The 72,089-nt window shown below is 42.4% G+C and overlaps 5 pseudogenes; all 5 read right to left on the minus strand.

Annotated features, from left to right (window-relative positions):
- Nucleotides 1-7,339: 7,339 nt before the first annotated feature.
- LOC119921839 lies at nt 7,340-8,280 on the minus strand (annotated as a pseudogene).
- A 5,719-nt stretch (nt 8,281-13,999) lies between these two features.
- LOC119921802 lies at nt 14,000-14,963 on the minus strand (annotated as a pseudogene).
- A 6,738-nt stretch (nt 14,964-21,701) lies between these two features.
- On the minus strand, nt 21,702-22,653 carry LOC119921841 (annotated as a pseudogene).
- Nucleotides 22,654-32,267: 9,614 nt separating this feature from the next.
- Nucleotides 32,268-40,238, minus strand: LOC119921842 (annotated as a pseudogene).
- A 15,958-nt stretch (nt 40,239-56,196) lies between these two features.
- LOC119921843 lies at nt 56,197-58,628 on the minus strand (annotated as a pseudogene).
- Between the last annotated feature and the right edge of the window lie 13,461 nt (nt 58,629-72,089).

The following is a 72,089-nucleotide window of genomic DNA, read 5'->3' on the forward strand; positions in this document are numbered from 1 at the left end:
CTCTGTTCTCTCGTTCACCCCTCACATGCAAGCCGTCACCAAAACCTGCCGGTCTCAGCTCCGCAACATCGGCAAGATCCGCCCTTTCCTCTCCATCCAAACCGCTACTTTGCTGGTTCAATCTCTCATCCTATCCCGACTGGATTACTGCATCAGCCTCCTCTCTAATCTCCCATCCTCTTGTCTCTCCCCACTTCAGTATATACTTCACACTGCTGCCCGGATCATCTTTGTGCAGACACGCTCTGGGCATGTTACTCCCCTCCTCAAAAATCTCCAGTGGCTACCAGTCAACCTACGCATCAAGCAAAAACTCCTCACACTCGGCTTCAAGGCTCTCCATCACCTTGCCCCCTCCTACCTCACCTCCTTTCTCTCCTTTTACAGCCCAGCCTGCACCCTCTGCTCCTCTGCCGCTAACCTCCTTACAGTGTCTCCTTCTCTCCTGTCCCGCCGTCGACCCCCTGCCCATGCCCTTCCCCTGGCCTTGAATGGTGCCAAATCGTACTTCCCAAGAGCTTAGTACAGTGCTCTGCACACAGTAAGTGCTCAGTAAATGCGATTGAATAAATGCATGAATGGAATGCCCTCCCTCCACACATCCACCAAGCTAGCTCTCTTCCTCCCTTCAAAGCCCTACTGAGAGCTCACCTCTTCCAGGAGGCCTTCCCAGACTGAGCCCCCTTTTTCCTCTTCCCACCCCCTCCCCCCGCCCTACCTCCTTCCCCTCCACACAGCACCTGTCTATATATTTGTACGGATTTATTACCCTATTGATTTTACTTGTACATATTTACTATTTTATTTGTTTTATTAATGATATGCATATGGCTATAATTCTTTTTTGTTCTGATGATTTTGACACCTGTCTACATGTTTTGTTTTGTTGTCTGTCTCCCCCTTCTAGACTGTGAGCCCGTTCTTTGGTAGGGACCATCTCTTTATGTTGCCAACTTGTACTTCCCAAGTGCTGAGTACAGTTCTCTGCACACATTAAGTGCTCATTAAATACGAATGAATGAACGAATCCAGATAGTTCACTTGTCTGACTTGTTTCCACTGCTTTGAATTCTACTTGAAGTGTATTGTAAAGGAGAAATGGGTTACTAATTTTTAATCAACAAATGGTATTTATTGAGCACTTACTGTATGCAGAGCACTATCTGTGTAATGTAAATTTAAGCAGTGGTCTCCAGTCTCCTTCTGTTATCTGGGTGAGCACTCACATGGATCTAACTCTAGACTCTAGGTTCATTGTGGGCAGGGAATGTGTCTGTTGCATTGATATAGTGTCCCCCAAGTGCTTAGTACAGTGCTCTGCTCACAATCTAAGTGCTCAATAAACATGATCGATTGAGTGACTGACTAACTGATTTGAGCATTGAAGAGAAAAAGACGTGAGGGCATACAGTCTCCACCACTTGTCTGCTGTGTGACCTTGGGCAAGTCACTTAACTTCTCTGTGCCTCAGTTACCTCATCTGCAAAATAAGGATTGAGACTGTGAGACCCACATGGGAAAACCTGATTACCTTGTATTTACCCCAGCGCTAGAACAGTGTTTGGCACACAGTAAGTGCTTAACAAATACCATTATTATTATTATTCTCCATTCCAACCCCTCTTTGTGCATATATGATTGCTTCTTATTATTAATGAACCTCTGAAAGAGTTCTGTCAGTGAAAATTTTGTTGGCTACTGTGCTCCCTCGAGAGATAATGGGTAAGTAAAGATGAGGCTTTTGTTCCAGGGCACTGTTATTCCAAATACAAAAATACTGCATCGTGGCCTAGTGGAATGATCTCGGGCCTGGGAGTCAAACGACATGGATTCTAAGCTCAGCTCTGCTACATGTCTGTTGTGTGACCTCGGGCAAGTCACTTCACTTCTCTGTGCCTCAGTTACCTCATCTGTAAAATGGGGATTACTACTGTTAGCCCTTTGTGGGACTGGGCCTTGTCCCAACCTGATTACCTTGTAGGTACCCCAGCACTTGGAACGGTGCTAGGCACACAGTAAACCCTTAACAAATATCAAATTTATTATCATTATTGTCTCTATCTCAGCTCTTATAATATGGACTTTAGCACATAGTAAGCACTTAACGTGACATTATTATTATTTTAAAATGTGCGGGTGTGGAATTTAAATGAACAAATTGTGTCTTTACAAAGTATGAAAAAAAAGAACTAAGGAAGCTCCACCCCTTGAACTCCACACTGTGATTAGATGAAGAAGCAGAGAGAACAGTTAAGACACGGGTCAATTCAGGCTAAAAAAAATACTCTTCTAAGGTAGAATAAAGATTTTATATTCTGTCCTTCAGAATTCAAACTAGCTGCCTAAAATTGACTTGACAGACCCAGTAATGGGGAGAGCATTTGCACTAGAACAGTGCTTGGCACATAGTAAGTGCTTAACTTGGTAGGCCACTGCGTGTCCCCGCTGCTCCCGGGAGGATCCTCTCCTCAGAGCGCCACCATAGACGCCCGGGACTCCGTTCCCGAGAGGCCCAACCTCCCGCCATCACACCGCGTGGCCCCCGCTGCTCCCGGAAGGATCCTCTCCTCAGAGTGCCGCCATAGACGCCCGGGACTCCGTTCCCGAGAGGCCCGCCCGCTCGCCATCACACCGGGTGGCCCCCGCTGCTCCCGGAAGCATCCTCTCCTCAGAGCGCCGTCACAGACGCCCGGGACTCCGTTCCCGAGAGGCCCGCCCGCCCGCCCGCCATCACACCACGTGGCCCCCGCTGCTCCCGGAAGGCTCCCCTTCTCAGAGCGCCCTTATAGACGCCCCCTGCTTCCACCCCACCCCACTTAAGCGACCTTTCTTAAAGTGCCCCCCATCCCCCCACTTCCCAGTCCGGTCCTGACTGACTCTCCCCACCCCACACCGGCAAAAAGGCCCTTGTTAGCACCAAGTTACATTAACAACAACCTCATTCGCACCTACTCAACCCTCCCTTGCTAGTTGGCTGTTTGCTCCTCTCCCCAAATATCTTTGCTCCCTGACCCCCCTTAACAGGCCCACCCTACTCCAGCACATAATAGCTTGTATCTGCTCTCTGTGACATCATTATCTGCCAATTTTATTATTGCCATAGCATATTAATTATTTAACTACACCCTGTGATGCCATCGCCTACTTATATCATTACTACTGTTCTATTGCTTCTGAATCTCAATTCTTAACCTCCCGCTGTACTGTCACTCGCCCTACTGACCTCACCATGAACTTTCAATTCCCTTGCTCCCAACTGCCATTCCCATTCCTCACCTTCCCCTTCCCCTCTCCCACCCAGCTTTTTCCCTCCCTCTCCCCCACCAAGACCACTCCCCCTCTCCCCCTAACAAGGGGGGACACTCTGTACCAGCGCCAGTCCTCCACTCCTCCCTCCCGGCCCCCACCCTCCCCCTCTACCCGCCCACACCCCATCCCAGTTCACCTTTCCCATGCCAACCCTCTTTCCACTCTCCCCGCCCAGGCTCCTGCCAACTCATCCCAATCCAAACCCTCCCCACCCCTTGAACCCTTCCCCCTCCCTCCCCTCCCTCTACAGCTGCTGCCAAGTGTGGCCTCTGGAACCCCAGCTCCGTTTTAAGTAAGATCCCTTTCATCCTGGACCTATTCCTTTCCAGCTCTCTACTCTTCCTCGCCCTAACTGAAACAGGGCTGTCTCCAGACGACACGGTCTATTCTGCTGCTCTCTCCAGTAGAGGCCTCTTCTTCTCCCACTCCCCCAAACTCACCGGGAAAGGAGGAGGTGTCGGTTTCCTTCTCGCCCCCCAATGTCGTTTTCGCACTATCCCTCCTCCCCTTTCCCTTTCCTTCCCTTCCTTTGAAGCCCACATTATTCACCTCTACCACCCCCTCCAGATTCTTGTAGCCATCACCTACCACCCTCCTGGCCCCACCTCCAACTTCTTTAACGACTTTGACCCCTTCCTCACCTTCCTTCTCTCCTTTGCCATGCCCACTCTGATCCTCGGAGACTTCAACATCCACATGGATATCCCTGATGACTCCTCTGCCGCCCGCCTTCTATCTCTCCTCAACGCTGCTAACCTCTTGCTCCACCCCACCTCACCCACTCACCAACTTGGTCATACCCTCGACCTCATCATCTCCTGTCGCTGCACTGTGTCCACCCTCACCAACTCTGAAATCCCACTCTCTGATCATAATCTTCTCACCTGCCTCCTCACTCACACTCCTTTCCCCTGTAAATCCATATTACTCCCTCACAGAGATCTACGCTCTCTTGACCCCATCCATCTTTCTGAGCACCTCACACCCCACCTCGCCGTGCTCTCCTCTCTACCCAGTCTTGATGACCAGATTACTGCTCTCAACTCTACCCTTTCTACTCAGCTAGAATCACTCGCTCCCCTTTCCCTTCGCCGCTCTCGTACCACTAACCCACAGCCTTGGATCACTGCCACTGTCCGCCACCTTTGCTCTTATGCTTGAGCTGCCGAACGCTGCTGGCGAAAGTCTAAACACCATGCCAACCTCGTTCACTTCAAGTTCTTCCTTTCCTGCCTTAACTCAGCCCTCTCCTCTGCCAGACAAAACTATTTCTCCTCCCTTATTGACACCCATGCCCATCATCAGCCCCAGCTCTTCCGTACATTCAACTCCCTTCTCAGGCCCCCGGTTCCTCCCCCTCCTCCTACCCTCACCCTTAACGATCAGGCCTCCTACTTCATTAACAAAATTAAATCCATCAGGTCCGACCTCCCCAAAGTCACCCCCCCTTCCGCCCCGGCTCTCAACACTCTCTGTTACTCTCCCATCCTTCCCAGCAGTATCCTCAGAGGAGCTCTCCTCCCTCCTCTCAAGTGCTACTCCGGCCACCTGTGCTTCAGACCCCATTCCCTCTCATCTCATGAAATTTCTCGCTCCATCCCTTCTCCCCTCCTTAACTTCCATCTTCAACCGCTCACTCTCCACTGGTTCCTTCCCCTCTGCCTTCAAACATGCCCATGTCTCTCCCATCCTAAAAAAGCCCTCTCTTGACCCCACCTCACCTTCTAGTTATCACCCCATATCCCTCCTACGATTCCTTTACAAACTCCTTGAATGAGTTGTCTACACGCGCTGCCTCGAATTCCTCAACACCAACTCTCTCCTCGACCCCCTCCAACCTGGCTTCCGTCCCCTACATTCCACGGAAACTGCCCTCTCAAAGTCACCAATGACCTCCTGCTTGCCAAATCCAACGGCTCATACTCTGTCCTAATCCTCCTCGACCTCTCAGCTGCCTTCGACACTGTGGACCACCCCCTTCTCCTCAACACGCTATCTGACCTTGGCTTCACACACTCCGTCCTCTCCTGGTTCTCCTCTTATATCTCCAGTCGTTCATTCTCAGTCTCTTTTGCAGGCTCCTCCTCCCCCTCCCATCCCCTTACTGTGGGGGTTCCCCAAGGTTCAGTGCTTGGTCTCTTTCTGTTCTCGATCTTCACGCACTCCCTTGGTGACCTCATTCGCTCCCACGGCTTCAACTATCACCTCTACGCTGATGACACCCAGATCTACATCTCTGCTCCTGCTGCCTCCCCCTCCCTCCAGGCTCGCATCTCTTCCTGTCTTCAAGACATCTCCATCTGGATGTCTGCCCGCCACCTAAAGCTCAACATGTCCACGACTGAACTCCTTGTCTTCCCTCCCAAACCCTGCCCTCTCTCTGACTTTCCCACCTCTGTTGACGGCACTACCATCCTTCCCGTCTCACAAGCCCGCAACCTTGGTGTCATCCTCGACTCCGCTCTCTCATTCACCCCTCACATCCAAGCCGTCACCAAAACCTGCCGGTCTCAGCTCCGCAACATTGCCAAGATCCGCCCTTTCCTCTCCATCCAAACCGCTACCCTGCTCGTTCAAGCTCTCATCCTATCCCCTCTGGACTACTGCATCAGCTTTCTCTCTGATCTCCCATCCTCGTGTCTCTCCCCACTTCAATCCATATTTCATGCTGCTGCCCGGATTATCTTTGTCCAGAAACGCTCTGGGCATGTTACTCCCCTCCTCAAAAATCTCCAGTGGCTACCAATCAATCTATGCATCAGGCAGGAACTCCTCACCCTGGGCTTCAAGGCTCTCCATCACCTGGCCCCCTCCTGCCTCACCTCCCTTCTCTCCTTCTACAGCCCAGCCCGTACCCTCTGCTCCTCTGTCGCTAATCTCCTCACCGTACCTCGTTCTCACCTGTCCCGCCATCGACCCCCGGCCCACGTCATCCCCCGGGCCTGGAATGCCCTCCCTCTGCCCATCCGCCAAGCTAGCTCTCTTCCTCCCTTCATGGCCCTACTGAGAGCTCACCTGCTCCAGGAGGCCTTCCCAGACTGAGCCCCTTCCTTCCTCTCCCCCTCGTCCCCCTCTCCATCCCCCCCATCTTACCTCCTTACCTTCCCCACAGCACCTGTATATATGTATATATGTTTGTACAGATTTATTACTCTATTTATTTATTTTACTTGTACATATCTATTCTATTTATTTTATTTTGTTAGTATGTTTGGTTTTGTTCTCTGTCTCCCCCTTTTAGACTGTGAGCCCACTGTTGGGTAGGGACTGTCTCTATATGTTGCCAACTTGTACTTCCCAAGCGCTTAGTACAGTGCTCTGCACACAGTAAACCCACAATAAATGCTATTGATTGATTGATTGATTGATTGATATAGCATGATCTCAGCTCATTCAAAATTCAAGGATGCAGGGATGTGAGGCTTCTAATAATAATGATCGTATTTGTTAAGTGCTTACAATATGCAAGGCACTGTTTTAAGCACTGGGGTAGATACAATGTGATCAAGTTGTCCCACGTGGGGCTGACAGTCTTAATCCCCATTTTACAGATTGGTAACTGAGGCCCAGAGAAGTTAAGTGACTTGCCCAAAGTCACACAGCTGACAAGTGGTGGAGCCGGTATTAGAACCCATTACCTCTGTCTCCTAAGCCCGGCTCTTTCCACTGAGCCATGCTGCTTCTACCTGGCCAACAGAACTCCAGGGAAAGGGGAGGACCTAATCCTGAGTGATTTCTTTTCCATTTATGATTTGCCACTCAAGACATTCTGTGGAGTACTATATGGCACTCCAAAACCTATGACTAATGAAGTACAGGGGAGGATACAATAGATAGAATGTAGATTGTTTCCTGCTAAAATGAAAGACCTGAATAAATTATTGTACAATACATAATGTATTGAAATATAAGAGCAAAACAGTAAATAAATCAAGGAGAGGAGATTTACAAAACAAGAGGACAGGTCATGAGGTGACCCTGGAGACTTGTAGAAGAACTCATTTAGGACAGATAAACTGAAAAGGAGAATTTAAATCTTTTTTGGTAAGACAGCTGATACAATTTCATCTTGGAACCAGACTGTTTTTAGTGCTTTTTTAAAGGCTTCCTCCACATCCTTGTTCCTCAAACTGTAGATTAACAAATTCAACACTGGAATCACAATAGCATAAAATAGAGACACCACCATGCCATACTCCAGAGTGTAGCTCGAACTGGGTCTGACGTATGCAGCGAGTAACGTACTGTGACATATGGTCTCTCCCTCTAGGTGGGAGGCACAGGTTGAGAAAGCCTTGTATCTCTCTTGAGTGGAGCAGATCCTCAGGATCCTCAGGATGGCATATAGGATATAGCCATAGGAGATGAGCACAATCAGGACGGTTACCACCTCAATAGCACTCACAAAATTGAAGAGTAACACTTCGTTGATGTGCATATCAGAGCAGGAGAGGGATAAGAGTGGCGGGATAGCACAGAAAAAAAATGTCTAATTTCGTTGGAGCCACAGAAAAATAAACTGAAGGTGGCAGCTGTGTGAAAAATACCATGCAGCATGCCAACAATATGCGAATCAATGATGAGAGGCACATAGATTCTGTGTGACATAATGGCCATGTAGAGCATAGGGTTGGAAATGGCTACATAGTGATCATAAGCCCCGGCAGCCAGAAGAAAGCATTCAGCGGTTCCAAAAGTTACCAAGAAAAGCATTTGTGCAGCACGGCCAGAAAAAGAGATGGATTTATTCCCCACTAAACTATTCAGCAACATCTTGGGGGTGACAACTGAGGAGTAGCAGGCAACTAGGAAAGATAAGACACTCAAGAAGTAATACATGGTGTTATCAAGCCGGGAGTCCATCCTAATTAGCAGAACCATTCCCAGGTTCCCCACCAAAGTGAAAATGTAGATGGCTAGAAACAGCAAGAACAGGATGATATGTAGCTCCCCAGGAACCGGGAATCCCATCAGAAAAAATCAGCCATGGTAGAGTGATTATGCATAACCCTCATCGTCTGTATGCCATCCTGGAGGAAAACAAAATTTGTAGCTCTGATAAGCGATGTAAATGTGCCTGGAATTACAATTAAGGTTGTAATTTTATCATTTATTTGGCTCTTTTTCCTTCCCCATTTTTCTAGTCAATTATTTTGACTCACTAGCCATTTGTCTCGGCACCATAATTTCAATGCATTAATACATAAAGTGGCAGGACTGTTTTTGACACCCAATTTAAATATAATATAAAGATTTCCTGTTATCCCTTGCATTTATAAAACCCACTGGTTTAATGCCTACTTCAATTCTCTTTATCAGACCTTCATCCATCCCTCCTACAAATTCAATTACCAATCCTCACCTGATTCACTTCCTAGGGTTTCCAACTTCAAAAATAAAAATTCATCTAATATATTAGGTGCATTTTTATTTTTGAAGTTGGAAATATATATATATATATATATATATATATATATATATATATATATATATATATATATATATCATAAATAACTTCACTAAAGGATGCTTTCATTATAAATGACACTTTTTCCTTGAAGTATAAGTAAGACTTGTCTTAGTATTATCTAACAGGACAGTTGAATCAGGAGAACATCTGTTTCACAGGCCGAGGGTCTCTCCTTGGGTGGCCCGCAAACCAGATCATCACAGTGTCATCTTCTCAAGAGCATGTCATCTTGACTGTGAGCCCATTGGGGGCAGGGATTGTCTCTGTTGCTGAATTGCACTTTACAAACGTTTAGTACAGTGCTCTGCACACAGTAAATGCTCAATAAATATGATTGAATGAATGAATAGTGGGGTGATTCCCAGGGATAATACCTCCATCATCTGGTGTAACCTGATATTAGCGTTCCAAAACATGGCAAGGCCTGAATACTTGCCATCAGAGGTTGGATTGTCTCAATTTAGAATCAAGGGACCCAGGGACTTCTTGTTGGATTAGCACTTCAGTGTCCCCACTTCCTGACTTGGATCCTTACCTCCCTCCCCATTCTCTGTTTCATAATCTTTTCCAGTTCAATCATTTCTCTGAAACTCCTACTTCCTTTATCTCTCCTACCCACTCCCACTTTGTAGACCATAGCAGAGTGAATTTGCTTGGAAGAGCTTCCTCATTCTACATTCAGGAGAGACTCCTTTCTCTTCTAACCTTCCCCCAGGATCTCGGAGTCATTCTTGGTTTTTCTGCTATTACTGCTTCTTTTCCCCAAGTCTAAACAGAGTCACAAATTCAAAATCCTTCAGGATACAGTCTGTGCAAATTACCCAAAAATTTATTGGATAGTCTCTTCTAAAGGTACAAACTCAAAGACAATCTTCTCATGAAGCTCTATAAGGAAATGAAACAGAAATTTCCTTTTAAGTTATCTCTGGAGCTCTATTAATTTTCTACTATGAACCCAGGGGAACTAATTTCTGACACACCCAGGTGATCCATATCTCAGGTGAGTTATCTAGACATTCACATGTACTTGAAAGAATGTACTTTGGGAAGAATGAGAGAATCAGTAAAAAAAACCTCAGTAGTAGTTAGAGGAATGTTTATTAAGTGCTTACTGTGAAATGGAGAGAGGCTTTAAGTATTCACTTTCAAGTAATCCATTCCTAAATTTTAACAAGATTTAATAGCACCATGCAGTTACTATTCAATAACAAAATAGTACCATGCAGTAACATGAACCATACATTATTTCAATCATGACACTATCTCAATCTAAAGTAGAAGGTTTGCAAAATATCCATTCAAGTGGTATTGAAAGATATATTAATTACTTAGGTTAGGAAAACAGGGCGTGCTGTTGGGAAGAATTTAATTTTATTCATTAATAAGTTAATCAGTCAACCTGAAAGTTCAAAAAAACCAAGAGGGACTGGTACATGTTATCCATCCCAAGCACAGGTAGGCAAGTCAGTCAGTCAATCATACTTATTGACCACCTACTGTGTGCAGAGCACTGTGAGCACTTGGGAGAGTACAATACAATATAACAGACACATTCCCTGACCAAACCAAGGTTACAGTCTAGTGGGGGAGACAGACGTTAATAGAAATAAATAAATTCCGTATATGTACGTAAGTGCTGAGGGGCTGGGGGGATGAATTAAGGGGACAAGTCAAGGAAATGCAGAAGGGAGTTGAAGAAAAGGAAAAGAGGGCTTAGTCCAGAATGGTATTTTGGAGGAGATGGACCTTCAATGAGAGTTTGAATGGGAGGAGAGTAATTGTTGGATATAAGGAAGGAGGGTGTTCCAGGCAAGGGAAAGGACCTGGGTGAGAGGTCAGTGGTGAGATAAATGGGATCTGAGTACAGTGAGAAGGTTAGCATTAGAAAAGCAAAGTGTGCTGGCTGGATTGTAGTAGGAGAGTAACAAGGTGAGGTAAGAGGGGGCAAGATGATTGAGTGCTTTAAAGCCAATGGTGAGGAGTTTCTGTTTGATGCAAAAGTGGATAGGCAAACACTGGAAGTTTCTATGGTGGGTGGAAACGTAGCCTGAATATATTTGTAGAAAAATGATCCAGGTAGCAGAGTGAAGTATGGATTGGAGAGGGAAGAGACAGGAGGGTGGGATGTCAGCAAGGAGGCTGATACAGCAGTTAAGGAGGCATAAGTGATTGGATTAACGTGGTAGCAGTTTGAATGGAGAGGAAAGGGTGAATTCTAACCCTTTATGAAGTTGTGAAGATCAAACAGACAGGATTTAGTGATGAACTGAGTATGCGCATAGGCACAACTAAGACTAAATCTACAGGGGAAAAGTGAGACCAAAATTAGGTAATGATGATCAGTTTATAACCAAATTCAGCACTGGAACAACACACATTTTCCTACATCACTATATTACTCATTTCTCTGGTAGCCACCATTTTTACCTCTTTCTCCAACAGTATCAGCAAACTCTTTAATTTCCCAATCATTTCGATGTTTTGTTCAGAATTAGAGGTTTAAACGTTTACACGGCTCACTACGCTGTAATGCCAAAAATACCTTCACCTGCATCATCTGCACTACTGTATCCTTCTCTTATTACTCAGCTGCAGGCTAGATTATTATTGTCATTATGAAGTGAAGGCTAGAACAATGGTTTAAATGTACATAAATCCTAGTTTGGGGGGATTTGTTGAAGGGAATGAATAGTAGTTTTATTATTTTCATTGAGCATTTATATTTAAACAGTGTTCATTGGTTAGGTGATACATTACTTTTATATCACAATCAGTGATAGGCAAGATAAGGCAAATTATTAGAATTCACAAATAGGCAGTTTCTGATGAAATGTTGCTTACATGAAAACACAGATTCATTCTGTGATAAAAAACAAATGAGGGTTTACTGTGCCAAACTTGGAAATACTGATGTTCTGGGATTTGATTTTAAATTCCCTTGATTTTCTTCTTTCTCTCATTCATTCATTCATTCATTCATTCATTCAATCATATTTATTAAGCACTTACTGTGTGCAGAATACTATATTAAGTTCTTGGGAGAGTTCAATGTAACAGTAAAAAGATACATTCCCTACCCACAATGACCTTTAAGTCTCATGTCAGGAAATTATTTTTCTTTACCTTCTTTAATATCATCATCATCACGAATATTTATTAAGGGCTTACTCTGTGCAAGGCATTGTTATAATTTTTTTCTTCTTTTTCTAAGTGCTGATGTGATTTCATGAAGCTCAACTAAGACAAGATTGAGAAGCATGGTGGCCTAATGGAAAGAGCATGGTCCTGGGAATCAGAGGACTTGTCTGCTGTGTGACCTTGGGTAAACCAATTAACTTTTCTGTGCTTCAGGTCCCTCATCTGCAAAATGGGGATTCAATACCTCTTTTCCCTTCTACTTAGATTGTGAGACCTAACTGGGACCTTTATCTTTTATCTACCTCAGCACTTTGTACAGTTCTTGGATAATAGTAAATGCTTGACAATTATTATTATTATTATCTTTATAATGATTGTGTGCCTGCTAATTCTGTTGTATTGTACTCTCCCAATCATTTAGTACAGGACTCTGCTTATAGAAAGTGCTCAATAAATATCATTGATTGAATTTATTATTATAAGAAGTAGTAGTAGTATTCCTGACCCAGAAGAGGAAGGAATAAGCATATGGAACAAACTGCAAACACACCATCTGGAAAAAAATATTAAAATTCAACCATTCAAATCCAAAAACATACATTTTTAAACTATATAGTAATGAATCACAGTTCACTGCTTGGAAGGCGAAGTCCTTGGTCCCTCACCTCTTCAGATAAAGGACACCTTGGTGAATCAAAGCCACAGCCTCACTAGCATTCTAGCCATTGCTCCCTCAGACCTTTGTACATTATGCTTAAATTGTATCTACCCCAGTGCTTCATACAATGCATGGTATACAGTAAGAGCTTAAAAAATACCGTAATTACTGTTAGGGGCTTCTTCTCTCCCTCTCATCCTATTGGACATCAATCAGTAAATCAACCAATTTTATTTACTGAGCACTTACTGTGTGCAGGGCAGTGCACAAAGCACTTGTTAGAGTTAAAACATAACAACATAACAGACACATTCCCTGCTAAGGCTTCTCTTGTAGAAATGAGCGGTGTGTGTGAAAAGGCAAACATTTCTCCAGTATATAAGGAGGCCCCTCAAATCCCAGCCTCCAGAACCCCAGGATTAAGGGAGTCCAGGGCTGCACAGTTCTGGACTTCTCCTTGCCAACTGCTCCTGCTTTTGTGATTCCTTCTAGCCTAGTATTGCTATCCCCTACTTCCCACTTGTTGTGAGAAAGTCCAGGAAGAACAGTGCTCATCGATAATGATTAAATAATGAGATGGGGTGACTGTACTGTACAGCAAGAGACCGGTCATTTTGCTATTGCTTTTGAGATGATCAATCAATCAATCGTATTTATTGAAGACTTTCCACATGCAGAACACTGTAGTAAGTGCCTGGGAGAGTACAATATGAATCACTAAGTGCTTGAAAACCCTGACTTGCTCCCTTTGTTGCTTCCCTCATCCCAGCCCCACAGCACTTATTTCCATATCTGACATTTATATGTCTGTATTGATGTCAGTCTGACCCCTCTAGATTGTAAGCTCATTGTGGGCAGGGAATGTTTCTGTTTATTGTTGTAGTGTACTTTCCTAAGCGTTTATTACAGTGCTCTGCACTTGGTAAGCACTCAATAAATGATTGAATTGAATGAATAAATGAATGAATTAATGAAAATAAGAGGGTTGGTAGACAAGTTCCCTTTTCACAAGAAATATTCATTCCAGATTAGTTAATTAACTTTGAGTGAATTGAAAGGAATTTAAATCCGTTCTTATCATTGAAAACCAGATGGTAACTACCATCTCTATTGTACTCTCCATAGTGCTAATTACAGTGCTCATAGCATAACAGTAAGTGCTCAGTAGTGTATGAAAATTGGAAATACAGTCAAATATCAATATTTCTCCTTTACAAAAGTGTAAAAGATCTGTTCATTTTCCATGCTTATCAGTAGCATTTCCTTTAGACTCTATCAGGAAATGGATCATTTTCTATTATTGCCCTGAGGTTAATAAAATCTCTTTCCTACAGATATGTTATAGTTCAAATGATTAAGCTGAATTAAGCTTCATCAATACATATTTTACTTTTTTATCATACTGATTAATTCAGCGTTCAGTTTTATTTGTAAAGAGGGTTTCTTCTGAAGATTTTCCAAAAAGCTTCCTTCACATTATTGTTCCTCAGGCTATAGATAAGGGGATTTAGCATGGGACTCACAAAGGTATAGAACACTGCTATTATTTTTGATTGTTCCACAGATGTATCAGTTGGGGGTCTTACATACATTCAGAAAAGAGTTCCATAGAATACAGTCACCACTATCAAATGTGATCCACAGGATGGAGAAGGCTTTCCTCCTTTCCTCAGCAGAGCACACCCTCAAAACGCCTATCAGAATGAAGGTGTATGAAATGATGATGATCAAGAGTGAGTTGGAGAGCTTAAAGCTGGCCACTAGAAAACATTGGTATTTCCTTGATGAAAGTATCATAGTAAGCTAGTCTTTTGAGAGGGGTATCAGCGCAACAGAAATGGTTGATTGTGTTGGAGTCACAGAACATGAAGTGATACATCCACATGGTTTTCATCAGCCCGCTAAGAAATCCATATATATATATGGAGCAACAACTAAGTGTAGACATATGGCCCTCGTCATTCTGCTGTGGTAAAGCAGGGGTCTACAGATGGCCATGTACCTGTCGTAGGCCATAACAGCCAGCATTTAGCATTCTGTAATCACCATGGTGATGAAGAAATAACACTGCGCTAAACAGGAAGCCAAGGAAATGGTTTTCTTTTCTGAGAAGATATCTATCATCATTTTGGGAGTGGTGACATTTGTGGAATAACAAAGATACAGAAAGGACAAACTCGGGACAAAAAAGTACATGGGGGTGTGTAGCCAAGAATCTATCCAGATCAGCATAAGCAACTCAAGGTTTCTTCCTGCTGTGATGAGGTAGATAAATAGAAAGAGCACAAAGAGTACAGACTGTAAGTCTGGACGATCCATTGGCCCCATCAGAATACATTCCATGACCAGGATGCCATTTCTCTGGGACATTTCATAATGTGTTGGCATAATGTGCTCTGATAAATTAAAACAGAGAAAAAAAATGAGGATTCTATCAACCTAAGTATTCTCTGACTTCTTTCTCTCTCCCACTCACATGAAAGCACTTCAAGGAATCTCAGTTCATCTTTAAAGGGTGATGGCTTGCATAATTACAGGCTGGAAAAGCCAACTTCATTCATCCATTCGGGCTGAGATAACTATTATAAAAATAATTGTGGTATCTGTTATGTGCTTATCTTGTGCCAAGAACTGTGCTTAGTTCTGGGAAAGCAGCAAGATAGAGTTCCTGTCACAGATGGGACTCACTGTCTAACAGGAGAGAGAATAGGTATTGAATCCCCATTTTACAGATGAAGAAAGTGAAGCACAGGGTAGTTAAGAGACTTGTCCAAGGTCACACAGCTGGCAAGGGGCAGAGCTGGGGTTTGAACCTGGATCCTCTGACTCCCTGACCTATGCTTTTGAGGGTTGGGGGCCATGTCTTTGACACTAAGGCTTGCTACTTCCTTCTCCACCATTATATTGAAATTTTCCCCGTGCTCTGCCTGATTTTTGAAAGAACCGGTAGAATCCTAGAATTCCCGATGCTAGAAATGTTAAGGGATTCTCTTAAAGCTTAAACTATTCCCAGAGAAGAAGTCAGTATCGCTGTAGGCTGTGTTAGTTCTTCAGAGTAACAGGGCACTTGTTAGCTCAAAGTTAATGATAATTATGATATTTCCTAAGTCTTTACTTCATGTTAGCACTGTCTAAGGGTTGGAGTGGATAAGAGATAATCAGATCAGACAAAGTTCCTTTCCCACAGAAAGCTCACTGTCTGAGTAGAAGGGAGAACAGGCATTGCATTCCCCTTTTGCAGCTGAGGAAAATGAGACACAGCAAAGTTAAATGATTCGTCCAAGGTCACACAGCAAGCAAGTAGCAGAGCTGGGATTAGAACCAAGTCATCTGACTCCCAGACCCATGTTCTTTACACTAAGCTATTCTGCTTCTCAGTGACCCTTTTCCCAATACTCTTCTCCTTATTTTCATTGTTCTTCCTCTAATTTATCTTCCTCTCCAAGCCGGTATCCAACCTGTTCAGGATCAAACTTAGATGTCATCTCTCTCCCTCTTCTTTCCATCAGTGTTAGCTAGAGAAGCAGTGTAGCTCAGTGGAAAGAGCCCGGGCTTGGGAGTCAGAGGTCATGGGTTCTAATCCCATCTCTTCCACTTGTCAGCTGTGTGACTTTGGGCAAGTCAGTTAACTTCTCTGTGTCTCAGTTACCTCATCTGTAAAATGGGGATTAAGACTGGGTGCCCCATGTGGGACAACCTGATTACCTTGTATCCCCCCAGCGTTTAGAACAGTGCTTGGCACATTAAGGATTTTGCTCTATATCTTAGGTTTGTTTTCCTAAGTGCATTACCTGGGAGAGTTCATACTGAAACTTCTAAGTCAATCCACTCAGCCATTAGGAGTCTTTCTGCTGTTAGCAAATCCACAGGGAAGAGAACCATGATATCATTATAATTATCATTATTATTAACATGCTCTGTTGCCAGGAAGAGGTTTGATAATAAGTAAATCCAAGATAATCACCACACCAAATTTAACATGACTTCTCTTCACCTCCCTCCTTCCTGTAGTTCAAGTGGAGAAGTAACTCTCAAGGCCCTACTGAGAGCTTCAAGGCCCTACTGAGAGTTCAAGGCTCTACTGAGAGCTTCAAGGCCCTACTGAGAGCTCACCTCCTCCAGGAGGCCTTTCCAGACTGAGCCCCTTCCTTCCTCTCCCCCTCGTCCCCCTCTCCATCTCCCCCATCTTTCCTCCTTCCCTTCCCCACAGCACTTGTATATATGTATATATGTTTGTACATATTTATTACTCTATTTATTTATTTATTTATCTTACTTGTACATATCTATTCTATTTATTTTATTTTGTTAGTATGTTTGGTTTTGTTCTCTGTCTCCCCCTTCTAGACTATGAGCCAGCTGTTGGGTAGGGACTGGCTCTATGTGTTGCCGACTTGTACTTTCCAAGCACTTAGTACAGTACTCTGCACACAGTAAGCACTCAAAAAATACGATTGATTGATTGATTGAAAGGCTGATCTATCAAAGGCTGATCAAACGTTGAGCAGTCAGGTTGTTATTGCTGTTGCTTTCTTAGCTGCCTCCTTATTTTCTGGGAAGTACATTCCTTCCTAACTGGGTAGAGGAGAAAAAGAATGGATGAATCATGCCAGGTCTGAATATCCCAGCTTCTGTGAGACAGTGGAATTTCTCAATGGATTTTGTTGTTCCATTAATGATGTCTTCACCTGGAAGCTGAGAGAAGAACTAGCAAGATGTTAAAGGATGACTATTTAATCTGCTGTGCAAAGGTACTGACCTAGAGTTATGTAAGGACTACAACAATCCCCTTGATTTATTTTTCTTCCACTGACCTTTTGAGGAAAGAACAGCGGAGATTGGTGGACCAGAACTGACAGGCCAAGAATGGAAGTTGTGGAGTGTGCTATATTTTCACACACAGAGGAGAATATTATCTGTTTCCACATTCTCATCCCTCTTCTAATCTTTACTACCTTCTTTCCTGCTTGTGGCCTCCATTTATATGGCTTCTGTTCTCCCTCTGCCTCCTGTCATTCCTCATATCTTTTTCGAGCTCCCTTCTCCCTTCCCACAAACAGTTCCACCCAGATCCTTCTCCTGTTGTCCTCACATTCATGAGACTCCTCTCTTAATTGCGTCTCTTCTCTGTTTATTTCACAAGACTATTATATTGCTAATAAAATGTCAAGAAAACAAAATCTATTAAAAGCTATAAGAGGTGATGATGATGACAATGGAATTTATGAAACACTTATACATGTCACGCACTGTACTAAGTGCTAGGGTAGGTACAAGATTATCAGGCTAGACCTGCCCCAGTGGGGCTCACAATTTAAGGAACTGGGTGATAACGTCTGTATTTTTTAATTCCATCATTCCCTTAATTAAAATAGAAATGATATTCTCTGTCTTCTTGCCTGGATTATTTTTAAACTGTAAGTCCTAGAGATGGAGAACTGCTTTTTGTAGTTAATTAGGTTTTTAAAAAATTAAGTTAGTATAATGAGGTAGAGCAATACCATGATCAGATAGGTATATGTACATTTGTGATTCAATTTTTGTGGACCAAGCATATTCATGGACATGAAGAGAAGACATTTCATATTGAGGACATGTCATAAATTTAAGGTTCCTGGAGCTCTTAATGTGGGCCAAGTATTGTACTAGACATTGGAGTAGCTACAGGATAATCAGGTCAGACACAGTCCTTGTCACATATGGGGCTCAGGTCCCATGTATCCACATCAGACTGATACCAGAGCAGCTGAAAATCCAACTGTCTGGTTATAAAAATTGGATATCTGACCACCTTATTAAGAACAGGAATTGGATCTGCTCTCTCTTAATCACCTACAGTAAATACTACATCGGGCAAGGAATGCATTGTTTCCAAGTATCTCAAGACAATAAAAGTCCTGTTCCAAGTCTCACAAAACTCTATAGCTTAGAACTACATATGGATACTTTTTTTAGCACATCCTTTCTAACTCTTTGGACAGGCACTTGTTGAATGGATATTATTGGAAAGAATATTTGCATTCTTACTCCTAATTATTCGGGATTACATGAAGATGATCATAATAATGGTCTCCATGAATATGACATGGTTACAACCACACCACAATTATTCTTCAGCCATATGCTTTCAGCAGGGTTTGGCAGAACAATGCCGAGATGAAAACTCACACACTCATCCCTTTGTCATATCATCTTCCATTCCTCTCATTCCTCCTTTATCGATCACTGAAACTCAACCTAAAGCAACAATGAAGAAGAGAAATGGAAACATTAATCTGGATTTGCGACTGGCAAACCTATCTTGGCAAGGAAAAGGTTTTCTCAGGGACACCGAAGGTCGGAGGATTTATACTTTGTTTATACTTCATTCACCAAATCCCTGAAGGATTTCTTCAATTTACCCAGGGAAAACATAACAATTAAAATGTTACTCCTTGAAACACCTCTCTTGAGAAATATTAATTGGTAGAATCAAACTACCTTGAAATGAGTGATTGGAGTGCCAATTAGTGTGATGTCATGTGTTGCCCCCACTTTACACAAACTTTTTTAAAATTTCATGTTGAATCACATCCGTGTGGCCAGGGTAGCATCTAAAAATTCTATTGTACTGTATGTTCCCAAGCACTTAGCGCAATGCTCTGCACACAGCATGTGCTCAATTAATACCATTGGTTGATGATTGATTGATAGGACTTTAATTGTATGAACTATGCAGTAGATTTGTACTATTGGGCTTTAATTTAATCCAAACACATAATTATGAACCAACACCTCCTAGTGTTTCTTAGTCCTCTGCTTTCAGCACTGCCTCGTAGAAATGGGACATATACCAATGGCCTCTCTCCAGCTGTGAAAGTAATGCATTTAAGTAAAATGTCCTTGAATAGGCACAAGAATCACATGAAAATATTTATGGTCGTAAATGACTATATTTAACTCTGAATCAGTAATGCAGTAGTATTATTGGGGAATCCAGTGTGTTCAGGGGGTGTATTAGTAGGTGTATTGACATTCACAACTTGGGCATAATCTACCCACAGTATTTGTTTTGATCAGATCCCTAACATTTTAAAAGGGGAGAAACTAGAGAGAGGCCAGTGAATGATAACAAATATGACTAAAGAAATATAAAATAGAACCAGTTAGGAAAGATTTTGAATATTTTTGCCCTAGAAATTTCACCATTAAGGATTTTGCTCTATATCTTAGATTTGTTTTCCTAAGTGCATTACCTGGGAGAGTTCATACTGAATCTTCTAAGTCAACCCACTCAGCTATTAGGAGTCTTTCTGCTGTTAGCAAATCCACAGGGCAGAGAACCATAATATTCAGAGAAGGCTATTCAAAGAACATTCCTAACCACGAAGATGGATGGCAAGAAGCAGTGTGGCCTACTGGATAGAGCACGGGCCTGGAAGTCAGAAGGACCTGGGTTCTAATTCCATCTCTGCTGCTTGCCTGCTGTGTGTGACCTTAGACAAGTCACTTAACTTCTCTGTGCCTCAATTGCCTCATCTATAAAATGGGGTTTAAGACAGTAAGCCCCATGTGGGACATGGACTGTGTCCGACCTTATTACCTAGTATCTGTCTACCCCAGCGCTTAGAACAGGGCCTGACACATAGAAGGTGCTTAATAAAAACCATTAAAATAAAAAAGAAGGGCAGCCACCCTGTTTACCAAACCCCTTTGGCTGGTGGGTCATGGACAGAGGCAGAACGGAACGCTGGGGGACCATTGTTGTGGCCCAGTATGGCATTGCTTAGGATCCAAATTCAAAATATAATGGGTCAACTTCCACCTTGCCCTTCCTTTGGAGATAAAGTCACCGTTGCTTTTAAGTCAAACTCGTGGCTAGTCTGCAGTCCTGACACATCTATACCAGTGCTTAATAATAATAATAATTATAGTGATGGCATTTGTTAAATGCTTACTATGTGCGAAGCACTGTTCTAAGCGCTGGGGGGATAGAAGGTGATCAGGTTGTTCCACATGGAGCTTACAGTATTAATCCCCATTTTACAGATGAGTTAACTGAGGCTCAGAGAAGTTATGTGACTTGCCCAAAATCACACAGCTGACAAGTGGTGGAGCTGGGATTAGAACCCATGACCTCTGAGTCCCAAACCCGTGCTCTTTCCACTGAGCCATGCTGCTTATGTGGAACTTTATAGGTGCTTTAAAAATGCTATGATTGTTATCACTGTTATTACTGAAAGCTACATATGCATGATGCTTGAACAAACCAGTCCTTTTATTATTTTTTTTGATGGTGTTTGTTAAGCACTTTGTATGTGGCAGGTACCGAACTGGGGTAGATATACTGCACACAGTAGGTGCTCAATAAATACGATTGTATATAAGCTGATCAGGTTGAACACAGTCCACATCCCATTCAGGGCAAAGGGCCTTAATCCCCATGTTACAGATAAGGCAACTAAGACACAGAGAAATTAAGTGACTAGCCAAAGGTCACACAGCAGACAATGATGATGATGATGATGATGTTGGCATTTGTTAAGCGCTTACTATGTGCAAAGCACTGTTCTAAGCGCTGGGGAGGATACAAAGTGATCAGGTTGTCCCACGTGGGGCTCACAGTCTTAAACCCCATTTTACAGATGAGGGAACTGAGGCTCAGAGAAGTTAAGTGACTTGCCCAAGGTCACACAGCAGACATGTGGCAGAGCCGGCATTCGAACCCATGACCTCTGACTCCCAAGCCCGGGCTCTTTCCACTGAGCCACGCTGCTTCTCTAACAAGTGGCAGAGTCAAGATTAGAACCAAGGTCCTCTGACTCCCAGGCCTGTGCTCTTTACAATAGGTCATGCCACTTCCCAGATTTCTCTGGGAGACTTGTATTTCAAGTCTCACCTACATTTAAAGTTCAAATGAAGGACTATGTGGAACATAAGCACTGGAACATTTGTCTCCCTTACCGATTCCTGGGGGAAAAGTGAGGGAATTGTTTAGTGGCTCTCAGGTTTGATGGAGATATTCTTCTCTTAATGTCCTATAGATAGGTCATCCAGGAGACTCAGTTTCTTTTCTGTGTGTGAAACTCTTATGCGACATCCTGTATGTACTCCTGGGGACCAAAGACAGGAATCAGGGTTTAAAGGTTATGATTTATGATCAAATGGACGTTTTGCCCTTTCATTTACCAGTTTCCTCAATGCCACTTTTACATCTTTGTTCCTCAGACTGTAGATCGAAGGATTCAACATCAGACTCAGAAATGTATAGAAAACAACTATTTTCTTGGACTGTTCCATAGATTGATCCTTCAGAGGTCTCACATACATGCATAAGAGTGACCCAAAAAATAAAGTGACACCCATCATGTGGGATCCACTGGTGGAAAATGCTTTACTCCTTTCCTCAGAAGACTGGATCTTGAGGATTGCCGTGAGAATGAAGATATAAGACAGGATGATAATCGTGAGGGAGCTGGAGAGGTTAAATCCAGCAGAGAGAAGCATGGCATTTTCTTTGAAGTGGGTATCAGAGTATGACAGCTTTATGAGAGGCAGGTCGGCACAGCAAAAATGGTTGATGACATTGGATCCTCAAAGGGACAATCTGAATGTCGTGATTGTTTGGAACAGGCCTTTGGAGAAGCCTTATACATAAGGGAAAGCAATGAGGCAGGTGCAAACTCTCCTGGACATTTTGATGCTGTAATGTAGAGGGTGGCAGGTAGCCATATAGTGATCATATGCCACTGCTGCCAGCATATAAAACTCTGTAAGGGCCAGAGCAATGAAAATGTAGGATTAGATGAAACAACCGGAAAAGGAGATGGTCTTCTTCTCTGATAAGAAGTTAGTGAGCATCTTGGGGGTTATGTTTGAAGAATACCACAGGTCTACAAATGCTAAGTTGGTGAGGAAGAAATACATGGGTGTGTGAAGGCTAGAATTAGGTGAATTAGCACAATCAGATCTAGGTTGCCTAAGAAGTTAAAGAGTAGGTCACTAAAAATAATATAAAGAGGAAGCATTGTAGCTCTGGATGATCTGTGAGACCCAAGAGAATAAGATCTGTCACAGAAGTTCAATTTCCACTGGACATTTTTCTTGGGAACTGGGTTCAAACAATAAATGGTATTTTTTGAGCACTTATTGTGTGCAGAGCACTGTACTAAGTACTTGGGTGAGTACAACACAACAGACTAGGTCAACTGCCCTGACCAAAAGGAGCTCACAGCCTGGAAGGGAAGACCGATATTAAAATAAATTACAGGGGGATAAAGTCCATAAGTGCTGGGGGACTGGGGTAGGAGTGAATATCAAAGGGCTAAGGAGCATAGAAAATTCAGAATGGAGGCCTTAGAAAGGTAAGGGAGGGCTTAGTCAGGGAAGGACTCTTTGAGGATATTTGATTTTAGTAGTGTTTTGAAAGTGAAGAGACAGTTGGCTCTCAGATATGAAAGTGGGTGGAAGATCTAGGGCACCAGAAGGATGTGGATAAGGAATTGGTAGTGAGATAGAAAAGACTGAGGTACAGAGAGTGGGTTGGCATCGGAGGATCAAAGTGTGCAGATTGGGTTGCAATAGGAGATCACCGAGATAAGGTAGCAGATAGAGAGAGCTGATGGAGTATGCTAAAACCGATGGTAAGGGGTTTCTGTTTGATGTGGAGGTAAATGGCCAACCTTTGGAGATTTTCGAGCAGAGGGGAGATATGGACTCAACATTATTTTCAGAAAAGTGATCCGGGCAGCAGAGTGACGTATGGACTGGAGACGAGTGAGTCAGAAGCAGGGAGGTCAGCCAGGAGGTTGATGCAGTAGTCGAGGCACGATATAGGTGCTTGGATCGACATTCACTGAAGTAAATAGAAATAAATCAAAAACGAAGATGAAAAAAATGGTTCTGAATTCCTTTCACGATCCCACTACCAATACCTTGAAATACCTTGGGTTACTTTAATGGGACTTCTAGTTCTCATGAGAGATAATGTACCCGAATAAAGCTAAGGAGGAGCCAGACAGACCCAAAGGTTCTCTAATTGTATGATTGCGTTGAGGGGCGAAATTCAGGACCAGGGTAGAGGGCTAACATTATGTCCCTCAAGAAATTATGCAACTTGAATCTCTGTATTTTCTTAAAAGAAAGGATCCTTTTTTGTTTGTAACACATTCGTCAAATGCTTACTTTATGCTAGGCATCGTACTAAGTGCTGGAAAAGATACAAACTAACCAGGTTGGACACAGTCGAAGTACCACATAGGGCGCAGTCTCAATCCCCATTTTACAAATGAGGTAGTGGAGATGCAGAAAACCTAAGTGACTTGCCCAAGGTCACAGAGCAGACAAATGCCCGAGCTGGGATTAGAACCTAGGTCCTTCTGACTTGCAAGCTATCCACTAAATCATCTTGCTTCTCACTTCTCTAGATCTAAAGGTCTTAAAACTCATCCCCCAGCTCCTCTACTTGAAAAAACCATATCGTGATTCTCTGTAGTGATAGTTGCACCTGGCTTCAATCCCATATTACCAAGCACAAGCAAACAAAGTAAAAGAACAGGAAAAGGAAAGCAGCATAATATAATGTTGTCCACTTGATACTCTCACAGATGGTAGGTTCATTATTGATTATTAGAGAGAAAGATAAGGGTGTGAAAAGACTCAAGAAAAGGTAAGTCCATATATAGATGGAAGGGCCTGGATTATTAGAGCTATAGAAGATATAACTCTAACATTGAGCAAGGACAATCTTATTACAATTCCTCCAAATGAGCTTCGTTGCCACTTTTGGAGAAAGAATATCAGGCTGGACCAATCACTGATCTGATGCAGTGTGACAATTCTCATGTTCCTGTGCTCCTTAATTGTAAACTATTTCAGGGAGTTGCAGTAAGCTCTCTGTGGGGAGGGAATGTATCTGTTTATTCTTGTATTATACTCTCTCAAGCACTTAGTACACACAGTAATTGTTCAGTAAGTACGACTGACTGCCTGACTGACTGACTGACTATGTTCTTGACAACTCCTAAGCACTTTGAGGAACTCAACTAATTACAAAACTACCTAGTGAAAACCCAGCCTCGTTGGAAAAAAAAAGCATTTTAGAAGCTCCTGTAGGAGCACATGAGCAAGTGTTTAGGTTATCATTTTCCAAATGAGTCTACAGTCTATCAGTTGCCTAACCCACTGTTTCTACTTCTACTTTCCATGACTTAGGACACCCGCCTTCTAGTTCCAGGTTTTCTGTATTTACTATAAGTCTAGGTTCTGACCCACAGCAACGACGTGTGCAGGGAATGGTGGTGATTTTTAAAGTCTGAAACAGCAGGTAACGAGCAGGTCAGGGTAAGAATCCGGGGCTTCTGGAGAGAGAGAGTTTGATGAAGGGGGCATCAGAAAACCAAGGAAATTCCAAGTTAGGAGGGATGAGAAAGATAGCAGTCCAACTGGCTAGGCTGGTTCCTCCAGCTTTAATGCGACTTCTATTTCTCATGAGAGATAATCTGGACACTAAGCTTTCTCTCCCTTTTTTGAATGGAAATTGTACTGTTGCCAAATTGTACTTTCCAAGAACTTAGTACAGTGCTCTGAACACAGTAAGAGCTCAATAAATACTATTAAATGAAATAGCAGTTAGCACCTCTTTTCACTCATGAGTCACAATTTCGCTCATACAGATTTCACCCTAGGGACTTTTCATAATGAGCATTGTTAATTTCTGGTCTTTCTTCATTAAGGGGAAACTCCAGGGATCAGTTCAGAAACAGATAGAATTGCTTCTGCATTATTCTAACTGGGAAGCCATTGTTCTAACAATGGGAATGCCTTCTTTTACAAGAATGTTCTGAAATTCTGAGGAGTTGGCCGTAAGTCCTTCATTTTCTTATTACCTAATTTAGAAATTTAAGTAGCATTTAAATGCACAGAGTTTGAAGAGAGGGTTTAGCCTGGTTATTAGCCTGGTTATTACTATGTTAGCCATGCCCCATGTTGCTAATTTTGTTTCATAAGCTCAAAGGAAAATGCAAGAGTGTCAAGTCTTCATTTCACCTCTGCCTTCAAAAGACCTATCAAAGGGGACGTTGGAGGGATTGTGTATATGGGAATGGTGTGTGTGTGTGTGTGTGTGTGTGTGTGTGTGTGTATGTGTGTGTGCGTGTGTGTGTGTGTGTGTGTGTGTGTGTGTAGCCAGGCATGGAAGTATGAGGAGCAGATATTGCTGTCTTCTGAATGCCTGATGGATGTAAGGGCTAACAAGAAAAATGGAGGAAGTGGTGAAAAATGGAGGAAAGATATAGAAGAAGATGGAGGATGTTGAAAGAAAAAGGACAGGAAAGTAATCAAGATAAGAGAATAAAAAAGGGAGAACCAAAATAGAGATTGAAGAAATACCATATGATGATGGGGGAAAGAAAAGGGACAATCAGGAGAAGCAGTGCTCCCTACTGGATTGGGCACGAGTCTGGGAGTCAGAAGGAACTGGATTCTAATCCTGGCTCAGTTACTTGTCTGCTGTATGACCTTAGGCAGGTCACTTAACTTCTCTGTGCCTCAGTTACCTCATTTGTAAAATGGGGAGTTAGACTTTGAGCCCCATGTGAGACAGGGTCTGTATCCAACCTGATTATCTTGTATCTACTCCAGTGCTTAATACAGTGCCTGGCACATAGTAAATGCTTAAAAATATCATTTAAAAAATCAGAGACAGAAAAAGACAGGGAAGGGGAAACACTCAAGAATCCTTTGAATTTTTCAGAGGATGCAACTAGGCTGTCAATATAGCTAAGACTTCCTTCTTGTAACTATATATTTTACCTATCATTGACAATTATCATCAAATGTCATAAGAAATGTTTTCACTAATATTTAAAGATAATTTGATATGAAATAATCATGGGCTTTTGTAGAATTCATGTATACTTCTTGCCTCTAAACTGAACATTTAGCCTAGTAGGTAGGGTGCATCCTTTGTGAATTGAAATGTTAATAGGAGATTTTAGATGTTATTCTGGAACTGATAATATTCTAAATCTTGATTCACATTCCAGGCTGATAGATAACTGACAAAAATAAAAAAAAAGAAAAACAATTTTAACTACAGCCAGGCAATCTCTTTTTTATTCCAGATTCTAATTATATAAAAGACTGCCACATTTTAGACCTATACCACCCACCCTCTGTTCAAGCTCCGTGCATTTAAATGCTACTTAAATTTCTAAATTAGGTAATCTGAAAATGAAGGATTTACTGCCAATTCCTCAGAATTTCAGAACATTCTTGTAAAAGAAGGCATTCCCATTGTTAGAACAATGGCTTCCCAGTTAAAATAATACAGAAGCACTTCTATCTGTTTCTGAACTGATCCCTGGAGTTTCCCCTTAATGAAGACCAGAAATTAACAATGCTCATTATGAAAAGTCCCTAGGGTGAAATCTGTATGAGCGAAATTGTGACTCATGAGTGAAAAGAGGTGCTAACTGCTATTTCATTTAGTAGTATTTATTGAGCTCTTACTGTGTTCAGAGCACTGTACTAAGTTCTTGGAAAGTACAACTTGGCAACAGTACAATTTCCATTTAAGAAAGGGACAAAAAAGTTTAGTGTCCACTTCTATACTTTTCAAATGATATTTGTTACACTCTTAGTATGCGTCAAGCACTGTACTAAGCGCTGGGGTATAAACAAGCTGATCAGGTTCATCACAGTCCTTGTCCCACATGGGGCTCAGTCTTAATTCCCATGTTACAGTTAAAGTAATGGAGGCAAAGAGAAGTGAAGTGATTGGCCCAAAGTCACAGAGCAGAGAAGTGGCTCAACCAGGATTAAAACCCAGGTCCTCTAATTCCCAGGTCTGTGCTCTATTCACTAGGCCACGTTACTACTCCAATGATATAATAATAATAATAATGGTATTTGTTAAGCGCTTACTATGTGCAAAGCACAGTTCTAAGCGCTGGGGGATACAAGGTGATCAGGTTGTCCCATGTGGGGCTCACAGTCTTAATCTTTATTTTACAAATGAGGCAACTGAGGCACAGAGAAATTAAGTGACTTGCCCAAAGTCACACAGCTGATAAGTGGTGGAGACAGGATTAGAACCCATGACCTCTGACTCCCAAGCCCATGTTCTTTCCACTGAGCCACGCTGCCTCTCAGGAACAACAAGCAACAAATAAGAGGGGGAATCAATCAATCATATTTATTGATCATTTACTGTGTGCAGAGCACTGTACTAAGCACGTGGGAGAGTAAATTTTAACAATATAACAGACACATTCCCTGCCCACAGTGAGCTTACAGTATAGAGGGGAAGACAGATATATATAATATATATACTTTTATATAAGTAAATATAAGTAAATATAAGTTAATATAAGTAAATAAATTAGGGACATGTCCATAAGTGCTGTGGGGCTGAGGGCAAGGATGAATAAAGGGAAGCAAAAGGGCTTGAGGAGACTGGAATTGTTCTAGGATCTCTGGGAAGGAATAGGCAGAGCTCTGTGAGCCTAGGATGGTCTGAAGGGGGAGAATCCAGAATGAACTAGATTCCCAGCCCATGGAATTGAAAGCCAGGATCTCATATGCAGACAGGTCCACAGGAGCAAGGATGTTCCTAAATTCTGAGGAACTAGCAGTAAGTCCTTCATTTTCATTTTAGGAATTTAAGTAGCATTTGAGTGCACAGAATTTGAAAAGAGGGTGGGTAGTATAGGTTTAAAATGTGGCAGTGCTTTTACATAATTGGAGCCCAGTGACTGAATATTGGGAGAAGGTACACTTCACCACACTCAGTCTCTTTACCTTGAAGAGACAATGTAGAATTAGAGCAGCCCATTCTGGAATCTGTAATTAACTATCCTTGTAAGCACTTAATAAATAATGTTGAATGATTAATTGTTTGATGTCCCTGTAGGTTGGAAGCAAAGGGAAACAATTTGCTTGGATATGTACTTTTTGAAATATGTCCCTCATCTTTTTTTGTCTATTTTTCTATTACTGTGAGATGCAGCGGCCCTTCACTAGAAAGAAAAGAGTGATATCCTTTTCCTATAACACTCTGGTTATTTGAATTAGACAAGGCTTTTTTCTCTCAGAGATGAAGGGATCCTGTAGATTAAGAGCTGTGGTCTCAGAACAAGGCAGATCTTATAAGGTATTTTCTCCAGGTAGGAAAAGTCCTTGAGCTTGTACGGAGGGATCGATTAATCACCCAGTTATGAATTAATCCCACTAGACTCTGAGCCTTGTGTGTGACAGGGACAGAGTCTGACCTGATTATTTTGTATCTACCCTGGTACTTGGCCCATTATTATTATTGTTATTATTATTATTACAATGGATCAAGCACTGTGCTAGACACTGGGTAAAGTACGATGAAGATGGTATTTATTAAGCACTTATGTGAACAGAACACGGTATTAATGCTTGGGAAAGTACAATACAATAAAACTGGTAAGCACAATCTCTGACCACAATGGGTTAGAGTCTACAGGGTAAGACAGAATATAAAATAAATTAACAGATGTAGTTCCTACTCTAATAGACTCAGAGTTTAGGTAGGGGGAGGGGAAGTGGTCACAATATTCATAGAAAAGGCTACCTCTCAGAAACTACTTAAGTCTTTGCATTTAGTTTTTTCATGGTATTGGTTAAGCGTTCACTACATGCCAGACACTGTATTAAGCAATGGGGTAGATACAGGCTAATCAGGTTGCACATAGTCTATGTCCCACATGGGCTCACAGCCTCAATCCACATGTTTTAGATGAGGGAACTGAGGCACAGAGAAGTTATGTGATTTGCCCAAGGTCCCATAGCAGACAAATAGTGGAGTCAGGACTAGAACCTAGTCTTTCTGACTCCCAAGCCCATGCTATATCCACTAGGGTACTCTACTTGTCAATTTGCACCCTTTATTCACGTCTCCCTCAACCCCACAACACTTATGTACATAGGCATAATGTATTTATTTGTATCAATGTCTGTTTCCCCCTCTAGACTGTAAGCTAACTGTGGGCAGGGAACTTGTCTACAAGCTCTGTTACACTGTATTCTCCCAAGTGCTCAGGACTCTGCACCGAGTTCAATTAATATAATTGGTCGATTGATTGAAGACTACAATAACCCAGGAACTGTTCAAGCAGTTAATCACCTTTCTAGGACCAACTGCCCGACCAGGCTGTCAGCTGTTTCCCTGAACAGCCTCGTTCTAAAATGATTTAGAAGCTGTGAGGATGACTCTACTTTGTTCCCACTCAGGATGGGGAAAAGCACATTTTCTTCCTCTAACAGGTGGGAGGGGGAGCTGGGAATAGATCAGGGGATGGAGCTGGTTATCAGAGAGATCCTGAAGGGTGAGAAAATTCCAGGACGAAGGATGCCCCTGAAGCAACCTTCTAGAGAGACTATTGTAAAAGATAAGGAAAGTGAAGTGACCACCCAGAGCTTCCTGGGGTGGAATTCATTCATTCAGTAGTATTTATTGAGGGCTTACTGTGTGCAGAGCACTGTACTAGGCGTTTGGGAAAGTACAATCTAGCAAGGAAGAGAGACGATACCTGCCCAAAATGAGCTCACAGTCTAGAGGCAGGGAAACAGACATCAGTATAAATAAACAGACTTGATCTTGGGCCATGCAGGGACACAAATCCATTTGCCAGAAATTACAATGCCCCCTCAGGAAGCATCTCTGATGTGGAATAGCAATCAATCAATCAATTTTATTTATTGAATGCTTACTATGTAAAGAACACTGCACTAAGCACTTGGGAGAGATACAGAATATAGAAGTGGATTTTCTTTTAACATGATAGTATTTCCTTTGTCTTTCATTTAACTGGTCTTCCATCACCAGTTTAAAATGTTGTTGTTGTTTTTCAATGCTTAATGAGACTTGACCAGAATCATATTTGTCATTAGCATTAAAGATTCTATTATGTCTCCTCATACAGATCAATTTTAGATTGAGTAACTTGGGTTCCTAGACATGAGGGGCATTAAAATGCTACCCTCATTATAAAAAATGGCAAAATGTCTTATAGACAGAAGAGAATAATTTACGAAGATATGTGATAAAGTGAACAAAAATAATACATTTGACTTTGCTCATCTTGCCCAAATTTACATTGGTATATTTTAGAAAATCAATTACTCATTAATAATTCAGAATAAAGGCATTGGACAGCCAATATCCTTTTTCAGGCAAAGGAGGGAGAGTAGGGGATATTCATCCAGATTTGCTTTCATGTATTTTTGTTGGACAATGCAAGGCATCATTCCTTTACCGTTCCTAGATTCTCTCACTATTGCTGTCTGCATACTTTTCTGTCAAAGTCACCCATTGGAATTGCAATTGACACAAAGGAAATTAAAAACAAATTTATCTGCTTGTTTGCTTAAATTAATTTGACCCTCTTACACTTTGATTTGCATGCCCATGTTAAAATGTCAGTGTCATCACTGGAAGTTTTTAAGTGGTTGCTTCTTTAATTGCCTGAAACCATTTCTTTAATGAAGACTCAGCTAGAGGCAAGGTAGTGAACAAATGAAGGGTGTGTTTTCTCTAGTGCAGAGGGTCCAAATGTCTTTCATTTTGAAGCCTTCTCTGTGAAGACCAGATCTTTGGTTGGCTGGATATGAACCTGAGAGTAATCCACTGTGGGAGCTGGAAAGTGCATGATACCTTTTTTTAACCATACAGTTTATGATACTATCAGAAAAACAATTTCAGGGCCAAGGTCTCTGAGGAATATTTTGAAGTTGCTGAAAGAAGCAACTTGGTCAGCTTATAGTCATATTTATTCAGCACTTACTGTGCTCTTTGGAGAGCATGGTACAACAATATACAGATACATTCAATGCCCACAATGAGCCTACATTCTAGTTGGATATATCCACGTTTTTCCTTGTAGAAGGGGGAGGTTAAAAGATCTAAGAAATGGATTTGAAGGATTTAAAACCAATATAAAGCAGAGTAAAAGAGGAAAATAGAGGAATCAGAGAGATGAAATGAAGGTCTGGGTTTGATTGTGAAGGACCGCAGGGTGATGGGCAGAGGAAGAACTGTGTTACTTCAGTTGATTCGGCTGCACCAGGGAGCACATCTTTACTGGACCTTGCCCAGGTGAACGGTGGCATCCAACTCTGCTCTGGGGAGAAAGTATTGGTAATGAAAGCCGATATACGCACCAAGAAGAAAGGCAGGGAGGGCACCTGAGGAGCAACAGAGTGAGCACACACCAAGGTCAGGATGGGGGAGTACTTGTAAACTGGCTGGCTGGATTATGGGTTCAGAAGAGGATGGGGCTACCCAAATGGACTAAAGATACCAAGAGAGGCCCGGGCCCAGCACCCCAAGTGGCTCCCTTGTACCGTTAAGTCCTCTAGAAGTATTGAGAGAAGTCGTACAGCCCAGGACTGGGAATCAGGAGACTTGAGTTCTAATTCCAGCTCTGTCATTTGTCTGCAGTGTGACCTTGAGCAAGTCACTTAGCTTCTCTGTGCCTCAGTTTTATCACCTGTAAAATGAGAATTAAATGCCCTTTTTTCTCTCTACAACTGAGATCCCCAAGTGGCAAGGGGACCAAGTCTGATCTGATTGAACTTTGTCTACCATAGTGCTTGGCACATAGTGAGTCCTTAACAAATACCACGGACATCATCATCACTGACTTGGAATACTAAAATATGTTATCATGTGAAACACAATTCAACTCAAATGCGTCTGCCAGATAGCAGATTCGAGAAAGTGGGAGAGAAAGGAAAGATAAATTTTATTTGGTCAACAATTGAAATTTGAGAACTCTGTGCATCCTTCACATCATTATTCCTCCTGATGTATATGAAAGGGTTCAACATGGGGCACAAAAAGGTATAAAAGAGAGCAATGATTTTCCCCGTTCAACCGACCACTCGGTGTGAAGTGTTAGATGCATGCAGAGAAGAGTCCCATAAAATATGGTGACATTGGTCAGGTGGGGGCCACAGGTGGAGAAAGCTTTGAGTCTCCTCCCAGCTGAACGGATCCTCAGGATGGCAGCAAAGATGAAACCATAGGAAATGAGAATGATCAAGAGAGAGCAGATGAGGTTGAAACCAGCAACCACAAACATGGCAGTTTCTTTAACGAAGGTGTCAGAGCAAGACAGGAGTAGTAAGAGAGGAGGATCTGTACAGTAGAAATGATTGACGTCATTAGAACCGCAAAATGGCAGATGAAGCATCAGCACCGTCTGGATCAAGCCATTAAGGAAACCATAGACATATGGAGGCATCACCAGACCGATGCAAACTCCCCTAGACATTTTGCTGCTGTAAGCAGAGGGCTGCAAATTGCCACGTAGCGGTCATAAGCCATGACCATTAGCAGACAGTATTTGGTGATGGCCAGAGAGATGAAAATAGTAAACTGAATGAAATAACCAATAAAGAAAATGGTCTTCTTCTCTGATAAGAAATGCACCAGCATCTGAGAGGAGATATTGGTGGCATAGCATAGATCCACGAAGGAGAGGTGGCTGAGGAAAGAGTACATGGGATTGTGCAGTCTGGGAATGATTCGAATAAGAACAATCATGCCGACATTCCCCACCACGGTAATGAGGTAGATGGCAAGAAACATTACAAAGAGGATAGGACACATTTCTGCTTGAACCTTCAGCCCTAGGAGAATAAATTCAGTCCTTTCTGTATGATTCCTATTAGACACTTTGCTCATTAAACTATAATCAACTAAAATACAAAAAAAAGGCCATTAATAGATGTGGGTAGGACTCTTTCTCTTTCTCCTGTCTCTCACTTCTTGGATTTCTCTCAATCAATCAGTACTTTTTAATGTGCAGTTACTGTGTGCCAATCACTGTATTAAATGCTTGGGAGAGTACAATACAAAATACACAACACAATCCTGTCGACAAAGAGCTTAAAGATGAGAGGGGGAGACAGACGTTAAAAAATATTACAGATGGGGTTGTACCTAACTACTGTGGGGCTGGGGGAGAGATGAATATCAATGTTCTTAAGGGAAACAGACCAAAGTGCGTAGGTGACATAGAAATGAGGGCTTAGATGGAAAAATCATGGGTTGGCACACAGTGTGCTTTGAACACAGCAAGTGCTCCATAAATACAAATGATTGATTAATTGATTGTGCTAGTTGGGGTAGGCCTCGTGGAGGTAACATGGCACGACCTTGATTCAGAGATGACTCTGGAGAGCAACAGCTGGTATTTCCAGGAAACTGAATCAACTGAAATAGAATAAAATCTTGGCAGGATAACAAGATGATGATCTTCTCAGAAGCTATGGTGGATTATATTTGCCAGTGAACTGGGAAATCTAAGGGACAATGGAATCACAGAGGAGTAAACATATACAATAACACTTTAACCTCAAGCTGTCCTTCATTACTGTACAATATAAATTTTAGAAACAGGTCAATAAGGTTTACAGTAATGCCACATACAGATGAATTGATTTCAAATAGGCATACCCGGACTTTCCCGTCACTTGTAGATGGCACTACCAACCTTCCTGTCTCACAAGCACACAACCTTCATGTCATCTTCGACCCCGGTCTCTCATTCACCCCTCACATCCAATCCATCAACAAAATCTGCCGGTCTCACCTCCACAATATCGCCAAGATTCGCCCTTTCCTCTCCATCCAAACCACTACCTTGCTGGTTCAATCTCTCATCCTATCCCGACTGGATTACTCCATCAGCCTCCTCTCTGGTCTCCCATCCTCCTGTCTCTTCCCACTTCATCTATACTTCACGCTGCTTTTCGGGTCACCTTTGTGCAGAAACGTTATGGGCATGTTACTTCCCCCTCAAAAATCTCCAGTGGTTTCGTGTCAACCTACGAATCAAGCAAGAACTCCTCACTCTCAGCTTCAAGGCTCTCCATCACCTCGCCGCCTCCTACCTCACCCCCCTTCTCTCTTTCTACAGCCCAGCCCGCACCCTCCGTTCCTTTGCTGCTAACCTCCTCACTGTACCTCGTTCTCACCTGTCCTGCTGTCGATCCCTGGCCCACGATCTTCCCCTGGCCTAGAATACACATCCACCAAGCTAGCTCTCTTCCTCCATTCAAAGCCCTACTGAGAGCTCACTTCCTTCAAGAGGCCTTCCCAGACTGAGCCCCCCTTTTCCACTCTTCCTTCCCCTCCCCACAGCACAGATATATATATATATATATATATATACATTTATATAATATATATATATAATATATATATAATATATAAATATATATATTTGTACAGATTTATTACTCTACTTATTTTACTTGTACATATTTTTCTATTTATTTAGTTAATGATGTGCATATAGTTTAAATTCTATTTGTTCTGACGACTTTGACACCTGTCTACATGTTTTGCTTTGTTGTCTGTCTCCCCCTTCTAGACTGTGAGCCCGATGTTGGGTAGGGACCGTCTTTATATGTTGCCAACTTGCACTTCCAAAGCGCTTAATACAGTGCTCTCCACACAGTAAGCGCTCAATAAATACGATTGAATGAATGAATGAATGAACCAGAAAGGAGAGTGGTACTGTCTACAGTGCCAGGAAATTCAGAGGAAGACAGGGTTTAAGTGGGAAGAAGAGTTCAGTTTTGGACAAGCTAAATTTGGGGTGTTGGCTGAACATACAAGTTAAGATATCCTGAAACCAAGGAGAAACATGAGACTGCAGAGAATAGGAGAGGTCAGGGCTGGAGAGATAGATTTGGACATCATCCAGGAAAAGGTGATAGTTGAAGCCATGGGAGTGAATGAGTTCTCCAAGGCAGTGAGTGTAGGTGGAAAATGGAAGCGGATCCAGAACTGAGCCTTGAGAGACTCCCACCCTTAGAACGCAGCTGAGAAAGAAAAGTTTGAGTAATGCATGAAACAACCTTTAACGTTTGAAACACTTTGTCTAAATTTCCAAAATATGCGACCCTATCATAATGTTGCCCAATTTCTAAAATAAGCTATTTTCTACACACTAAAGAACTCAGTTACATCTGCCATACTAAAATCCCCAGGAGGCATGGAAAATTTCCCACTGGTTCTCAAAGGAAGTCTTAATGGGATTGTGTTCCTGTTTCTTGATGGAATTGTTTTCGTGTTTTATATACTTCTTAGGCTGATGACCCATTTTTCCTTTTACAAATGCTCTTCCTATATAACAAGGAATTGGTGTCTAGATAACGCATTCAATTGGGAGGAAATACAAACAAAATGAAATGTCCAAACATGAGAGATAGCCATAATATTTTTGAATCTCTGAGAAAAGGAGTCTCTGAACATCCTTTTGATAGTTATTTTAGTCTGTTTTATTTAGGCTGTAGAATTTGACCGACATGCCATTAGAATTTAAAAATTGCATACATAAAAGATCATTAAATGAATATTTAAGAAGTTTGACTAAAGAGTGAACCCTAATAATGATATACATGACAGAAAAAAGAAAATGTCATTCCCTTTCAATTTAACCATTCATTCTTTTACATTTAGGGAATGGAGTTTGGTACGTAAGTAATTCACAAGTTGTTTATAGCATCTCCGGAAGAGTCAGGATTAGGGTTCCATTTAGTAGTCCAGAAGGCAACTCTCTCTGTTGTGCCAATAATTCTAGTTTCCCTGTTGTCCTTGTTAATTATCAGGTATTCTAACGGTGTTTCTGGACATCATTTCCCTTAAACTCATGGAAAAAAAGAGAAAGACTGTGCCGATGATTCATTCTTTACCATGTGTTACTGACCTCAGCTGACATCTCCATTTCTATCATGAGGGGATAATGGAAACAACCAATAACTTGAAATAACCCAAAAGACGTTTAGGCTACATCTAGTCCAGTGAAACGTTCAGTCCATTTCTGATCAATACTATTTTGTGGGGTGGCATACCAATAGGTTAATCAATCAATAATATTTATTGTTTACTTACTGTGGGCAGAGCACTATATTTGGTGCTTTGGAGAATACAATAAAGTGGATTTGGTAGAAACAATCACTACCCTCAAGATGCTCTTTATTATTATTACTGTGGCATTTGTTAAGCTCTTCCTATGTGCCAGGCACTGTACTAAGCAATGGGGTAAATACAAGATAATCAGGGTAGACACAATCCATCTCTCTCATGGGGATCAGTCTTAACCCCAATTTTACAGTTGAGGTAACTGAGGCACAAAGAAGTTAAGTGATTTGCCCAAGATCACAAAGCAAAAAAGTGGCAGAGTAGGGCTTAAGAGCCTAGGTCCTTCTGACTCCTAGGCACACGTTCTATCTACTAGACCATGCTGCTTCAGCAATCCACTTCAGTATCCACAAATACTGAAAGGGCCATATTTTGCCATAGTCAGTTAGATGTGATTTTACCCTTCTTCAGAGGTCTTTCAATTGACAGGACTTTATATATCTCGGAAGGTCACATCATCAAATGTCTTTCCTACTTGTTCTCAAAGTGAAGTTTTGATAAATTATGAGAAGCATTGTTGCCTAGTGGAAAGAGCACAGGCCTGGGAGTCAAAGGACCTGGGTTCTAACCTCAGCTCCACCACTTGTCTGCTTTGTGACAAGTCACTTCACTTATCTGTGCCCTCAATTATCTCATCTGTAAAATGAAAATTAAGACCATGAGCCCTATGTGGGACCGGGACTGTGTCCGACCCAATTATCTCATATTTACCCCAGTGCTTAGTACAGTGCCTGGAACATAGTACGTGCTTAACAAATACCCCAATTTTTTCACAAAAAAATGGTGACTACTTTCATCTTAAACATTTCCACATTTCAGAAATGATCAAGTTTTTAACTCTTCCAGCATAATGAACTCTGAAGTTTAACAGAAAAAAATTATTGTGTATTTAATTAGTTTTAGCTTTTTAACCCATTAATGATAAATCATGCCACCAGTCAATAACTGTTATCTCATTTGGGCAAAATAATCTGGCATCCACATGTTGATTGATGAATGAGACTCGGTTTATTCCTTTAGCTGTAGATGCAATCATTTGTTTATTAATGATAGTTATTTTCCACTTATAATGTACTCAGCATCAGGAAAGTGCAAAGATATAGAATCCAGCCAGTTCTGGATTCACAGTGGTGAATAAAGTGAGAAGCTGTGTGGACTAGTGGATAGAAAATGTGCCTGGGAGAAAGAAGGATCTGGGTTCTAACACTGGTTCAACCACTTGTCTGCTTTGTGACCTTGGACAAATCACTTAATTTCTCTCTGCCTCAGTTACCTCATCTGTAAAATGGGGATTGAAACTGTGAGCTCCATGTGGGACATGAACTGTGCACCAACTTGACTAGTTTGATACAACCTGATTGTATCTAGCCCAGTGTTTAGTTCCCTCCCTGGCACATTGTAAGCACTTAGCAAATACCATAAAAATTATAAAAATAAGTTAATTTAGCACTCCACCTTGTACTTGCAGGAGTTCATAATATTGAGCCATGTAAATGAATGTATTTATTTTGGAGATATTAGAAATTGAGAAAACAATCGAAATCTTGGGTTTAGGATCCAGAACACAGATTTAGATAACATAAGAGACAAAGATGTCACTGAGAGACTGAGAACAGAGAAAATCTTGGTCTGTGTCATGGGGCATGTGTCACGGTTTCAATTTGGAGAGAAATTATCTTGAGTGGAGAAGCAGCATGGTCCATTGGAGACAACATGGGCCTGGGTGTCATAAGGACCGTTGTTCCAATCCTAGATCCACCACTTGTCTGCTGTGTGACCTTGGACAAGTCACTTAACTTCTCTATGCCTCAATTATCTAATCTGTAAAATGGGAATTAAGAATGTGAGCCCTATGTGGACAGGGAATGTGTCCAACCCGATTGTCTATTATCTGTCTCAGCACTTAGGAAGGTGTCTGGCACAAAATAAGTGCTTAGTGAAGCTCACTATTATTATTATTATTATTATTATTATTATTATTATTATTATTATTATTATTTTATGGTGAATTGAGGTAAAGCAAGTTATAGCCTACTAGAATAGCCCTGCTTCTATTTCATCTGACAAGGACCTTGGTTATTATAGCATCAAACTTACTAAAGTGTGCAGTTTTCACCTATAAAGAACGCATTAAACCTAATGTCCTTCATCATATTGCTTTCTGCGATCACAGGTGAGCCAGATGACTAGGCTCCAAGTGAAAACCTAAATGTTGACACCCATTCTGGATGGCCGGGAGAGATGTCTTCAAAGAGCAGAAGTCAATGGAACTGTAACTGGTAAATCAGGGCCATTATGCAGAAGAAGCTCAATGTAATGGTCAACAAGCTCTGGTGTTCACTGTTATCTGAAAGGATGACCGTGATAGCCCTGGCTATCCCTTTTAAACAGGAAATCATTCATTCATTCATTCAATCACATTTATTGAGCGCTTATTGTGTGCAGAGCACTACATTAAGTACTTGGGAAGTACAAGTTGGCAACATATAGGGACTGTCCCTGCCCAACAACGGGATCACAGTCTAGAAGGAGGAGACAGACAACAAAACAGAACATGTAGACAGGTGTCAAAATCGTCAGAACAAATAGAATTGAAGTTATACACAAATAGTTAACAAAATAAATATAATAGTAAACATGTACAAGTAAAATAGAGTAATAAATCTGTACAAATATATATATACATATACATATACACATACACATATACATATATACTTGTACAGACTTATAGGTGCTCTGAGGAGTGGAAGGAGGTGGGTGGATGGGGAGTAGGAGAGGAAAAGGGGGTCTCAGTCAGGGAAGGCCTCCTGGAGGAGGTGAGCTCTCAGTAGGGCTTTGAAGAGGTGAATAGAGCTAGCTTGGCAGATGTGTGGAGGGAGGGAATTCCAGACCAGGGAAAGGACGTGGGCCGGGGGTAGACAGCAGGACAGGCGAGAATGAGGTACAGTGAGGTGGTTAGCAGCAGAGGAGCAGAGGGTGCGGGCTGGGATGTAGAAGGAGAGAAAGGAGGTGTGGTAGGAGGGGGCGAGGTGATGAAGAGCCTTGAAGCCGAGAGTGAGGAGCTTTTGCTTGATTCGTAAGTTGACAAGCAGCCACTGGAGATTTTTGGGGAGTGGAGTAACATGCCCAGAGCGTTTCTACACAAAAATAATGAGAGCAGAGGAATGAAGTATGGACTGAAGTGGGGTGAGACAGGAGGATGGAAGATCAGAAAGGAGGCTGATGCAGTAATCCAGTCGGGATTGGATGAGAGATTGAACCAGCAAGGTAGCGGTTTGGATGGAGAGGAAAGGGCGGATCTTTGCGATGTTGTAGACGTGAGACCGGCAGGTTTTGGTGACGGATTGGATGTGTGGGATGAATGAGAGAGCGGGGTCGAGGATGACACCAAGGTTGCAGGCTTGTGAGAGGGAAGGATGGTAGTGCTGTCTACAGTGATGGGAAAGTCAGGGATAGGGCAGGGTTTGGGTGGGAAGATAAGGAGTTCAGTCTTGGACATATTGAGTTTTAGATGATGGGCAGACATCCAGATGGAGATGTCCTGAAGGCAGGAGGAGACACGATCCTGGAGGTAGGAAGAGAGAGCAGGGGCAGGAATGCCCACGCTGATCTCAGTCCATACTTGGCTGATCACCGTTCTCCAACAGGATGACCCAATCAGCCTGAGCATTAGGAGACTTTTTAAATGGGGACGCTTGTGTTGGTATTAAGCCCATCCTTGGACTGAATACTGATTTGGGACTGATCATCCACAGTAGGAAATTCTCAATTTCCCTGGGTTGAGGGCTTAATGGTGTCAGAGATCTCAGTGCCCCTGGGTTGAAAGCTTAATACAAGCAGGATCCTTTACTGTTAATGTTTCTGTTCACTAATAAATGTAGACATACTGGAAATGCTCCGACCTCTGGCTCTTCCTGGAGACAGGCCGGCTCCCCCGGGACGGGGCTGCAGCCCAGCCCGCACCCTCCGCTCCTCCGCCGTTAATCTCCTCACCGTACCTCATTCTCGCCTGTCCCGCCATTGACCCTCGGCCCACGTCCTCCCCCGGGCCTGGAATGCCCTCCCTCTGCCCATCCGCCAAGCTAGCTCTCTTCCTCCCTTCAAGGCCCTACTGAGAGCTCACCTCCTCCAGGAGGCCTTCCCAGACTGAACCCTTTTCTTCCTCTCCTCCTCGTCCCCCTCTCCATCCCCCATTTCACCTCCTTCCCTTCCCCACAGCACCTGTATATATGTATATATGTTTGTACATATTTATTACTCTATTTATTTATATATTTTACTTGTACATATCTATTCTATTTATTTTATTTTGTTAGTATGTTTGGTTTTGTTCTCTGTCTCCCCCTTTTAGACTGTGAGCCCACTGCTGGGTAGGGACTGTCTCTAGATGTTACCAACTTGTACTTCCCAAGCGCTTAGTACAGTGCTCTGCACACAGTAAGCGCTCAATAAATACGATTTATGATGATGATGATTCAATATCGTGGCTTATTCCATCTATAAAGCTGAATCACAAACCCCCTTGTCCCTAATTGACTCTACTGAGATGTAACACTGGCCCAACAGGAAATATAAATCCTGAGGAATGTCTGGGGCTTTGGTGGACCAGTACACTTCAAAGCATGGAAGACACTGGAAATGAACAAGTTAATACCAAAGCAATTCCACTGTACCTAAAATGATCAACAAAGGCATAGGAACATCCATTTTACTGGAAAGAAGTAGCCGGACAGTTTGAGTCTTAATTTAGATGCATACAAATAAGCCGATGGTTTACACGCCCTTTCCAGGTCTGCATAAAGACGCAAGCCCACTGAAGCTGCAAAACAACTAAAATGAGGTTCTTTAAATACTGTATACAAAATAAAAGATGCCAATAAAAATACAAAAATGGCATGTATATTTCCTCTTCTCCGAGTCATGCATCTGCCTGGAATATTATACTTAAAAAAAGGTCTCCAGGCTCCAGTGCATCAGGACTTTGCTACCACGTAGATGTAATACCCACTGAAATTCCCAAGCCATCTTGGAGCATTTACAATGGCTAAATATTTTAGATCCTGAGGGACACTGTCCCAGGTCTATAATTTATACTAATTATTTCTTCTAAGAGATGGCCATTAAAAATCTGATAATTAAAAGTGTAGCACAGCTCAGATTTAACTTAGCCTGTCCTTCCATATGTTCTCGGGATATCCTTCAATCAGACACATAAATGATCGTTGTAATTGTGCACCCATCATCTTGTGAGTGCTATGAAACTGTAATCACCTTGCCCACTTGGGAGATGAGTTTTTCTAGAATGTATTATTTGGTGATTGCCTTTTTGCCCATTTCATTTTCTGGTTTCTTAAGGAACCATGTAAGGATGACATTTTAGTCACCCAGTACCAGAGCAGGATAAAAAATCTTGAACTAACAGTATGGGATCTGCTTTGGGCAAGACTGAAAAGTAGAAAAATTGTAGATATCCAGTTCCTCCAAAGGTGATAATCCTTCCCTCAGTGTTCTCAATTGTAAAATTTTGTCCATGACGGGAACTTTTTTTTTTTTACATTCTTTCAACATCGGAATGAATCAAGGAAAAAATGAGCAGGTTAAATCACCAACTGATCCAACTCTGTCAAAAATATACGTATTTGGGAAATTAAACTATGAGAGCTTTAGGAAATTGTCACAGTGACAGTTTAAAGAAGGAGCAGACATTTCTGGGACTCAACTTATTCAACTGACATCTAAGAACTGAGATAGAGAAGCACCACAGCCTAATAGAGTACAGGCCTGGAAGTGAGAAGGACATGGGTTCTAATCCCAGCTGCACCACTTTTCCGCTGAGTGACCTTGGGGTAGTCACTTCACTTCTCTGTGCCTCAGTTACCTCATCTGTAAAATGGGGATTAAGAATGTGAGCCCCATTTGGGAAATGGATCGTTTCTGACCTGATTACCTTGTATCAAACCCAGTGCTTAGAACAGTTCATGGTACACAGTAAGCGCTTAACAAATACCATTTGAATAAAACAAAAACTGGTAACAGAATTTTTACCTGATGGAGAGAGTGTGAAATGGTTCCAGATATTTCACTCTGTTGCTACGTCAGCCACATAACAAGAGCTCAGGCTCCTATACTGTCATTATCTAGTAAATTTATAAAATAATTTATAATACATCATTTGTCTTTATGTGCCTATTGCAAAATTCTTCTTTGCCAGACTGGAATATAGTTGAGTATACGTTTCTTCCCGGTGACCATAGTAGCTATGGTATTTTCACATCCTGATTAATTTTTTTCCAAGCAATTATCATGCCTCTGGGACCCAAGCCTTTTCTTTTTCTTTCTCTATCATTATCAAAGCTTGGAAGACTGGATTCATGGACTACAGGAACATCCAGAATGAATGAAAGACCATTACACATGAACAGATTTGTTTGAATGTAACATAAAAGCATCTTTACCTGAGCAATCAATCCTTAAGACTTATTGAGTGACTGATGTAGGCATAGCAATCAATCAATCAGTCCATGGTATTTATTAAGCACTTACAGTGTGCAGAGCTCTTTGCCATGTTCTTCTTGGGAGAGTGCAATACACTAGAGTTGGTAGACCTGATCCCTTCCCACAAGGAGCTTACAAACTATTGGGGAGACAGACATTAAAATAAATCACAGATAGGGGAAGTAACAGAGTTGAAAAGATATGTATGTATGTAAGTGTGGTGGGTCTGGGGTGAGTAACGAAGTACTTAAAGGGAACAGACCCAATAGCATGGGTGATGGAGAAAGGGAAGGGAAGGAAATTAGGGTTGGAAACTGAGAGGTTAGTCACGGAAGCCTTCTTGGAGAAGATATGATTTTAGTAGGGCTTTGAAGATGGGAAGAATGGTTGTCTCAGATAGGAAGAGGGAATTTGTGGCAGGAGGGAGAACATGAGCAAGAGGTTGATGGAAAAAGACAGAATTGAAGTACAGCAAGAAATCTGGTGTTAGAGGAGTGAGCTGCAAGGTCTAAGTTTGTAACGGGAGCTGATTGAGATCCTTAAATGTAATGGTGAAGAATGTCTATTTGATGTGGAGATGGATGGGCAACCATTGGAGAGGAGCAGGGAGGAGTGCACAGAACCGTTTTTTAGAAAAATGATCCAGGTAGCAAAATGAAATTTGGACCGGGAGTTGGGAGAGGCTGCAGGCAGAGAAGTCAGTGAGAAGGCTGATACAGTAGTCACGGCAGGATCAGACAAGAGGACTGTAGTAAGCACTTGAGAGAGAACAGAGGAATTTGTAAGCAAGGCCCCTGTCCTCAAGGATTTTACATTTGTCAGGGGAGACAAAGAGTAATTTAAAGATAGGAAAAAAGAGAGAAGAGAGATTTGTCATGAGTTACTACTTCAGAAATAAGGAATGTAAAATAAATGAAGGGAGAGGGAGTTCCAGGCCGATAGGGGAGGGTGTGAGCAATAATAATAATGATGATAATAATAACAGTAATAATGATAATTATGGTATTTGTTAAGCCATTAATATGTGCCAAGCACAGTTCTAAGCACTGGGGTAGATACAAGGTAACCAGGTCATCCCGCATGAGCCTCAAGGTCTTAATCTCCATTTTATGGATGATACCCAAGGTCACAGAGCAGATCAATCAATCAATCATTCGTATTTATTGAGCGCTTACTGTGTGCAGAGCACTGTACTAAGCGCTTGGGAAGTACAAGTTGGCAACATATAGAGACAGTCCCTACCCAACAGTGGGCTCACAGTCTAGAAGGGGGAGACAGAGAACAAAACCAAACATATTAACAAAATAAAATAGAATAGATATGTACAAGTAAAATAAATAAATAAATAAATAGAGTAATAAATATGTACAAACATATATACATATATACAGGTGCTGTGGGGAAGGGAAGGAGGTAAGATGGGGGGATGGAGAGGGGGACGAGGGGGAGAGGAAGGAAGGGGCTCAGTCTGGGAAGACCTCCTGGAGGAGGTGAGTTCTCAATAGGGCTTTGAAGGGAGGAAGAGAGCCAGCTTGGTGGATGTGTGGGGGGAGGGCATTCCAGGCCAGGGGGATGACGTGGGCCGGGGGTCGATGGCGGGACAGGCGAGAACGAGGCACGGTGAGGAGATTAGCGGCAGAGGAGCAGAGCGTGAGGGCTGGGCTGTAGAAGGAGAGGAGGGAGGTGAGGTAGGAGGGGGCGAGGTGATGGAGAGCCTTGAAGCCCAGGGTGAGGAGTTTCTGCCTGATGCGCAGATTGATTGGTAGCCACTGGAGATTTTTGCGGAGGGGAGTAACATGCCCAGAGCGTTTCTGGACAAAGACAATCCAGGCAGCAGCATGAAGTATGGTTGAAGTGGGGAGAGACACGAGGATGGGAGATCAGAGAGAAGGCTGATGCAGTAATCCAGATGGGATAGGATGAGAGCTTGAACGAGCAGGGTAGCGGTTTGGATGGAGAGGAAAGGGCGGATCTTGGCAATGTTGCGGAGCTGAGACCGGCAGGTTTTGGTGACGGCTTGGATGTGAGGGGTGAATGAGAGAGCGGAGTCGAGGATGACACCAAGGCTGCAGGCTTGTGAGACGGGAAGGATGGTAGTGCCGTCAACAGTGATGGGAAAGTCAGGGAGAGGGCAGGGTTTGGGAGGGAAGACAAGGAGTTCAGTCTTGGACATGTTGAGCTTTAGGTGGCGGGCAGACATCCAGGTGGAGATGTCCTGAAGGCAGGAGGAGATGCGAGCCTGGATGGATGGGGAGAGAGCAGGGGCAGAGATGTAGATTTGGGTGTCATCAGCGTAGAGATGATAGTTGAAGCCGTGGGAGTGAATGAGGTCACCAAGGGAGTGAGTGTAGATCGATAACAGAAGGGGACCAAGAACTGAACCTTGGGAAACCCCCACAGTAAGGGGATGGGAGGGGGAGGAGGAGCCTGCAAAAGAGACTGAGAATGAACTACCGGAGAGATAAGAGGAGAACCAGGAGAGGACAGAGTCTGTGAAGCCAAGGTTGGATAGCGTGTTGAGGAGAAGGGGGGAGGTCCAAAGTGTCGAAGACAGCTGAGAGGTCGAGGAGGATTAGGATAGAGTATGAGCCATTGGACTTGGCAAGCAGGAGGTCCTTGGTCACCTTTGAGAGAGCGGTTTCCGTGGAATGTAGGGGATGGAAGCCAGACTGGAGAGGGGGTCGAGGAGAGAGTTGGTGTTGAGGAATTCGAGGCAGCGTGTGTAGACAACTCGTTCAAGGAGTTTGGAAAGGAATGGTAGGAGGGATATGGGGAGATAACTAGAAGGTGAGGTGGGGTCAAGAGAGGGTTTTTTTAGGATGGGAGAGACATGGGCATGTTTGAAGGGAGAGGGGAAGGAACCAGTGGAGAGTGAGCGGATGAAGATGGAAGTTAAGGAGGGGAGAAGGGATGGAGCGAGAGATTTCATGAGATGAGAGGGAATGGGGTCAGAAGCACAGGTGGGGTCAGATAAGTGGCAGAGCCGGGATTATAACCCATGACCCCTGACCCCCAAGCCCGGTCGCTTTCCATTACACCACACTACTGATCAAGAGATCAGGAATGAGGCAGAGTGAGTTGATTGGGTTGGGTGAAATGAAGAATGCGAGGGTAGGTTATAGTAGGAGAAGTAGGAGAAGGAGAAGTTACAGTAGGAGGAGAAACCTCCCAGTCTCACCTCCGCAACATCGCCAAGATCTGCCCTTTCCTCTCCATCCAAACCGCTCTCCTGCTGGTTCAATCTCTCATCCTATCCCGACTGGATTACTGCATCAGCCTCCTCTCTGATCTCCCATCCTCCTGCCTCATCCCACTTCAGTCTATACTTCATGCTGATGCCCAGATCATCTTTGTGCAGAAACACTCTGGGCATGTTACTCCCCTCCTCAAAAATCTCCAGTGGCTACCAGTCAACCTACGCATCAGGCAAAAACACCTCACTCTCGGCTTCAAGGCTCTCCGTCACCTCGCCCCTTCTTACCTCACTTCCCTTCTTTCCTGCTGCAGCCCAGCCCACACCCTCTGCTCCTCTGCCGCTAACCTCCTCACTGTGCCTCGTTCTCACCTGTCCCGCCATCGACCCCTGGCCCACGTCCTCCCCATGGCCTGGAATGCCCTCCCTCTGCACATCCACCAAGCTAGCTCTCTTCCTCCATTCAAAGCCCTACTGAGAGCTCACCTTCTCCAGGAGACCTTCCCAAACTGAGCCCCCTCCTTCCTCTCCCCCTCCCCATCCCCCCCGGCCTACTTCCTTCCCCTCCCCACAGCACCTGTATATATGTTTGTACAGATTTCTTATTCTATTTATTTTACTTGTACATATTTACTATTCTATTTATTTTATTTTGTTAACGATGTGCAGCTAGCTGTACTTCTATTTATTCTGATGACTTGACACCTGTTCACCTGTTTTGTTTTGTTGTCTGTCTCCCCCTTCTAGACTGTGTGCCCGTTGTTGAGTAAGGACCGTCTCTATATGTTGCCAACTTGTACTTCCGTACTTCCCAAGCGCTTACTATAGTGCTCTGCACACAGTAAGTGCTCAATTAATACCATTGAATGAATGAAAGTGAATTCATAAATTGGAAGGAAGGACTTGACTGAATGCATTGAGTACTTAAGTCCCAAATCCCCAGTCAGATGGATGAGAAGCAGCGTGCCTCAGTGGAAAGAGCACGGGCTTGGGAGTCAGAGGTCATGGGTTCAAATTCAGGCTCTGCCAACTGTCAGCTGTGCGACTTTGGGCAAGTCACTTAATTTCTCTGGGCTTCAGTTACCTCATCTGTAAAAGGGGATTAAAACTGTAAACCCCCCGTGGGAAAACTTGATTACCTTGTAACCTCCCCAGTGCTTAGAACAGTGCTTTGCACATAGTAAACACTTAACAAATACCATCATTATTATTATTATTATTATTATTATTATTATTATTATTATGGATATGGGGTCTAGGTTTGGCTCTGCCACTTGTCTGCTGTATGGGCAAGTCACTTAACTTCTCTGTGCCTCAGTTACCTCATCTATAAAATGGGGATGAAAACTGTGAGCCCCATATGGGACAGGGACTGTGTCTTACCTGATTGGCTCAGAGATCCCTACTGAGAGCTCACCTCCTCCAGGAGACCTTCCCAAACTGAGCCCTCACCTTTTTCCTCCCCTCCTCCTTCTCCCCTCCCCAATGCCCCCCCGCCCTACCCCCTTCCCCTCCCCACAGCACTTGTATATATTTCTACATATTTATTCATTTTATTTGTACAAATTTGGTATATTTATTTTATTAACGATATGTATATAGCTATAATTCTATTTATTCTGATAGTATTGACACCTGTCTACTTGTTTTGTTTTGTTGTCTGTCTCCCCCTTCTAGACTGCGAGCCTGTTGTTGGGTGGAGACCATCTCTATATGTTGCCGACTTGTACTTCCCAAACGATTAGTACAGTGCTCAGCACACAGTAAGCGCTCAATAAATATGACTGAATGAATGAATGAATGCTTTATTCAATACCTGGCACATAATAAATTCTCATCAAATATCATGTAAAAAATGAAGTATTTTTTCCTCTTTTTACAGATGAAGAAACTGAGGTGAAGAGGAATTAAGTGAATTGATCAAGGTGACATAGCAAGGTGTAAGTGGGAAGGAGAAGCAGAAGGGAGGGAGGGAAATTGATGGAGGTCAATTGGAGATGATATCAGGAGATGCTGTATTGGAAAAGGACTCCATACTTATTACCTAACTTTGATCAGGGACCAATCACTAAATTCCATAAACAAGGCCGTTAATAATAGTAATTGATAATTATTTTATTTGTTAAGCACTTACTATGTGCCAGGAACTGTACTAAGTGCTGGGTTGGAAACAGGAAAATTGGGTTGGACATAAGCTCCATCTCATGTGGGGCTCACAGTCTCAAATCTCGATTTTACAGATGAGGTAACTGAGGCACAAAAAAGCAAAGTGATTTGCCCACAGTCACATAGCATTCAAGTGGAGGAGCCAGAATTAGAACCCATGACCTTTCGACTTCCAGGCCCGTGCTCTATCCACTAGGCAACGCTGCTTTTGTTGTGGCACATGCATCTGTCAAACCCGAATACAAATTAAATTGAATCCAGTCTCACATTGTCAGAAACAATGCACAGTTCACCTTGACTGAGACCCTGACATCCATCATGGAAAGCCAATAAGGTATCTGCAGTTCTCATTTCAGTAACAAAAAAGCACATTTTTAAAAATTTGGAAGCCCATTTTCAATACCCCCAGCCAAAGGAAACTGTAGATGGCTGTCACTTTGGTCAAGGGAGCATCTGGTTGTGATCCCTGTGACCAGCTGCTCAGTCACTCCTCTCACTGGTCACTAGTTTCACCCACCTACCCCAAAAATAAATTAAAAAAATCACACACAGACACACACACAGACACACACACACACACACACACACACACACACACACACGCCATGTCAATCAGAAACTGGGTGGTCATCTCACTTGAGGATAAAAAATACCTCCCTGAAGGCCAATTTTAGTAGTCATAAATTTCCGAGTTTACAGAAGAGCCAGCACTGAGCAAGGGTCAGGTGGTAGGTTCTCACTGAGGAAAGGTCTTTGAGATCTTCCCAGGCATACTCTCAAACAGTACTTCCCTCATTTTATGAATACGGTGATGGCTGTTACTTCATGAGTTAAAAAAAAATAAGGAGAGAATTTCATTAGGCTTTATCATGTTTTTCTGCTTTCCAATCGGAAAATCAGATTTGTCATTAAGAAGAGCACTAAGATTTTAGTTAAGATAAATGGCATGGACTCTGGAAACTCCACTAGCTTTTTTCAGGTGGTGCGGAAGCCTGCCATATATGCAGTATTTGTTAAGTCCTATCTATATGCCAGGCATTGTACTAAACCCTGGGTACAAGATAATCAGGCTGGAAACAGTCCCTGTCCCACATAGGGCTCACAATCTTAATCCCCAGAGCAGCATGGTCTAGAGGATAGAGCAGAGGCCTGGAAGTCAGAGGTACCTGGGTTCTCATCCCGGTTCTGTCACTTGTCTGCTGGTGATCTTGAGCAAGTCACTTCATTTCTCTGTTCCTCAGGTACCTCATCTGTAAACTGTGGATTAAAACTGTGAGTCCAGTGTGGGAGATGGATTGTGTATAACCTGATCATCTTGTATCTACCCCAGCACTTAATACAGTATCTGGCAACTTCACAGATACTTTAAAAAAATAATAGATGAGATTACAGAGTCACAGAGAAGTTAAGTTAAGCAGGTTGGACACAGTCCCTGTTCCACATGGAGCTCACAGTCTTAATTCCCGGTTTACAGGTGAGGTAACTGACACTTAGAGAAGTTAAATGACTTTCCCAAGGTCATTCATTCATTCATTCATTCAATCGTATTTATTGAGTGCTTACTGTGTGCAGAGCACTGCACTAAGCGCTTGGGAAGTACAAGTTGGCAACATATAGAGACAGTCCCTACCCAACAACGGGCTCACAGTCTAGAAGGGGGAGACAGACAACAAAACAAAACATGTGGTCTGGTCTCAAGTCATCAGAATAAATAGAAGTAAAGCTAGGTGCACATCATTGACAAAATAAATAGAATAGCAAATATGTACAAGTAAAATAGAATAATGAATCTGTGCAAACATATATACAGGTGCTGTGGGGAGGGGAAGGAGGTAGGGCGAGGGGATGGGGAGGGAGAGAGGAAAAAGAAGGCTCAGTCTGGGAAGGCCTTCTGGAGGAGGTGAGCTCTCAGTAGGGCTTTGAAGGGAGGAAGAGAGCTAACTTGGCAGATGTGCAGAGGGTGGTCACATAGCAGGCATGTGCAGAGCCAGGATTAGAACCTAAATTAACCCAATCCAAAAACCAACCACCAATACCACTTTTTCTCAACTTCTGCATGTATATCAATATAGCTGTAGAATCAATTGCATATTCAATTTCTTCAGCCACTTTATCCTGACATATTTCGACTACTACCAAAAATAATAATTGTGGTGTTCATTAAACACTTACTATATGCGAAGCACTGTACTAAGAGCTGGGGTAAATCCAAGATAATCAGGTGAGACACAGTCCCTGCCCCATAATGTGCTCACAGTCTATGTAGGAGGGAGAACAGGAATTGAATCCCCATTTTACAGATGAATAGAGTCAAGGCATAGTTAAGTGACTTGCCCAGGGTCACCGAGCAGACAAATGGCAGAGCCAGGATTAGAACCCAGATCCTCTTACTTTCAGGCCTGTACTCTTTCTTCTAGGTCACACTGCTTCTCTAATTTTATATCATTCTTCCTCTTACTCTTATCATTTGCACATAGTTCAAGTATACTTGTCTCCCACAGTAGATTGCAAACTTTTTGAAGGCAGAAAATGTCATAGAAACAACATTGAATGGTGGATAGAGCATGGGCCTGGGAGTCAGAAGGACCTGGGTTCTTATCTCAGCCACCTCGGTTCTAATTCTGGCCCCACCACTAGTATGCTGTGTGATCTTGGGCAAGTTACTTAACTACCCTGTGCCTCAGTTACTTCATATGTAAAATGGGGATTAAGGCTGTAAATCTCATGTGGGACATGGACTGTGTCCAAACTGATTACTTTTCGAGTCCTCTGCACTCAGCAGGTGCTCAATAAATACCATCATTTGATTGATAATGACTACTCTGAATCATCACACCAGTTCTACTCCATTGCACCACTTTTGGGGCAAGCCCTTAGTCTTCCCTAGCTACCATTTCCCCAGAGAAAGGATGCAAACAATAAAGCCTCTCCCTTAGTCTCCTCCCAGGGGCATTCCGAGGATGAATGAGATCAGTGCAGGAAACAAGCTCTCAAATATTTATAGCACATTAACTTTTCCCAAGGTGTTTACCACCACTTCAAGTAAAGACTCTTATCAAGACTCCTGGAAAACTTAATCTAATGTGAAGTGGTAGAAACACCCTGCTTAGCCAGGAAAGTCAGGCTCCAGTCTGGACTCAGGCACTGACTTACAACACAGGAGAAAGACACAATCCCTTTATCGTGGATAGTTTGTAATCTTACTGGGGAGAGAGGAGAATATAAATTGCCAAATATACAGTAAGTAATTAGTTTTCTCATTTGTATAATGGAGATAACTTTCCTTACTCTAACCCACCTGACCAGAAGGCAAACAGAACAAATGAGAATACAGCTTGGTGACAGACAGGTACTTCCGGAACCTCGGGGAATTTTTCCTTTATCATTCCCATTTTATAGGTGAAAAAATTGAGGTAAAGAATAGTTCACTGGTTCAGTATCACAAAGCAAGCTAGTGGCACAAGAAATAGAACTCCTGCTTTCAGTGTGGTTTTGGGTACAAGAAAAGAATGTCCTGTTCCTGAGGGAGTCTATACCTGTCTATATTGGCACGGAAATTAGAAAGGAATATCCATAGGTACTAGTCTCCAAGGCTACCACACCTTACTGAGAATTCTGTTGAATTTGGAGTCTGAGCAGTTAAGAAGTTACACTGACAGACCTTGGTAATACTAACAAGGGAAAGTCCTTAACTTGACCTCTTTTCCCCAGTGCGAAGAACAGGCCCTAAATCCCAGTGGTTGTTATGGATCCCCACTCTAACAAGCTCCACTGGGGCTTTATTAACATTGATTGGGTGCTCAGAGATGGTCAATTACAAAATTTGAAAGCACTTTTCCTTCTACCTCATGAATGAGTTACAAAGAACCTAATTAGACCAGCAAACTTTAAATAATGATACTTTTAGTGCAATAATTAATCGTGATCCAACCTATCGTTGTAGTACCAGTTCAGGGCTGTTTGCAATAACCATAGAGCTCTTACCCTTAGGAAGGGACTATCTGGTAATTAGAAAGCTTTTTCTAGGATAGGTTGCCGAGGTCTACTTCAGCAGGAGTAAATCAGTGACTTACCGAATACCTATGAGCTTTTCCCATTCGTTGTAAAGGAAATCATTCCTCTCTGGAATTGGTGGCCACGGATTAAATAAATTAGCCAAGGGTCAGGAGATGAAAAAGTATCAACCAGTCACTTAATCACTCATATTTATTAATAATAATAACAATGATGGCATTTGTTAGGGGCTTATTGTATGTGAAACACTGTTCTAAGCGCTGGGGGGGATACAAGGTGATCAGGTAGTCCCATGTGGGGCTCACAGTCTTAATCCCCATTTTACACATGAGATAACTGAGGCTCAGAGAAGTTAAGTGACTTGCCCAAAGTCAGCAGACATGTGGTGGAGCTGGGATTAGAACTCAAGACCTCTGACTGCCATGCCCAGGCTCTTTCCACTGAGCCATGCTACTTCTCTATTTATTCACTCATTCAATCGTATTTATTGAGCGCTTACTATGTGTAGACCACACTTAACTGCTCACCATATGTACAGCATGGTACTAAGTACTTGGGAGAATACAATACAACAGAGATGGTAGACATCTTTCCAGCCGAGGAGAAGCTTACAGTCTAGAGGGAAACGAATAACCAGAAATTTGGAAAGGGAATTGTCAAGTGAATGGAATGCAATGGCTTAATGATGGTATTATCAATGCACAGAGAGTGCCATTATAGTGAATGCCAACTTCTAGGTGCTTTCTATTCCTGCTCTGCTTAGCATCAGAGCAGCATAAACATGACTGTATTACCATGGTTGTTACTGTATATTTATTGACAGAATATGTCTCTTTATTGTTATATTGTACTCTCCCAAGCTTTTAGTACAGTACTCTGCACACAGTAAGCACTCAATAAATATTACTAACTGACTGACAGATTGACGACTGTCCAGATGCTTTTACCTCTAGAGCTGCTATACTGTCCCACTAGCCACCTTTCCGGAAACTAAAACTCTACATGCTTACATAAATGCCATTTTTAATAATAAATTTATCAATCAGGCAATCATATTTATTGTGTGCTCAGTGTGCAGAGCACTGTACTAAACAGTTGGAAGAGTAAACTTAACGAAGCTTGTAGAGACATTCCCTGCCCACAAGGAGCTTGCAGTCTAGCGAGGGAGATAGAGATTAAAACAAATTACAGATATGTACCTAAATGCGGTGGGGTGGAGAGTAAGGTGGATAATGATTACAGAAGGAAGAGGGAAGACGAGATAAGAAGGCTCATTTTCCTCACAGCATGGTCTATTTTTATCCTGTGTTACCACATTAGGCAAGGTGTGGATTATCTCACTATTGTACAACATAGAGAAATGGATCTACAATTGTCAGTCAATCATATTTATTGAATGCTTTCTGTGTGCAGAGCACTGTATTAAGCACTTAGAAGAGTAAAATATAACAATAAACAGACACATTTCCTGCCTACAATAAGCTTACAGTCTAGAGGGGACTGAATGTAGAAGTAACTAAGTGTAATATACTCACTATACTAAGTGCTTTGGAAGAACCGAGAAAAAAAGAGGAAACAGAGAGGGAGAAGTAAAAAGAGAGAGGAAAACAAAGAAAAACATAATCGGAGGGATTCACAGGAAGACCTCTAGCACAGTTGTTTACAGTTGTTAATTGGTAATTACTGAAGAATTTGAATCTGAAATAGGCTCAACTTCATGCCCCCTAGTTCTCTTCCTTCTTGGGATTTTTCATCTGCAAAGCTTGAAGAAAGCAGCTACGCCTGTCTGATTCAAGGCACCATCATGTGGCCAATATGGATTATGCTCTATTCACTCCTTGTATTTCACTACTGGACAGTACGGTCATCTCCAAATGGATAGAATGGTCAGCACCGTTCCACATCGACCTTATTATCGCCCTGGATTTCACAAATGTCAATGAGCATTACAGGGATTCTGAATTACAAAATTTTTAGAGAAATTCAATTGTAAAGCCCAAATTATCTTGTACTAGAATTTCTCCCGTAGGTGCTATGGGTGACTGTTTCAATCAGATATAACTCCTAGTAAATAACAAATTTATTTGCACCATTACAAGCAGCAAAACTTTACCATCCGCATCAAGCCTATTATATTTCCTCATTTGTTTTCTGCCTATTGACTCGGATTCCTGTTTCTTCTGGTCCACCTCACTGGGTATTTATAAACATATCCACACTGGAAAATGACATGATTTCTAAATGAGCTTTTCAGTCCTAAGCGCCGCTGTGGTCATGGTTTTTATTAGTGCAAGGCTGATAATCGTAAGGTGTGGGCTCAACAGATACAGCAATCCACTCAGAGGCACACATCCATAAGCCCCATCTCCAAGCCTATCCTGGATATCAGTCGATGGATGGGTGGTGATTTTGGAGCACTTACTATGTGCAGAACACTGTACTCAGCACTCGAGAGAATATAATACAACAGAATTGATTGGCACATTCCCTGCGCACAATGGAAACCTAGAAACACATGTCACCCTGACAGAGAACAATCCAGCCTCCAATCCCAGGCTTTCAGGACATATGTTCTACTCTATCCTAATCCTCATCGACCACTTAATCAATCAATCCATCAGTGGTATTTATTGAGTGTTCGCTGTGTGCAGAACACTGTCCTAAGTTCTTTGGAGAGGACAATATAATAGAATTGGTAGATACAATCCTTGTTCTCATGGAGCTTACAATTTAGTGGAAACAAGGTCTAACCTTAAATTTACTGATGCAGTTCTCCCATGGTTCTCTTCTTATTTCCATGGCTGGTCTTTCTCAGTGTTCTCCTTCTGCTTCTCAAGAGTGTAGTACTATGCTGTACACACAGTAAGCACTCAGTAAATACTCTTGAATGATTGACAAACAAATAATTGCACTGTGGTCCCCCTGTCTCCTCTCCACAAGTCCAATAGATGGACTCCAGGTTTTCCAAAGCATCTTTTATGGGACTTAAAATGAAGCTGAGAACACTTTTTGTTTGTTTAGTATCTGTTAAGCCCTTATTATATGCCAGGCATTGTACTATGCTCTGGGGTAGATACAAGAAAATAAGGTTGGACACTGTCCATGTCCCACATGGGGATAGAATTAATCCCCATTTTACAAATGAGGTAAATGAGGCACAAAAAAATTGAGACTTGTTCAAGGTCGCACAACAGATGAGTGGTGGAGCGGGGATTAGAACCCAGGTCCTTCTCACTCCTAAAACCTGTGCTCTATTCATTAGGCCACATAGCTTCTTGTTCTTGAACAGTGATATTCACAAAGATCAACCTGTTGCAAACCCTGGAACAGTTAAAGCTTCTTCAATGATAGTTAACCCACTTAGAAACAACTAATATTTTGGTTCAAATAATTTAATCCAGTCAAACTTCAGTTTTATCCTTCAAAGATACCTATGAAATATCTGAAGTTGCATATTACTCACCAGAGTCATTCTCTGGTACCCTCCCTGTCTGACCCTCACCACAATATACATAGAAACGATAGGAAGGTTGTTCTTAGTTTTACTGTTTCTCAGTGTTGATCTACATTCTCTTATACATCTGACGCTAATCAACCACAACCTAATCCCAACAGAGGGGCTTTACAGCCTAGATCCCTCAGGCACCAGACGGATTTCATGAGAGATGGAACAGAAAACTTTGCTATTTATGTTGCCAGATCTGAATTCCTTGCTCTGGGACATTCCCACATCCCACTTCAGGAATTTACTGTTACCTCTGAAGCTTCCTCCCACTTCTTCAGCTTCACATCCTGGGACACATTCTCTAAAGAACTTCAAGCTTCAGAGATTTGAGCTTCTATGAAAAATATGAAAATATTATCGTGATTTCTAGCAATTCCCTCTTGCAGAGTTTTTGTTTATGTGACTTTTTATGTAATTTGCTTATGTGACTTTGTGTTTATCTGACAATAACAGGTAATGATTATTTTGCTACTCTCCCAAGTGCTAAGTACAGTACTCTGCACACACTAAGAACTTAATAGATACAATTGATTGAAGAATGTGGGAAGCATATCACCTAGTGGATAGGGTATGTACCTGGGAGTCAGAGGACCTGGATTCTAATCCAAAGTCTGCTACTGATCTGCTGTGTGACCTTGGGCAAGTCAGTCTGTCCCTCAGTTTCCTCATCCACAAAATGGAGATTAAACTACTTAAACTACTTAAACTTCCTACTTAAACTACGAGTCCTCTGTGAACTGTGTCCAACCTGCTTATTTTGTATCCACCCCAGTGGATACACTGGGGTGCTTAGAGCAGTGCTTGACAAATAGTAAGTGCTTAATAAATACATTATTATTATTATTATTATCACTATTAGTGTATTAAGAGGCCTGTTTCTGTTAGAACTTCTCTGGTATTTGTTAAGTGCTTACTGTGTTCCAGGCACTGTATTAAGGACAGGGGTAGATGCAAGCAGCGTAGCTCAGTGGAAAGAGACCGGGCTTTGAAGTCAGAGGTAATGGGTTCAAATCCTGGCTCTGCCAATTGTCAGCCGTGTGACTTTGGGCAAGTCACTTAACTTCTCTGTGCCTTAGTTACCTCATCTGTAAAATGGGGATTAAGACTGTGAGCCCCCTGTGGGACAACCTGATAATCTTGTAACCTCCACAGAGCTTAGAACAGTGCTTTACACATAGTAAGCACTTAATACATATTATTATTATTATTATTATTATTATTATCATTATTATTATTATTACAAGGTAAACACGTTGGACATAGAGCCCACAGCCTAAGGATACTGGTCTGTACTGTTATTGCACTGCACTGCTACTGGTAGATCTCTGCAATCAGTCAATTAAGGGTATTTATTAAGCACTTAGTGTGTGCAGAGCACTGTATTACTTGGGAGAGTGCATTACAACAGAGTTGGTAAACGTCCCCTGCTCACAACGAGTTTACAGTCAATCAATCATATTTACTGAGTGTTTACTGTGTGCAGGGCTTTGTACTAAGTTCTTGGGAGAGTACAACACAACCCTATAACAGACACATTCCCTGCCCACAACAAGCTGACAGTCTAGAGAAGCAACGTGGCTTAGTGGAAAGAGCACGGGCTTGGGAGTCAAAGGATGTGGGTTCTAATCCTGCCTCTCCCACTTGTCTGCTGTGTGACCTTGGGCAAGTAACTTAACTTCTCTGTGCCTCAGTTACCTCACCTGTAAAATGGGGATTAAGACAATGAGCCCCATGTGGGACAACCTGATTACTTTGTATCTACCCCAGCATTTAGAACAGTGCTTGGCACAAAGTCAGTACTTATCAAATATTATTACTATTATTATTATTATTATTATTATTATTATTATTATTATTATTATTATTAGAGGTGGTGGTTTGCTACAGGCAGCAGTTAGGAAAGAACCTCAGATGCTGAGTATGTTCATAAGATTTCCTTCTGAGAGAAATGGCACAATCATAGCTCTCTTACTTACCTGTAGAGAACCATCTTTCTTTGAAAAGTCCAACAGAGGGACTCTTTCACCTCCTTGTTTCCCAAGCCTCAGGAGGTTCAACATGGGGCTGATAGCTGTGTAGAAGACTAACACCACTGTATTCAAAGTCAACGAAAGGCTCTCACCGCGTCGAATGTAGATAAAGAAGAGAGTCCCGTACAGAATGGTGACAGTGGTCAGGTGGGAGGAACAAGTTGAGAATGCTTTCCGTCTCCCGGCAGCAGAGTGAATCCTCGAGACGGCAATGAAGGTGTAGACTTAGGAAACCAGGATGGCCAAGCCACTACATACTCCTAAGGTGCCAGCCAAGATGAAAAGGAGCCACTTACTGTCATGGAGGTTGGCACAGGCTAGGGCTGAGTGGAGTGATATCGCAGAAATAGTGGTTGATGACATTTGGGTTGCAGAAGGGTAAATGAAAGGTCGACGTTGTGTGGGTCATGATGCTCAGAAAGCCCAGCACGTAAGGTGCCATCACAAGCCACACGCAGACCTCTGGGAACATGAACACAATATAAAGCAGTGGGATTCGTTTTGCCACGTATTGATCGAAGGCCATGGCAGAGAACAGAAAACTTTCAGCAGCCATAAAGAGGCCGAAGAACTACATCTGGTCTGCACATCGCAGGAAGGAGATGGCTTTTTTCTCCTTGAAGAAGTCAGTCAACATATTTAGGACAGCAATGAAGGAGGAACAGGTGTCCGCAAAGGCCAGATGGCTGAGGAAAAAGGACATGGGGCTGTGAAGATGGAAATCTACTCTGATCAGTGTGATCATCCCCAGGTTTCCTACCAAGGTGACAAGATAATAAAATAAAAGCATCATGAAGAGGATGATTTGCCATTGAGGCTGATTTGTTAGGTCAAATAAAAATAAACTCTGCTATCCTGGTTTGATTCCCCTCAGCTATATAACTGATGCAATCTGTCTAGGGAAACAAAAAGACATCTGCTGTTAATTTAGGAGTTAATGGAAATAAGTATATTTGTATGACTAGAATTAAATTTCTTTCCATTTCCTTTTTAAAAATCACACAGACCCTTTTTAGGAAATGAAAATATTGTATGCTAGAGATCTCAAATCATATCAAATCACACTAAAATACGGGTACACAATATTTTACTCAATTCTTTTGGTGGGAAATTGAGTATTAGTCTAAATTTTCTTGCGGGCTTTTCATTTCTTTTGTATTGGTCCACCTCTGGATCACCATAGTCATTGCTTGTTTCTGAAGGGGGTCTCATGGGGCAGGGCGATGGGCTCAACCTAGGTGAGACTTACATCATAGGAAAGACAATTCCTCCAATCAATTCTAAGTTGGTGTCATTCTCCCAGACCCTTAGAGGAACTGGGTTAAAAGTATTTGGGGTGGTCAGTGGTTAATACAAAATCTGTCTTGAAACTTTACATTTTCTAACTACTCAATTTCTTGTGGGAGCAAATTCCCATGTTATTGATTTATTGATTGGAATATATTGATTGATATTCTTTGATTTATTGAAGCAATATGACCTGGTAACATCAGAGGGCCTAGGCTCTAATCCGGCTTTGCCCCTTGCCTGCTGTATGACATTGAGCAAGTCACTTGACTTCTCCGTGCTTCCGTTTTCTCATCTGTAAAATGAGGATACAATACCTGTGACTTGGATACTGCTAGAGTTTTTCTCTGGGGATTAAATAATCATTTGGTATGATTTCTGTTCAGTTATTTAAAGAAAGAAGAACTTCTTGTTTTTAATTACCACTTTAGATATTAGGAAGAATTTTCAAAAGCAGCAGTAGAATTTCAGCCTTATCTTTTTTCCTAAGTGTGTAACAGAAATAATAACACCTTGAGTATATCATTTGCAACACAATCTTCTGACAATTATTACTTAAATTGCTTTCTTCCCCTTGATTTTCCATTAGTCTTTAAACAATTATTTTCCTGTTCTTGTGCTAGAGAATAAGAAAAGAAGTTCCTCTAGTCACAGCAGGAAACACCCTGAATCACATTTAGGTGAATGCTGCTTGAATTTTAAGAAGTAGCTAAAGTTTTACAGTTGCATCTTCCCTAGCCAGACAGGAGTCTAAAACAGATATGAAAATGAGTGAAATGCTAGTATTAACTTTGCCTAGAGACATTCATGTTATTTAATTTCTATTAATTTCCCCCAAAACAACAAAAACACCACAAGGAGGAAATTGTTGTAGCTTCTATATGCAAGCAAAATGCACCTGTTACAGCTGTGATAGATTGATGCAATTCCCTTGACAGCTTCAGAGAGGAAGGGAAAGGAGGGAGAATAGAACAGAAGGGTACATAAGGATTTTACAAAATTGCCAAACCCCAGAGGGAAAGGGGAGGGAGGGAGGCATGGAAGAGAGCATCAGGCCCTTAGCTTTTTCAATTTCAATTCTTGTGACGTTTACTCCATGAATTTGTCTGTCTCAGCCCACTCTCTGTATCTAATTTCTCACTCTCTTCTGTTATTATGGAATGTCCTTGTGGGCAGAAGAGATTAGGACTTTTCATTCTGGAAATAGGAAGGGTGACAGAGGACCTGACAGGTATGGATAAAATCACAAAAGGGAAGGGGATAGGGAAACATGGAATTGCTGCTCACCACTTGCCTGCTGTCTGACCTTGGGCACCTCTCAATTTCTCTATGCCTCAGTTATCTTATCTGTAAAATGGGGATTAAGACTTTGAACCCCATGTGGCACTTGGACTGTGTCTAACAGGATTAACTTGTATATACTCCAAAGTTTAGAACAATTCCTGGCACACAGTGAGTGCTTAACAAATGCCATAAACAAAACCAAATCCCACAACAGCAGCACTTAGGTGTCCACTTATCCTGTTTTATGTCAGGCAATCTGTTTTTTAAACTGGTCTGTTTCTGTCCATTGTCTGGTATGGATGTGACACCAAATCAATCAACCAATTGGAGGTATTTATTGAATGTTTGCTTTGTGCAGAGCACTGTACTAAGCGCTAGGGAGAGTACAATACAAAAAGGCTGGCAGACATGGCCCCTGCCCACAAGGGGCATACCTTTATGTCCAGGGAATTTTATTAGTAGCAATAATAATAATAACAGTAATAATGATAATTGTGGTATTCGTTAAGCGCTTACTACATGCCAGACACTATACTAAGGGCTGGGGTGAATACAAGTAAATAGGGTTGGACACAGTCCCTGTCCCACCTTGGGCTCACAGTCTTAATCCCCATTTGATAGATGAGATAACTGAGTCACAGAGAAGTGAAGGAATTTATCCAAGGCCACACAGAAGACAAGTGGTGGAGCCAGGATTAGAACTCATAACCTTCTTACTCCCAGGCCTTTGATCTATCCACTGCTTCTCAGTTTTGATTAGTTTCCTGGCTAGGAAGCCAATGCCCATGATCACAGGAATCTGGGAAGGGAAAGCAAAGGCCCTGGAATGAGGGAGCAGGGAAAGGAATCAGGCATCTCCCCGGAAAAACATTATTAGATTGGATAGACTCAGACAGATGATACACAGGATGTCCTTCTAGACTGTAAACTCATTGAGGGCAGGGAATGTGTCTACCAACTCTATTATAGTGTATTCTCCCAAGGTCACAGATGAATAAAACAGAAACAGTATACAGAGAGACAGACTAATGTCTTGGAGCCTTGGAGCAAGGGAACAGGGGAATGAATCAGACATCTCCCCAGAAAAACACTGTAAGATTGGGTAGACTCAGGTAGACTGTTACAAAATGATACATGGGATGCACATGCACATGCTAACTCGTTGTGGGCAGGGAACCTGTCTACTAAATCTGTTATAGTGTACTCTCCCGAGGTCACAGATGAATAAAACAGAAACAGCATGTTCAAAGACAGAGTGATGGTGACCATAAACATAAACTACATTTGACTGATCCCTGAATCAGATCAAGCTTATTTTGACAGATTTATTCTTTTTTATCTCAGCTGAAAAGTGACATTTTAATGGCCCTCAAAAAATTGGTCAATAAGTAGGTCAAATGTTCTGGAAGATCACCTCTAGGAAGATTCCTTATTTTATCCACTTAGAATATTTTGAGGGAAGTAACCAAGCTGCTGAAGCTTCTGGACCAACTTAGAAGACAGAAAGGAGAAGGGCCTTTCCTTCCTTTAACTATCTTGAGGTGGAAGAAGTAAATTCATTCCAGATCTTCTGAAGCCTGGGATTGTCCAATTAATAATAAATTATAATTTATTATAATTTATTAATTATAAAATAGAGCCCCGTTTTCCTCCCCTGGCTCTTAAGCCACACACTTTGAGAGACATTTTTCTCAGGGGTTTCAGTAAACTAGATCTAAGTAGCTGAAGAATCACAAACCCAGAGAGTTTCCATGTGGTGAAGAAAAAAAGGTTACCATGACCTTTCTGGTACTGGAGTTTTGAATGTTTCCCCAAAGACCTGTTTTAACATTATTATAATTATCAACATTATTATTGCTAATAATAATTGTGCTATTTGTTAAGCGCTTACTATGTGTCAAGCATTGTACTAAGCACTAGGGTAGATACAAGATAATCGGGTCAGCAGCATGGCACAGTACCTGGAAGTCAGAGGACAATGGATTCTAATATCAACTCCACCACTTGTCTGCTGTGTGACCTTGGGAAGTTACTTCACTTCTCTGTGCCTCAGTTACCTCATGTGCTAAATGGAAAATGGGGGTTGAGACTGTGAGCCCCACATGGGTCAGGGATTGTGTCCAACACTTTATGCATGTACCACAGTGCTTAATACAGCGCCTGGCACACAAACAAATACCACAATTATTGTTTTTCATTCACTCATTCATTCAACCATATTTATTGAGCACTTACTGTGTTCAGAGCTTACTATGGGAGAGCACAATACAACAATAAACAGACACATTCCCTGCGCACAATGAGCTAACAATCTAGAAAGCAGGGGGAAGGTCTCACATGGAGCTCACAATCTAAGTAAGAGAAAGAAACAGGTATTGAATCCCCATTTTTCAGACAAGGGATTAGAGAAGTTAAGTGACTTGCTTTTTTAAAGTTCAATAATTTTCCTTATATAAATTCCCTGGAAGAGCTGTGACTATCATCAATTTCATTTCAAGTCTGGCCTAAGATTGACATCAGTCAACCATCCCCCTCTCCGGGTCAAGGAACACCAGGGACCGGTGCAGGGCCTCCCCACTCATTCAGACAAGACAGGCATCACTCTCCTCTTCCTCTACTTCAGCCCCTGACACAGCTTTCTAAGACCCCCAAGTTCTCTCCAGTGTGAAGGAGAGAGATGACGGGAGAAAAGGACAAAGCGCACTATATTTTGCAGGAATACTAAGTAGAAAAAGCATTGAAAAAGCCCAAGTTGATTTTCAGAAGATCGGTAGAGGCATCAAGCTGAAGGTCCATAAAACGTTGGGGTGTTAGACTTTCTGTACAGCTGTAAGACCTGGACGTACCCTAGAAGATCAATCAGACTTATTAAACAACCTCGGGGGCGGCGGAGGCGCGTGGTCCTTCCTGGCAAGAATGATCGCGGCCCAGAGCCTGCGGTGGCCCTGCCCTGCCCGCCTCTTCCACCTCCTCCTCCTGCTGCTGCTGCTGCTGCGGTTGGGGTCTGGGGCGGTGGCGGCGGCCGCCTGCGAGTTGGACCCCCGGGGCCTGAGGGGCCGCTAGCCCGGGACCCTGCCCGGCCCCGGCCCCGCCGCCCCTTCCCGCCCCCCCCACCCGGGGCCCAAGCAGACCCTCGTGACAGCCCAGCCCGCACCCTCTGCTCATCTGCCGCTAATCTCCTCACCGTGCCTCGTTCTCGTCTGTCCCGCCGTCGAACCCCGGCCTACTTCATCCCCCTGGCCTGGAATGCCCTCCCTCCGCACATCCGCCAAGCTAGCTCTGCTTCCTCCCTTCAAAGCCCTTCTGAGAGCTCACCTCCTCCAGGAGGCCTTCCCAGACTGAGCCCCCTCCTTCCTCTCCCCCTCCTCCCCCTCCCCACCACCCCCCGCCTTACCTCCTTCCCCTCCCCACGCCACCTGTATATATGTATATATGTTTGTACGTATTTATTACTCTATTTATTCATTTATTTTATTTGTACATATTTATTCTATTTATTTTATTTTGTTAATATGTTTTTTTTTGTTGTTGTCTGTCTCCCCCTTCTAGACTGTGAGCCCTCTGTTGGGTAGGGACCATCTCTATAATGTTGCCAACTTGTACTTCCCAAGCGCTTAGTACAGTGCTCTGCACACAGTAAGTGCTCAATAAATACGATTGAATGAATGAATGAACTACAAAACAGACTCAACATCAAATGGTGAGACCAAGATTATCAACAATAAAGTATGCAGTCACTCATAAACATTGAGGTAGTGTGGCAAATACTGGGAAGCAGCAAGGCTCAGGGGATAAAGCACAGTCCTGGGAGTCAGAAGGACCTGAATTCTAATTCTGTCTTCACTACTTGTCTGCTGTGTGACCTTGGCCAAGTCACTTCACTTCTCTAGGCCTCAGTTTCCTCTTCTATCAAATGCGGATTAAGACTGGAGCTCCATGTAAGACATGGACTGTCAATATTAATTAGCTTGTATCTACCCTAGTGCTTATTAGTGGCTGGCACATAGTAAATGCTTAACAAATACCAAAACAAACACCCCAAAACCCATAGCTTCCCCTGATGGAGTTAGCTCATTATGGGCAGGGAATGCGTCTGTTTATTATTATACTGTGCTCTCCCAAGCACTTAGTACAGTGCTTTGCAAACAGTAAACTCTCCATAAAAATGATTCAATGAATAAATGCTCAGATATGTGAGGAGTATGGGTAATAGCAGGATACCAAATCAGTTCCTTTATGAGGAAATGAAAAGGTGCAGCAACCAGGAAAGGAGTTGTTCTCCTTGAACAAAAGCTACACCCAGATTAGGATCCTAAGAAGCAGGCTCAAAAAACAGACAAGCATTGACTGAAACAACCATCTTACTACATCACGAGTCTTTATGAGCAGACAATGAAGAAGGTTAGCCATGCAGCAGGCTTTTCATCCACACTCGCAAGAATAGATGGGAGCTCACTGTCTCTAGTACAAAAGTCACAGTGAGGCATTTCTGCAATGAGAAAAGCAGGGTGAACATGGTGTGGACAAGGGGTGTGTCAAGAGGGATGGTGTCTGTCATAATTTAATGAGTAGCCTACTGTCAGTTCGCATTGTACTTGGGACTAGAGAGAGTACCATGACGTTAAAGTATGTGTTTCCGACCCTACAATCACTTACAGTCAAACAGCACAGTTGTGCAAACACAAGTTGTTTACAAGTAGTAGAAGAGGGAAGAAAAACAAAGATAGAACTGGTCATGTTAAGAGTAAGCAGAGACAGGTAAGTGAACCAATAAAGATATGAATGCCATCAATAAGGAGCTGCAAATACAGAACCGCTGAGATAGCCACCAAGATGTACTATCTCACTGAAGACAGGAATTTTGTCTACCAACTCTATTGTACTGTGCTTTCCTAAGTGCTTAGTACAGTGCCCTGCATGTAGCAAGTGCTCAATAAAGTGTTCTAGACTGTGAGACCATTGTTGGGTAGGGATTGTCTCTATTTGTTGCCAAATTGTACTTTACAAGCATCTAGTACAGTGTTTGCACACAGTAAGTGCTCAAAACAATAAAATTGAATGAATGAATAAATACCACTAGTTGACTGAATAATTGATTGGGAATGCTCTATCACCATTTTCTCCCTCTCTTTTCAATTCTTTGCTTTCCTAAGATAGATTTTCCACCAGAAATGTAAGGCAGAGAGAAAAAAAACTTCAGAATAAAGGAAATCCTCAAGGTGGGGAAGAGACCCCATGGAACAGGAGAAACATTTTTCAGGACACCAATGGCCTCCAAGTAGCCAATAAGAGAACCAGGCTTAATCAGTTAACAAAATCCAACATAATACTAATAATATCATAATTTCTGATCTAATTATTAATTATAAACTATAATGATAACATAATTCTCATTTTACCAACTTTATAATATCGTGCTTTCCTATTCCCTTAGTACAGTGCTCGGCACCCAGTAAGCCCTCAATACTGTTGAATGATCGATGATGATGGTATTTTTTAAGCACTTACTAGGTGCCAAGCACTGTACTAAACACTAGGGCAGATACAAGATAATCATCGCGAAGACAGTCACTGTCCCAAAGGGTGTTGACAAACTGAGGGGAAAGGAGAACAGATATTTAATCTCAATTTTACAGATGAGGAAACTGTGGTAAAGAGTACGCATTCACACATTCAATTGTATTTATTGTGCACTTTCTGTTTGCAGAGCACTGTACTAAACGCTTGGAAGTTACATTATAGCAATAAACAAACACATTCCCTGCCCACAGCGAGCTTATTCTCTGGAGTAGTTAAATGACTTGCCCAAGGTCATAGCGCAGGCAAGCATCAGAGGCAGGATTAGAACCCAGGTCCTCAGACTCCTAGGTCTATGCTCTTTCCACTAGGTCAATGTTTTTCAAACCTAAGGTCTGTAATTCATTCATTCATTCATTCAATCGTATTTATTGAACGCTTACTGTGTGCAGAACACTGTACTAAGCGCTTGAGGAGTACAAGTCGGCAACATATAGAGATGGTTCCTACCCAACAATGGGCTCACAGTCTGTAATGGAGGTGCTATTTGTATGAGGCATTTAGTTGGATGATGAATCTCTCTGGACATCATGGTAATTCTACCAAGTCTTAGAAGAAGAGGTTGAATTACAACCCAACACGGTGACACCTCTCACTGCCAGTCCTATGATACAATCTGATGCCAGCCTGGTGCTCTCCTCCCACGTATATTCATGCAGCCTCGATGGAAACACAAGGACGGCCCCTCCGTACCGGGCAGTGGCTGCAGAGCTCCCCAGTCCTTATGAAGGTCGGAGGTGGGAGACGTAGGTGGAGGGGGCTGCCCCTGCTCTGGAGTGCCACTGGCCCAGAGAACCAGCATGGCATAGTGGATAGAGCAGTGGGCCTGAGAGTCAGAAGGTCACGAGTTCTAATCCCAGCTCCACCACTTGTCTGCTGTGTGACCTTGGGCAAATCACTTCATTTCTCTGGGCCTCAGTTACCTCATCTGTAAAATGGAGAATGAGACTGTGAGCCCCCTGGGAGACAGAGTTAGTACAGTGCCTTGCACTTAGCAAATGCAATTATTAGTATTTATTTTTTTCAGTTATTTTGAAATAAACAGGAAAAAAACCAACATGAAGCCTCTGGTTTCATCTCCTCCACCTGCCTCAAGGTCTTAGTACAGTGCTTGGCACACAGTAAGCACTTAACAAATACCACTATCATTATTATTACTATTTTCACAATTGTTTTCAAATAAAAAGAATAAAAAGAAACATGAGGCCTCTGATTTAATCTCCATCACCAGCCCCAGGGTCAGGGTCAGAGGATCCTCATATAGTAAGCGCTTAGTAAATGCCATTGATTGATTGATTGGCAGTTGTTTTCCTGCTTTCCCAGCTCATCAGCCTCAAAGTGAGGCAATGAAACAGAATCGCCTATTGGTGGCAGTATAATCACACATAGAAGGGATCAAAGTGGTAATTCCCTTCACTGAGATCATTCAACTGTTTCTCCTTTCTGAAATCCTCACAGGCAGCACACCCTCCTCATCCTGTTCTGAGTTCTGAGAGGTTGTAATCTTGGGGAAATCTCCTTAAAAGCGCATCTACCCCCCCAACACACACACACACACACACACACACACACACACACACACACACACACACACACACACACACACACACATCCCCCAGACCATCCAATCTTGGACAGAGCAGTCAGACATACTGCAATGATCAGTGCCGGGCACATAGTTAAGTGCTTAACAAATGCTGTAATTATAATTATTCATTCATTCGTTCAATCGTATTTATTGAGTGTTTACTGTGTGCACAGCACTGTACTAAGCACTTGGGAAGTACAAGTCGGCAACATATAGAGATGGTCCCTACCCAGCAATGGGCTTACAGTCTAGAAGGATTATTATTATTATTACTAATGGATATACTCTAACTGTGTTGTGGGCATGCAACATGTCTACAGATTCTGTTTTATTGTACTGTCCCAAGTGCTTAGTATGGTGCTCTGCACATAATAAGCGCTCAGTGAATACCAATGATTAACTGTAGTTTCATGGCTTTGTATCATTCTCTCAGAGACATCTGTCAAGAACGGACACAATCATCTGTTCTTTGGGTTACACGGCTACCACCTTAGGAAAACTGGCCATTCATCCAGTCTAACATCAGATGGTTTTATTTTTACCTAGTCTCACCCCTGCTCAGAAGAGCTACAACACCAGAGATCTTTTTATATGACATGTATTTTTTTAACCTCGACTGTAAACTCCTTGAAGGCAAGGCTTGTTGACTACTAATTCTATTGCTCTGCACAGAGTAAACTCTGAATAAACACTATTGAGGGATTAACTGATTACACTCCCAGGCTCCCTCCTACTCCGAAGTGGTGTCCATGGTTAAAGGGATCTGAGAAGGGAACATAATGACTCTGAAGCAGCTCTGCCACTTGTCAGCTATGTGACTTTGGGCAAGTCACTTAACTTCTCTATGCCTCATTTACCTCATCTGCAAAATGGGGATTAAGATTGTGAGCCCCTCATGGGACAATCTGATCACCTTGTAACCTCCCCAGCGCTTAGAACAGTGCCTTGCACATAATAAGCACTTAACAAATACCAAAATTATTATTATCATTATTATTCTAAGGTTCTGAAGTTCTTCATTAAATGTTCCTTTTTTTCTGATATTTGTTAAGCGCTTACTATGTGCCAGGCATTGTTCTAAGCATTGCGGTAGATACCAGCTAATCATGTTGGAAACAGTCCAAGTCATAGGAGAAGCTGCTTGGCTCAGTGGAATGAGCCCGGGCTTAGGAGTCAGAGGTCATGTGTTCTAATCTCAGCTCTGCCACCTGTCAGCTGTGTGACTTTAGGCAAGTCACTTAACTTCTCTGTGCCTCAGTGACCTCATCTGTAAAATGGGAATTTAGAATGTGAGCCCCACGTGGGACAACCTGACAATCTTATATCTCCACCACTGCTTAGAACAGTGCTTGGCACATAGTAAGTGCTTAACATATACTATCATTATTATTATTATTATGAAATATTGTATATCCTGAGTAATGCACAGAACAGAACAGATGTCTATTACTTCCAGGTAGGCAAATAAGCCTCTTGGAATTCTCCTGAAGTGTCAAATGTGGCTTCTATTTTTTATGGTATTTGTGAAATACTTACTATGTCCCAGGCATTGTACTAAACGCTGGGGTAGATACAAGCTAATCAGTCTGGACACAGTCCATGTTTACATGGGACTCACAGTCTTAAACCCCATTTTAAAGAGAAGTTACAGACAACAATGACTTTACAGTCTAGAGGGGTATTCTAATATCATCTCTGCCCTTGCCTGCTGTGTGATTTTGGGCACTTCACTTTACTGTGCTTCAGTTCCCTCACCTACAACATGGGTATTCAATGACTGGTCTCCCTCCTAGTTAGACTGTGAGCCTTATGTGGTACCCAATTATCTACCCCAGGGCTTAGTACAGTGCTTGGCACATAGTAAGTGCTTAACAAATTCCATAGTTATTACTGCTATCAACCAGACATTCCTCCAGTATTAATAAGAATCCCATGGCTTCTGTTTCTCTTCTCCACCTTTCTGCTGTGTGACTTTGGGCAAATCATTTAACTTCTCTGTGCCTCAGTTCCCTTCTCTGTAAAATGGGGATTAAGACTGTGAGCCCCATGTGGGAAAGGGACAGTATCCAACCCAATTTGCTTGTATCCATCCCAGCAATTAGAGCAGTGCCTAGAACATAATACGTACTTAAATACCATTTATTATTATTATTATATCCTTTTTTTCCAGCTCAGGCAGCTATTCCTCATTCTAGTCAAATGATGGCAAGCAAGAGCAGGATCAGTAACTCTAGGCAGATATAGGATGTGTAGGGTGCCAATTTTTTATTTTGAGTGCCTTCTCCGGTCCATGAATAATTGAATCACAAAATTGCCGTAAGTGATTTATCTCTATCAGTATAACTATACTTAGAAAATATAATTTCTTTGGAGTATCAGGTAGTAATCTGAACAGGAGTTGTTCAGGCCCTGGGTAACTATCTGACCAGAGATTTTGAGAAGGTTTCACGGTTCCCAAAGACAGTGAGAGTGGTGATGATGATGGTATTTGTTAAGTGCTTACCATGTGCCAAGCACTGTGGCGTGGTGAGGAACTTTCTTCATGTGTTTCCAATGTGGGATCTATCATTGGCTGAGCCTCAGTCATTTCAATCTCACTAGTGTGCATGGATAGGTTCTCACTGCTATTTTTTTGAGGGGTGGAGGGGCGTTATATATGTAACAATAATAATAACTGGTAATTGTGAAGTGCCTGCCAGGTGCCCATCACTGAGAAGCAATGTGGCCTAGTGGATAGAGCAGAGGCCTATGAGTCAGATGAACCTGTGTTCTAATCCTGGCTCTGCCACTTCTTTGCTGCAAAAACTTCTAACTCTTGGCTTCAAAGCTCTCCATCACCTTACCCTCTCCTACCTCACCTCCCTTCGCTCCTTCTACAGCCCAGCCCCAACACTACGCTCCTCTGGTGCTAACCTCCTCACTGTGCATCGTTCTCGCTTATCCCACAGTCAACCCCTGGCCCAAATCCTATCTCTGGCTTGGAATGTTCTCCTTCCTCAAATCAGCCAAAAAATCACACTTCCCCCCTTCAAAGCCCTACTGAAGGCTCACCTCCTCTAAGAGGCATTCCCAGACTAAGCCCCCTTTTCCTCAGCTCCTCCTCCCCTTCCCATCACCCTGGCTCGTTTGCTTTGCTCTGTCCCCTTCCCACCCCACAGCATTTGTGTATATATATATATATCAATCAATCAATCAATCGTATTTATTGAGCGCTTACTGTGTGCACAGCACTGTACTAAGCGCTTGGGAAGTACAAGTTGGCAACATATAGAGACAGTCCCTACCCAACAGTGGGCTCACAGTCTAGAATAATATATATATATATATATATTATATATATATTATTATATATATTTATCTATAATTCTATTCATTTATATTAATGCCTGTTTACTTGTTTTGATGTGTATACATATTGATGCTATTGATTCCTGTTTACTTGTTTTGATGTCTGTCTCACTACTTCTAGACTGTGAGCCCCTTGCGGGCAGGGATTGTCTCTATTAGTTGCAGAATTGTACTTTCCAAGTGCTTAGTACTGTGCTCTACACACAGTAAATGCTCAAGAAACACGATTGAATGAATGAATAAATGCTTTGTGACCTGGGGCAAATCATTTAACTTCTCTGTGCCTCAGTTACCTCATCTGTAAAATGGGGACCATAAGATCATAAGCACAACACGAGGTATGGACTGTGTCCAAAGTGATTAGTTTGTATCTACTCAAGCACTTGGTCGAGTGCTAGCACATAGAAAGTGCTTAGCAAATGTCTTGAAAAAAAAAGCAATGTACTAAACAGTGGGGAAGAGAAAAGGTAATGAGGTTGAATACAGGCTCTGTCCCCCATAGAGTTCACAGTCTAAATAAGAGGGAGAAGAATATGTGGTAAGGTACTAAATTAATGTAAAGTCAGAATGATGATGGTGCTCAGTATCTCTGCATCAAAAACCTATGGTGCTACACAACATACAAATGATATACGGTCCTTAGCCCTTAAAGGGCTCACTTTGAATTTTCATCACCCTCAATATCTCTCTCTCTCTCTCTCTCTCTCTCACACACACACACACACACACACACACACACACACACACACACACACAGAGTCCTGTGGCTCTCCCTGGCAGTGATGACTACAAGAGAAGCAGCTACAGAGAAGTAGCGTGGCTCAGTGGAAAGAGCCCGGGCTTTGGAGTCAGAGGTCATGGAGTTCAAAACCCAGCTCTGCCACCTGTCAGTTGTGTGACTTTGGACAAGGCACTTAACTTCTCTGGACCTCAGTTCCCTCACCAGTCTAATGGGGATTAAGACTGTGAGCCCCCCGTGGGACGACCTGATTACCATAAGGCTCTAACGGGCCCAGAGTCAGGCCAGAGGGAGGCAGGAACCTGCAAGGGCCCTCCTCTGGGCCCATGCTAACTGGGCCT

This window comes from Tachyglossus aculeatus, unplaced genomic scaffold, assembly GCF_015852505.1.
Source record: "Tachyglossus aculeatus isolate mTacAcu1 unplaced genomic scaffold, mTacAcu1.pri SUPER_30, whole genome shotgun sequence".
Taxonomy (NCBI): domain Eukaryota; kingdom Metazoa; phylum Chordata; class Mammalia; order Monotremata; family Tachyglossidae; genus Tachyglossus; species Tachyglossus aculeatus.